This window comes from Pelobates fuscus, chromosome 6, assembly GCF_036172605.1.
Source record: "Pelobates fuscus isolate aPelFus1 chromosome 6, aPelFus1.pri, whole genome shotgun sequence".
In the NCBI taxonomy this organism is placed as follows: Eukaryota; Metazoa; Chordata; class Amphibia; order Anura; family Pelobatidae; genus Pelobates; species Pelobates fuscus.
In genome coordinates, this window is record NC_086322.1 from 128,620,717 (window position 1) to 128,692,805 (window position 72,089).

The 72,089-nt window shown below is 41.1% G+C and overlaps 1 protein-coding gene across 1 annotated transcript; it reads left to right on the forward strand.

The window, feature by feature from the left end:
• The first annotated feature begins 21,363 nt into the window (after positions 1–21,363).
• Positions 21,364–51,314, forward strand: ANXA5 (annexin A5). Its single transcript, XM_063460037.1, has 13 exons — positions 21,364–21,494; positions 25,860–25,891; positions 35,356–35,442; positions 37,705–37,799; positions 38,806–38,919; positions 40,979–41,069; positions 41,815–41,894; positions 42,633–42,689; positions 42,858–42,951; positions 43,913–44,008; positions 45,863–45,921; positions 49,508–49,630; positions 50,690–51,314. The coding sequence occupies exons 2-13, from the start codon at positions 25,882–25,884 to the stop codon at positions 50,750–50,752; spliced, it is 969 nt and encodes a 322-aa protein (XP_063316107.1). The 5' UTR covers positions 21,364–21,494; positions 25,860–25,881; the 3' UTR covers positions 50,753–51,314.
• Positions 51,315–72,089: the final 20,775 nt, after the last annotated feature.

Here is a 72,089-nt window from a genome sequence, read left to right on the forward strand (position 1 = left end):
AAACCCTGCAAAAAGACCACCAGGCATTAGCGACACAGCTGGCCACCCAGGAAGACCGCCTGCGCCGCAATCATATAAAGCTCAGGGGAGTGCCAATAGGAATCACCCCAGACGAGCTGCCCCACTTTATCAGAAGGCTCTTATCCACTATCTTACCACCATCAACGGCCCGGAAGCTGACACTGGAGGGCATATACCTACCGGCAAGGGACCAACACATCTGCCGCAGAGGCACTAGACGTTATCCTGCGATGTGCTACATCCCAGGACAAAGCAGCAATAATGGCGGCAATTAGAGGCAAAATTCCTCTTCTATTCAAAAACTCCCACCTACTTTTCTTCCAGGACTTAACTAGAGCAACATTACATTGGCGAAAATCGATAAAACACCTGACAAGCCACCTGAGGACTGCAGGCATATAGTACAGATGGGGTATGCCGAGGGTCCTGCTAATCACACACAACGGGACTACCCCCAGAGCTACATCAGAGGCGGACATACTCACAGTCTTCACTCTCCTGGGACTCCCGGATACATGCCAGGCAACTGATCAGGCAGGACTATCCCAGATGGGAGATCCGGCCACCACAAGACCATTTACCCCTCGCTCCCCACGAACGGAATCGGGGACCTGACTACGACCGCATACGAACATAACCAACCCGGCTAAGCCGGAAACTATTATGCCTGCATACTGTTCTGTTAATATTGTTCTGTTAATTTTTTCGTTCTAACCTTTGTTTTCAATGCCATGGTCTGTACGAATACACACTCTGCATGGTCAGGAATACCGCCACAACCAGACCTAGGGATAACCAAGCAGAACCACATTATCATAGAGAGGCTCCACACACGCTCCCCATCTAATCCACCCCTCCCCCCGCTGCCCCCTAGGTTAAGGGCTCTCACACTCCCGGCAACAACTGAGGCCTAACATTAACACTCTACCCCCTCCTTCAGAGGAAAACAATGGCCGATTAGAACAAAATGGGAGACAAAACTACACACAAACTGCCGGTTCCATTACCCCCGACCACTAATGATAACCACAACATAGTGCACTTACACATAGCAGCACATGTTCACCAAACATGAGACCCCAACTTAATTGTGTACCAATATAGGCTGGAGCTACTCCAGATGGGCCATAAGCCCAGGAGCAAATGTAAGCACTACTCTTTACAACTGTTACGTGACATGGATAAAAAGTTAAAATTGTGTGCTGTTCAACTTGACAAATACTGTGATATAGATGCTATTGTAAACTGATACGATTACCTCCTCTACATGTCAATACTATGCATGAAGCCTCCTAACGCACCAATAAAATAAAGAATTAAAAAAAAAAAAAAAAAAAAGATTAGAATGGCCAAACATCCATTACATTCCAATGATAAAGCTGGCCTCTCCAGATGCTATAGAATCTTAGGATTTTTTTTTATGGGAATAGCATTTTGTGTTACTAGTTATTTCAGGTCTGCAAATATCTCCATTATGTATTTTTTATGTATTTTTTTTTTTTTTTTGTCAATCTTTGTTTTTATTGAGGCATATAGTAAAACAATACAGAAAGTAAAGCAAGGAGTTAGTGCACATAAATCACATGGTGTGTAAAACATAAAGATAGCAAGGTCACTGCTGGAACTCCTGCGAATAACAGCCTCTATTTTACAAGTTTCAACTGAGTGTTAATATACATTTTTAAACAGGTAGATACAGCTTGGTTACAGTTAGTAAGGGCAATTGAGCCTGGGGTCGCATATGTGGTGGGTGTTCTGCCCCTGAGATTAAGAGAACATTTCACTGAGTACGGCATGTCTTAAGTTTTGCTAGTTCTACAGAGTCTGACATTATGTTAGAGATAACAAGTTAGGCCCCTGTCAGAGTACTGTACAGGTTAGTGTAGCTGGCTATGCTGGTGTGCCCAGCCCTTAGGTATCGGAGGGTTAACTGTCCAGGGGACCAGGTAGATTATAGGGTAGGTAGGTCTAACATGTCAACCAATCACATATGCCATGTGTAAATACGCTATGGCTCAACTGCCCACGTGTTGCTCTTTTGAGAGTGCCACTAGGTGTGTAAGCAAGTTCGCTAGGCCCAGCTGCTCCACAGCCCACGTTCTAAATTGCAATATAACAGTAGTAGTCTGGGTAATCTGAGTTAAGACAATTATTCCTCTTTCAAGACTAAGGTGTGTATAAGTATCAATTTATAGCGATGCCCTAAAACCCTCTAGGAGTGTCAGTGTGACATTTCAATTACTTGCCATAAACCAGGGTAATGAGCATTGCAATAGTCCACAAGAATGTTCAGCCTACACCACAGGGTGTGATGGTGCTATAATATATGGGAGCTAGTCCATCGGGTTGTGGGGGGAAACCTCCTCGATCCCACATATGATTTGGGGTCTGTCCTGCTTCTCTTGCATGTCTGCTCTGACCATCTGGTCGACTGACCCTCCGTGCTGCGATTCTTCCCTTGCACCTCTTGGGTTCCCGTCGCTTGAGTGCCGTGTATCTTCGGCCCTGACCACATGTCCATTGACCCCAGCATCAGGGTCGTGGGCCCAAGGTTTCACCGGGTCTCGGCAGCCTCCCTGGGTGTATGGTGGTGTTGGAGAGTTACCTCCATGTGAGCCCCCAGCTCGGAAGAAGATTGTGCGGTCACAGGAACGACGTCGTCCCCTTGAGTAGTGGGAGATGTTGGACGGCTGGTATGTATGGGGTCTTCCGTCGTGGGCTTTATGTCATGGGTTGCAGGTGGCTGTGCTTGCAATGCTCGGGATTCAATCCGCTGCCAGAATTCCATGCAAATTCTATCAAAGTCAGCAAGAAACTTGGCTTCCCAGTTCGTCTCAGGCTTTTTCTGTAACGGCTTACCTTGGTTGGGAGTCTGTAGCGCAGATATATGCTCACCCTTGCAATTAAACACAGGCCAAGGTGGTCAGGTAAGAACTCACCTGGCCTGTGAGTCTGTGCACGGGGGCTGTGCAGGTTAATGCTTCAAGTCGCAGTACAGAAACAGATAAACCAGGAGAATAGTCGTGGGTAAGCCAGAGGTCAGTGGGTGCCAGAAATCAGGATAAGCGAGTAGAGAGCCGAGGTCAGAGGATGCCAGAAGTCAGGGTACAACAAAATAACAATCCAAGGTCAGAAGAACACTGGAACGCGAAACAGCAATACTTGAACCAGAGTCAATGAACTGACACTGCCCTCAAGGAGAGGCAGTGTCTTATACCTGGCTAATTGGTGATCAGTCACAGGTGTGCTGAGAATGTTGGAGCAGCCACAGAATAACGTCCAGCCCCCAGTGCTGGATACAAGGCAAGATTATACTTCAGGCAATTTCTGGAGCTGTATAGTGGCTCAGAGGCAAGAGAGCAGGTCCAGTTTTGCAGAGTACCCAGGTTCAAGTCCCTCATCGGGCACGTCTGGGGCGATGTCGCGGTGAGAACCGTGACAGTACCCCTCCTTCAAGAACGCCCTCTGGGTGTGATTTGGTTGCTCATTGTTACCTTCCTCCTCAACCATACCATGGCTCTGGCAGTGTCATCTAAGAGCGTTTCCCTGATCGAGTTCCGTACGGTCTGCGTTGATAACAAATTGGCAGGCGTGGGGTCTGATTTATGCTTCTGCTCCGCTGATCTCAATGCTTCTAGTAAAGAGGACAATAGTTGAGATTTGCGTAGCTTCTCTGATCAGTATACCCCTTATGACAGTTTTATGAGCTGCCCACATTGTAGCTTTCGTAACTCCTGATTCTGCTTCCCTAGCAAAATATTCTCTGAGCTCCGTGCGGACAGTCGCCACGATAGCTGGGTCTTGAAGTAGGGATGTATTCAGCCTCCATGACCAAGGAGATGCCGCGCTCAATTTGTCCAGGGTAAGGGATACATCCGCATGATCAGACCAGGTTATGGACCCAATCCTGGATTCCGAAACCCTGGGAACCGCCAGGGAGTTCACGAGGAAAAAGTCTATCCTTGAATACGTATCGTGCGGTGGGGAATAGAACGTAAAGTCAGTATCGTCCGGATGGTGAGCCCTCCATATATCTATCAGACCAGAATGTTGTATGAATGTGTGTAATAATTTATCTTGCCCATCCCGCTTGTGCGATCTTGGGGCTCCCCTACATGGGCCCCTGTCCAGAGCCGGGGACGGTGTTGCATTAAAATCCCCTCCGACAATAATTATACCATGTGGTAGTGTATATTTCTGCCTTTTCCTGGTCTTAATTTTAGTTTTTTTTAGAATTGGTGTACTTGAAAAAAGATTTGGGGCTGGTTTTGTATTCTTTGGCTATCAATTTCTCATTTTCTAGTTTCATCCCTTTTTCCCTTTAGGTCAGTGGGGCTATACCTCACAGGCACATTGTCTTAAATCATTTCTTTAACCCCTTGCACAAAATCTATCACCAAATTTTGTTGCTTTCACCTTAAAAACATTTCTCACGTTTACCACCTTCTCATGCAGGAAACGACTAAAAATGCTTTGTTATGCGCTTGTTGTTTTCTTTCTTGATTATTGTAACCCTTTGCTTATTGGCCTGAAGAGTGCCCAGATTATATCTCGTCCCTTGTTAGTAGATATGCTCCAACACAGGCCTCTTCACTCCGCTGACGACCTGTTACTATTCCATTCATACATAGAAACGTAGAATGTGATGGCAGATAAAAATCAATTTCCTAAATATTTTCATTAGTCCCTCCTGGCTTTATCTTATATCTAGGATAGCTTAATGCCTATCCCACGCATTTTTAAACTCCCTTACTGTTTTAACCTCTACCACATCAGCTGGAAGGCTATTCCATGCATTTACTACCCTCTCAGTAAAATAATGCTTCCTGGTATTATTTTTAAATATTTGTCCCTCTAATTTTAGTCTATGTCCTCTTGTTGTGGTAGTTTTTCTTCTTTTAACCCCTTAAGACCGCAGGGCGTTCTATGCCGTCCTTATTTAAATGGCTCTAAACGCCGCAGGCCAGCATAGCACGCCCTGCGATCTTTTGTACTTACCCGGTCGCGGCGATCGCGGTATGGGGACTTACCTGGGAGCCCAGGGAGTCCCCCTCCGTCCTCTTCGGCCCCCCTGGGCCATGTGATCGCGAGGTCCTTGCGAGGACCCCGCGATCACATGGACGGCATAGCCGTCCAAGGCATTGCTAGCAGGGGGAGTGCCTGTAATGACAGGTACTCCCCCTGCTGACTGAAAATAAAATTAAAAGATGTTAAAACAGTGTAAAATTAAATTATATATACTTTGATCATATATATATATATACATTTATTAAATATGATCTAAGTATATATATACATATACACACATACACATAAATACACATACACTGTCTACGTGTATTTTAATATTAATATATACATAATTATATATATATATTAATATCAAAATACACGTACAATGATATTTATTAAATATATATATAATCTTAATTTTTTATATATATTTATATATAATAAAAATAAATATATAAATACATAAAAAAAATAAAATTCAAAAATAATAAAAAATAAATAGATAAAAAATATATATACATGCGTAATTTCGTTCTAACTGTATTTTAAAATTAATATATATATATTGATATCAAAATACATGTAGAACGAAATTATATATATATATCTATATACATAAGTATATACATCACTATATATATACCTATATATAAATAAAAATAATTTAAAAAAATTATATATATACACACATATATATATAATAATTCTGTGTATATATTTATGTAATCATTTTACATAATTAGGTAATTTTATTAATTACAATTTGCAGGACCTGCCTGACAACCCAGGTTCAAAAGGTCAGGGAATTTAATTTTCTACCACTATATTTAACCCTATAACTCTCCAAGACACCATAAATCCTGTACATGGGGGGTACTGTTTTACTCGGAAGACTTTGCTGAACACATATATTAGTGTTTCAAAACAGTAAAATGTATTACAACGATGATATCGTTCACACACAAATGGCACTTACACTGACAATATAATTGTTGTGATACGTTTTACTGTTTCGAAACACTAATATTTGTGTTCAACAAGGTCTCCCGACTATGGTGTTTTCAAAAGTTACAGAGTCAAATATAAGGCTTGCGTTTCAGTTTTTTCACATTAAAATTCACCAGGTTACCTTTGAGACCGTACGGTAGCCCAGGAATGAAAATTGCCCCCATGATGGCATACCATTTGCAATAGTAGACAACCCAGGGTATTGCAAATAGGGTATGTTCAGTTTTTTTTTGTAGCCATTTAGTCACAAACACTGGCCAAAATTTGCGTTCAAATTAGTTTTTTGCATTTTCAAATATTAACACTAACTGTGGCCAGTGTTTGTGACCAAGTGGCTACTAAAAAAGATTGGACATACTCCATTTGCAATACCTTGGGTTGTCTACTTTTGCAAATGGTCTGCCTTCATGGGGGTAATTCTTATTCCTGGGCTACCATATGGTCTCAAAGGCAACGTAACCAATCTGGCTAATTTCAATGTAAAAAAACTGAAATATGTAACACGCTATATTTGACCCTGTAACTTCCCAAAACACCATAAAACCTGTACATATGGTGTACTGTTTTACACGTGAGACATCGCTGAATACAAATATGTGTATGTTACTGCAGTAAAAGGGGGTACTGTTTTACTCGGGGGGTACTGTTTTACTCGGAAGACTTCGCTGAACACAAATATTAGTGTTTCAAAACAGTAAAATGTATTACAACGATGATATCGTCAGTGACAGTGAAATATTTAGCATTTTTCACACACAAATGGCACTTACACTGACAATATAATTGTTGTGATACGTTTTACTGTTTTGAAACACTAATATTTGTGGTCAGCGAAGTCTCCTGAGTATAACAGTACCCCTCATGTACAGGTTTATGGTGTTTTCAAAAGTTACAGAGTCAAATATATGGCTTGCGTTTCAGTTTTTTCACATTAAAATTCACCAGTTTGCCTTTGAGACCGTACGGTAGCCCAGGAATGAAAATCGCCCCCATGAGGGCATACCATTTGCAATAGTAGACAACCCAGGGTATTGCAAATAGGGTATGTTCAGTTTTTTTTAGTAGCCACTTAGTCACAAACACTGGCCAAAATTTGCGTTCAAATTAGTTTTTTGCATTTTCAAATATTAACACTAACTCTGGCCAGTGTTTGTGACCAAGTGGCTACTAAAAAAGACTGGACATACTCCATTTGCAATACCTTGGGTTGTCTACTTTTGCAAATGGTCTGCCTTCATGGGGGTAATTCTTATTTCTTGGCTACCATATGGTCTCAAAGGCAACGTAACCAATCTGGCTAATTTCAATGTAAAAAAACTGAAATATGTAACAAACACCATAAAACCTGTACATATGGGGTACTGTTTTACACGTGAGACATCGCTGAATACAAATATGTGTATTTTATTGCAGTAAATGCAAAGAGTATTTTGACAGTCACAGTTAAAATGTCACATAGAACTAAAAAAAATTAAAAAAATCTTATTTTCTCCCATTTTTTTAAATATTTTTTTCATATTAAATAGGTTCCATACCTAAATATTTGATGTTAAACGAAAGCCCTGTCTCCCTGAATAAAATGATATATAATAAGGGGGGTGCATTTAATATGAAAGAGGTGAATTACGGTTGGACAGACATATAGCGCAAATGCCACGTTTTGTTTACGTTTTGTTTTGATCACAACTTGTACATTTGGCTGCGGTCTTAAAGGGTTAAATATACTCTTCTCATTTTGTTATGTTGGTTCCCTTTATGTATTTAAATGTTTCTATATTATCCCCCATGACGTCTTTCCTCCACGCTATACATGTTAAGATCATTTAACCTTTCCTGGAAAGTGTTACCCAGCAATCCATGAACCAGTTTAGACAGGGCCGGACTGGCCCACCGGGATACCGGGAAATTTCCCGGTGGGCCGTCGGCACCTGGGGCCGGGCAGGCAGCTGGCTGACCTGCGGCTGCTGGCTGGGGGAGCTGTTCTGGCGGCCGCTGGCTGGGGGAGCTCTTTTGGCGGCCGCAGGGGGAGCAGGCTGTTCTGTCTCTGCTCCCCCGCCCCAGCGTGCCGCTTAATGAGACCGCGGCCGGAATATGACGTCATATTCCGGCCGCGGTCTCATTAAGCTGCGCGCGAGGGCGGGGGAGCAGAGACAGAACAGCCTGCTCCCCCTGCGGCCGCCAAAAGAGCTCCCCCAGCCTTCGGCCGCCAGAACGGCTCCCTCTGCGGCCACCAGAAGAGCCAGCTGAGCTCCCCATGCAGCCACCATCAAACTGAGCTCCCCATGCGGCCGCCAGCACAAAGGTAAAAATTATGTGTGTCAGTGTGAGTGTATGTGTGTGTGTCATGGTGTGTGTGTGTCTGCCTGTGTCATTGTGTGTGTGTCTCTGTCTGTCATGGTGTGTGTGTGTGTCTGTCTGTGTCACTGTGTGTGTCTGTCTGTGTCATTGTGTGTGTGTGTCTGTCTGTGTCATTGTGTGTGTCTGTCTGTGTCATTGTGTGTGTCTGTCTCTGTCTGTCATGGTGTGTCTGTCTGTGTCATGGGGTGTGTGTGTGTCTGTGTCATGCAATGTGTGTCTGTGTCATTGTGTGTGTGTGTCTGTCATGTAATGTGTGTATGTGTGTGTTATGGTGTGTGTGTGTCTTTTTTAAGGTGTGTGTCTGTCACGGTATGTGTGTGTCTGTGTCATGGTGTGTCTGTCTGTCATGGTGTGTGTGTGTGTGTGTGTTTCTGTCTGTCACGGTGTGTGTGTGTTTGTCATGGAATGTGTGTGTGTCTGTCTGTGTCATGGAATGTGTGTGTGTCTGTCTGTGTCACGGTGTGTGTGTGTGTGTCTGTCTGTGTCACGGTCTCTCTGTGTCGTGGTGTGTGTGTGTCTGCATGTGTCATGTAATGTGTGTCTGTGTCATAGTGTGTGTGTGTTTGTGTCATGGTCTGTCTGTGTCATAGTGTGTGTGTGTGTGTGTCAAGGTGTGTGTGTGTGTGTGTCTTTTTTAAGGTGTGTGTCTGTCATGGTATGTGTGTATCTCTGTCATGGTGTGTGTGCCTGTGTCATGGTGTGTCTGTCTGTCATGGTGTTTGTGTTTCTGTCTGTGTCACGGTGTGTGTGTGTCTGTGTCACGGTCTGTCTGTGTCATGGTGTGTGTCTGTCATGCTATGTGTGTGTGTATGTGTGTTTTTACTCACCTTTTTTTTTTTCCCCACATCGTGCTGGTCTCCCCTCAACTGGCCCTGCCCTGGAAAAAAATCTATGCCAGCCCCATAAGTCATTGCGCCATATATTGTCGCATGTAATATGTAAGGCTATGTCTTGCCACCCTAGATGATTGATTATATATATAATATATATATATATATATATATATATATATATATATTGCTTATTCCAATATAAAATATTGGTCCTTCCTGTGTCAGTGCGGATTGGCTGAGATCATCAAGCTTGATGATCTCAGCCAATCCGCACTGACACAGGAAGGACCAATATTTTATATTGGAATAAGCAATATATATATATATATATATATATATATATATATATAATATATATAATCAATCATCTAAGGTGGCAAGACATAGCCTTACATATTACATGCGACAATATATGTCGCAATGACTTATGGGGCTGGCATAGATTTTTTTTCCAGGGCTGCTTTGGAATCCCCAGTCCGGCCCTGAGTTTAGAAGCCCTTCTCTGAACTCTCTCTAAAGTATCCATTTACGGTCTTTTGGATATACGGTCTCCAGTACTGCGTACGAAAATCCAAGTGAGGTCTCACCAATGCACTGTACAATGGCATGAGCACTTCCCTCTTTCTACTGCTAACACCTCTCCGTATACAACCAAGCATTCTGCTAGCATTTCCTCCTGCTTTATTACATTGTCTGCCTACCTTTAAGTTATCTGAAATAATTACTCCTAAATCCCTTTCCTCAGATGTTAAAGTTAGGACTGTATAAAATATTCTATACTTTGCCCTCTGATTTTTATGCCCATCCCAGACTTCTGCCTGCAGGACTTCTCCAGGTCTGCCCCCTCCTTATGGAATGCCTTCTGCACCACATTAGACTCTCTTCGTAACCATCTCTGCATTCCTTTAAATAAATCCTTAAAAATGCACTTCTTCAAAGAAGCTTTTTTCATAACTCTTCGTGCCTTACAACCGTGCTCTGCTGTTTCCCATCTACTACACCCCCTCCTCCCAATCACCTATCCTCAGATAAATTCAAAACATCCTTCTGTTTATCTATTTAACAGCACTCTAGAATATGCCAGCACTGAACAAATAATTGAAATTATAATTTGTTTGCTGAGGTTCTGCGAATTTTGTCTTCAAATGAAAGTGCTTCTTGAAAAACTTTCACATCAAATGGTAAGATTCTCAAAGCACCCGATTTCATAAAATTTGAGAACAAATGCATCCGGCACGATGCACATTTGTACGTTTTTATTCACTTGCTTTCATGCATGTGAATGAGAATTTAAAGAAACATTTACCAGATGGGGCCTTTTCTAGGTGTAAACATTTAGTAGATATGCCTCACTCCCTCCCCGCCCCCGCTGCATGGTCTTATTGATCCCCATATGATTTTTTTTAATGAGTAACCCTGGCTGTATGTGCTGTTAGCTGATAAAAAGTTCTTTAAATTATCATTCACATGCATGAAAGCAAGTGAATCAAAACTTACAAATGTGCATCGTGCCTGATGCATTCGTTCCCAAATTTTATTAAAGCTGGAGCTTTGAGAATCTTCCGAATTGATGCGAAAGAACCGATTTGAATCCGGACACCAGATGCATTTTTTTTAATTGCTGCAGATTCACTCCGAGAGACCAAATTTCCACCATTGTCGTCTTTAGCAAATATGTAAATTGCCAATTCAGTCGTAATCTGGTAATTTTCACCAGATTTTGCCCATTTGGTGTTTAGTAAATACCCATCTTATTGTAAAAACATGTTTACATTTCCATGGTATTAGCACAATGCACCATTTGCAGCCCAGGCAATTTCTGACATTGTAGGAATCCAATGCATCACACTCATAGGCACGGAATAAAACATTTGCCATATATAATTTACACTCAGACCCATAAGTGGCAGATCCACTTTCAGATGATTACACCAAACGTTTTTCTATAATTTGTAAATTGACCCTTTTTTAGCCATTTTGTGTCACCTGTAGACAGTTTTAAAATTTAAAAAAAAATTGTAATGAAAACATTACTTCTCCCAGATTCCCCAAAGTCTGTTTCACGACTGGAAATGGTATTTCTGATTTGCACTTGACCTTGGTAAATTTGTGAACGGGACTCCTGACTGAACTGCAGCACGACTGCAGCATAAGCTACAAAGGCCTCAGGAAAACCTCAGTGGATGGCAGCTGCTCTTTAATTCTAACCAAATGAATTTCAAGTATTTATTATATACATACATGAATACAATGAACATATAAAAGTTCTGAATCACAATATTAAATTCAACCGTCTATGTATTGGAAGGTTGTGCAAGGCGTTGAATCTAATTATATAAAGTAACATGCTTCATGGAAAATGTAAAGGATTACACCAGACATCATAACCTCTACAGCCCACTGTAGAGGTTATGATGTTAGGAGTACCTTTGTGCTGTTCCCCAGTAAAGGGGCAAACCATTTTGCAATGGCAAAATGCTGGGTGCCAGTTCTGCCACTCATTTTTTGACTGAGAGAGCTCTCCACCAATGAACGCCCCTCCATACCCTGGGTATCCTGCCCTCTCATTTTAAACTTTTATATATTGCTCCACACAATCATTGCTTTTTATGCATCTCCTGATCCTTCTTGTATTTTTCTTTTAATACCCCACTGTTATCCTTGTGTGTTTCTTACCCGCTTTAACAATCTTATGTCTTGTAACCAGCATTTCAATGATTCTGAGTCTAACTATTCTTTCTGATGATCGTATTAGAGGTAGTGTGCGGTGCTCTGTGTACCCCAGGTAAGAAGTCAAACTTCTTGAAAATGACAGTGGTTATGGTCCTTGTAATGTTCCTTTAATCAGAAGCCCTCTTACTTTAGGCAGTTGCATTCAAAGATTCCCTTGGCTGCCAACATTCTGTGTGGTTTTTTTTTTTTTTTAACCTTTTTAAAATCCAAACTTTATTTCAAGATCTACAGCATGGCAAGTAAAATAAAAGATAAAAACACAGACTATAAAAATCCTATTTACACATTTAAAGAAAATACAGCTTGTAGAGATGGGATATAGCAGGGGTGTCCAAAGAGTAGATTCTCAGATTGCAGTCATTAGAATGGCAAAGCATTGTGCACATATTAGTCCTGAAACATCTAGGGGTCTACCATCTTTCCACCCCTGGTATAGAACATTACCTTTCTAAGGTACTTAATAGTTGGCAAGTTAGCACTTCAATAACATTTTGTAAGTTTATGCATTGAAAACAGAAAAAAATCCCAACATCATAACTTAGATTTCAAAAACTCTTCATATGGTCCATGCCCTGTCACTAATTAATGACTAATGAGAGGGAAAAAGTCCCAAATATTGACAAAATGCTGGAAAAAACAATTATCAGTGATATACGGGAAAAACAACTAAATAGAGGGAGCAGAGATAAACAAAAAGCTTCCTCCTGTATGATGGGTAACAGGCAGACATACCGAATATTTATCTCAGATTATAATATGGCATAAATGGTTTATGGGCCATAGTGACCTCTCAGTATGGTTATAGAAAACATTGCATAATCCTCTATAGCAAAATCGCAAACATACATGGTAAATGTCCCAAAATTGTTGTGTGGAGTAATTGTTGAATAAAGAATTGTCTATTGCAGGAAAAGGCAACCTTCCGCACTCCAAATGTTGTGGAATACATCTCCCATGCTCTCATGGCCGTAAAGGTGGCAAAGCATTATGGAAGATGTAGTCCACAACATCTGGAATGCCAAAGGTTGTCTAACTCTGGTCTACTACATGTGTTCCAAGTCCAAGATGACCTGCCTTTAGCAAACTCATTGCAACTTTGCCATTCCAATTGTGGTGGAATCTCGGTAAAAATAAATTTAGTAGGCCGAGATTACCACGTGGCATGTGTACGTGCATATGCTGACGTATCGATCAGTTGGTTGCACGAGGCAAGATACGATCAGTAGTGTACGGAGCATGTGCAAGAATACAGGATGTAGTATTCCCCCTCCTCCATTGTGCTGGACAAGCCATGCGGTCAAACAGGAAGTTAATTCTTATTTGTATTGATTGGTCAAGAGAATGTGCGGGTGGAGCTTAATATGGGAGGAGTTATGTGCCTATATAAGGAGCCTGCACTATTGTCCGGGGCTCAGAACTTGCTGTATTTTGGTGACATTAGTCCCTCTGAGTCCCGATCGGTGATCCAATAAAGAATCTCTTCCTTCCTGAAGAAACCTGTGTCCATCTCTCTGTGCTTGGCTTCCGTCAGTTTCTCCGGTATCACAATCTAGTTCAACAGCATAGACGACATCCATGAAGTCAATTCAGATCTGTGGAACCTCTGTATTTAGGACTCAGGACTTCAGATGATATGAAGCCTTGTGGCAACCAGTCTGCTGAAGACATGTCTTCTTCCACAGAACAGGGGCTCTGAATACAGCAGTCACTTATATCCAGGGCCCTCTTAAAGCTTGTAAGAGGAGTCGGTTTGGACCAAACATACCAAAGGTTTAGAAGAGCACAAATTCAAGGTATCACACCCAGGACACAGCCATAGTCTGACATACATTTTCGCAAGTGCTCTCATAGATTCACAAGAACAAAGGGCAATTATGCCTAGTTGAGGTTGCATCCATTAGAAAAGTTGGGAACCATAATTGAGAAATTAAAAGCTTTAACACTGTGAATTCTAATATCGGGAAGCAGGGAGGGCATACAATATACGAATATGGAGACTGTAATAACAGCCACTGGTATAAGGGGGAGTTTGGATGGCCTCCATACCCCATACAACACACAAATAAATCAACAAATGTAGGTGAATGATCCATTCTTTTGTCACTTGACTAGTAAGGTTGCAGAGAGCCATCTTGGGAAGTACAACCAATACAGCAAAATACTTAGTAGGCCTCAGGTCAGGCAGTGAGCACAAAATGTCTAAGGTAACAGGTGGTAGCATCATCTAAGAGCATTAATAATAAATGCAGCCAATAATATTCCTTTATTTCATGGTGCCCTGCCAACCGATGCAAAAGTTGACAACCAGGCAATTGCCCCCATAGCTGACTTTTAACTTGTTATTAAGGGTGTCTGTGTGTAAGCCTGAAAATAAAAATGGTACCAGTCACTTGTGTGAGGCTTGGGTAGTTGTGAAAGAGAATAGAATAGGGTACTATAACACTATAACACTAACACTATAGGGTAGGAAATATATGTTTGTGTTCCTGACCCTATAGTGCTCCTTTAATGTTGATTTAATCATTACCCTGCTATGGTTTACTAGATAGTGGATTAAAGTTAATTAATTACTAATGATTATTTATTGGATTCATGTAACTCTCCTAAGGCTGGTCTGGTGCCAGAAAGGCGAACTTGTTATATTTATAGAGCAATGAAGGGAAAGATGCCTTTGATCTGGTCATCTGGGGCCTCTGTTAATAGCCCATTACTTTGTTTCTTAATGGCCCTCTGATGGATTGTTGTCAAGGTAATGAAAAAGCATTTCCTTTTCTAGACTGTAAAAAATATGTACACTTTAAACATAAGGAGGAACTATTTTATGTTGCTTATTTCATAATCAGTCAAACCATTTAAAAGATTGTGCCATTTTGTCAAATATGTGCAGTTGTCAAATTAGATCTTAAATTTTTTTTTTTTTTTTACTGTATGTTTGACTCATATTTTTCCTTTGACGCTGTGTCTCTGTGGAACTCTACACACTTAGTGAATGCTAAATTTATCTGGGCACTCTTGGGTGCTTATATGGAAACCTTAGCTTATACATCCATCTCCATGGGTACAACTAACTTAATAATCTTAGGATTTAACATCTACTTATACATCAAAATAATACTCAATTTTAGATTTTTTGTTTTCTGTTATGTAGTTCACAGATAAAACATTTGTAATATGTTTTAAAGAAATTGTTACATCATTTCTACTTGCATTATGATTGTCTACAGTTATAGTCATTATGATGGTACACAATGCAGTATCCACTGTACTGGTTTAACAGAGGTCTGCCCGTGGCAAGTGGCAAGTGGCAAGAGAGAAACCATTGGTGTGGGCTTGTAAATTCTTACTCTGTGTATGTCTTTTGCTGTATGGTACAGATGGCTGCCATCAGGGCATTAAAAGCCCTGTTGGTGGCCACGGCACAATTGGGACCCTTCAACACTATGTGGTCCAGTTTGGGAGATAGAAATATAGCTGTAAATCAGATCACATTAAACAGCACAGCTCATACAAACTGGAACAATTTGGAATTAGATGCCCCTTGCATGTCAAAATATTTGGGCCCGAGCGCTAAACTGAGACATTGTTTTCACAAGCTAGTTCATAACCTAGAAAATAATAGCTTTTTAGCTGTACTAGTGGATGTGTAGATATCAGCACAAAATCACAAATAACCAGAATGCAGACTACTTATAATCTTTTACCTCAAACCTATTCTGAAAATTCTCACAAAATAGCAGTACCGCACTCAAAAGAACTTAATGCAAGCAATATATATTTGAAGGACGAGTATCATTGTAGTGTAGATTTATTACAATAATAAAAAGCAACAGTGATAAGAATTGTAGCCAGGACATCTGTGTGTTAGAGATAGGGGAGAGCAAGGAGGAAAAAAAAAAAACAAATTACCCAACACCACTGTTTAAAAAGGCTCGGAGGGAGAAAAATTAACCTTCCCAGCCAAATCAGATTGGGATTGCTGTGTAGTGAAAGAAGTTTGCCTCATTAGCGCCAAATACATAAACCTCACAAATCTATTTAGGAAGTTTTGTAATTTGGTTGTGATAGCAGGGCAAATATATAGTGTTATTTTTACCCTGTATAAGGGGAAGATTAACCCACATGTTTTAGGAGAGGCTAAATAGATTAATCCTTTCACTAAATTGGATTGGACCTATTTAGGAAGTGTTATAATTAGGTTGTGATAGCAGGGTAAATATATATCGTTGTCCTTGCACCAAATAAGGGAAAGATTACCCCCTATGTTTTAGGAGAGGTCAAATAGATTAATCCTTTCACTAAATCGAAATTCATTTAAAGGTCCCACTCATGCTGCCAAAACAGCTCTGATTGTCGAGGCATGAACTCTACAAGATCTTTGAACATGTATTGTGGTATTTGTCACCAATACATTAGCAGCAGATCTTTAAGTCCTGTAAGTTGTAAGGTGGGGCCTCCATGAATCACTTCTTTTTTTACCTAGTACATCCCACAGATGCTCAATCGGATTAAGATCTGGGGAATTCGGAGTGTACGTGGTCTGCAATAATCTCAAGGTAGGTGGTACATGTCAAATTAATATTCACATGAATGCAAGGTTTCCCAGCAGAATATTGCCCCTACTGGCCTTCCTTCTTCCCATAGTGCATCCTGCTGCCATCTCTTGCCCAGGAACAAGGAGAAGAAGGTTTCCTGGTCTGATAACTCATGTTTTATTTGAGATCAGGTGGATGGTGCCTGTGCGCCGATGGCGTTCCTCCATGGTCGTCTGCTGTGCCATTATGGCTCTTTGTTGTGCCCGAAGGTGATGCATCGAATCTTGGAGCTCAGCTAGGTGGGTTTGTATGTCCGTGATGTGTTTTTCATTTGCGTGCACCCTGTTTGTGGTGGCTGTGATGTCTTTTTTGATGGGGGCCAGTTCTGCCGCGAGGATTTTGTGGAAGTCCGATAATAGGATTTTCAGATCATGCCTGGATGTTGGGGTCATGTCTGCTGGAGGGTCGAGTTGGGGTCGTGGCCCTATTTGGGTTTCTAGGGTTGTTTCTGCCTCCGGTTGGTCCGTGTGATGGTAGTGAGTCGCCGGACGTGGTGTGTCCGCGGGAGTAGTTTTAGTCGGAGCAGGCCTTTGAAGCATGGCCCCTATGTCCCGGTTTTGTTCTGCGGTTTGTGGCCGCTGTGAACGGCGGCCCATGGCTGGCGTATGTGCAGATTGGTCTGGCCTCTGGGAGGAGGCTTCGTCCGCGCTTGTCGCGCTCCGTAGCCGCTGAGTATTTTCTCCAGGTCTGGGAGTGTTAGCGTGGGGTAGGCCACAACTTTCCGTCTCCGCTTCGGCTGGGTGGAAGCCGCGAAGAAGGGCATCTATCGGCTTGGGAGGAGGTAGGGAGTCCAGCTGGAGGCTGGTGGAAGCTGGATTGGCTGAGGGTAGTGTGATTTTCAGCAGATTGTGCCAGTTGACAGTGGAGCTTGTCGGAATGGCGTCCGTTTAGCTCGCTGGTCAAGCTCCGCCCCCTAGTTTTGCTGTTTTGATGGTGTGATTTTGCAGGCTGTAACTGATCTCTAGCCACCATTCAGTCTGGGCGTAATATAGCCCAAGAGCATATCACAATAATTTCAAAACACTGTTCTGACTTCAATTAAACCAGATGCAAATATAATTGTTATGTCTGCTGACTTTGGATGAGTGCATAATTTTAGTCTCTTTTCTTGCAGTTTTAATTTCTAGAAAACAATAAATCTCTCCAGCAGTGCAGAGATTGTTCAATGAAATCACAATCAAGAGAAAACGTGCTGGCATTTTCAGCTCTATCACTATAATATTATATTATGGATTATTCATGGATTATTACTTTTTCCATGGAAGGTCCATTAACGGAGTAGGTCATATTTTTGTTTTTGTTCATGGGCTGAAATAGTATTTCAGATTGTTACTGATTGAGGGGCAGTCTCGGTTTGTTTGTATTGTTCTATTATTTACACATATTCTATTTTTATTCAGTGAAGATTTGTACGTGTAAGCATGTCCCTACGGCTTCAGGTATCCAAGCACAAAGGACATCATGGAGTGATGACGTTACTCTGGACAAAGAAGTAATGCGGAGGTTAGTGTGTTTTATACTTATCTTCACTGCACTTCTCATCCCACTGAGTGCTTGAATAGTGCTTATTGAGAAACAGAGAAGGGACAATTCTGTTGAAATGCACACATTCCTTAACTCCTTATGTACCAAGGCTTTTTTGTGATGCAACGCATTTGTGACCAAGGCCCTATTGGAACTTTTGCCATGTGTTCATTGTACTACAATTTCCCCCTTTCTACTTAAGTGCACCCATAAATATTATTTATCCTTTTGGTCAAGGAGAAATTGTGCCTTCTTTTGATACAATATATGTATACATATCCCTATATAAAATATGAATAACATTTTCAAAATGGGAACAATTTTAAAAAATAAACATTTTTTTCTCAGTTTTACATTTTATAATTACTACACACCAAGTGCAAATTACGAAATCTAACTCAAAACAGATTCACCAATTAGTCCTAATTTTTAAAATGCCCAATATGTCTATGATTTCAATTAATTTTTACAAGTTATAAAACAAATACTGCAAGGAGTTAATTACAGTTTTACAGCTACAGCTTTGCAAAATATTAACTAAACCTAGATCAGTGAGACATGTGTGGTCTGAGAATGTTGTATTTTGCGAACATTCACAGACCACATGTGTCTCACTACTGCAAACACCCCATATATGTATTCTGCTACTGTTCTCAAGTACAGTGATACCCTACATGTATACCTTTTACCCTAATCTTGCCCCTAATCCTACCCCTAATCCTACCCCGAATATTGTCCCTAATTCAACTCTTAAGCAAATCCCTAATCCAATCTATGATCCTACCCATAATCTAAACTATAATCTTACCAATAACACCCTTTTCCTACTCCTAATCCAATCTATAATTTAACCCATAATCCAACATCTAATCCTACCCAAAATCCAATACATAATCTAACCCATAATCCTAGTCTGTGAGCCCTCTGTCTGGTGTGATTGCAGCATGAGAGGGTGAGCTCTGGATCAGCGCATGTGTAGTAGCGCCATTAAAATATCGTGCCCATTACTGCGCAATGGTACCACACAGCTGGTGCTTGCGCCTGTGCATTTGCACCGTGAAAAAAACCATACCTCACTATTGCGCATGTGCACCACTGACATAATAGAGGCACGCCCCCCCGCAGGCCGCATGCACTTTCAACGCAGTCAAGCACCACTACAGTGTACTGGGAGAACCCACTACCCCATTCATGATGGGGCGCCCCACACAGCAAACCCGACCTACAGCTGAATCGGATTACTTCCGGTGCAGCAGCGTCATCGGAATTGACAGACGTAGGGAATTTTCTCAAGGTGGGGTTTTTGATAGAACACCGGCACACTGAGGGCCTGAGGCTATGCATGGCGCACTGTTTCAGTGTCTCTGCAGAGTGCTAGTGCCATTTGTGTAGCATGAGCATGTCTAATGATGCACTTGTGCTACACTTTTTGGAGACCGTTCCCTGGTGCCCCCAAAAGAGGGACAACAGGGAAAAAAGCTGGGATGGATGGACAGGACCTGAAAATCGTGACTGTCCCTCAGAAATCTGGACTTGTGGGGCATGTTGATACAGTGCTGAAGCCCAGGGGCGTACCTAGAGCATTTGGCACCCGGGGCGGATCCATTGCTTGGCACCACCCCCCCCCCCCCCCTCAAAAGAACCTGTAAAAAAATGTAAATGTTTTCTTTTTTTTTTACAATTTGTAAACTTTGCAAAAACGCTGTCAGCCCTTCCTACAAAACCCTTGTCCTGCCCCGTCCCCTCCTACAAAACCCTTGTTCTGCCTCTTCTACAAATCCTGTACTGCCCCCCCATCTACAAAACCCCTGCAACTCCCTTCCACAAATCCCCTGCTTTTCCCCCCTTATGAACACTCCTGTCCAAATACAAAACCCCTGCCCCTTCTACAAAATCCCTGCAGCCCCACACACACATTTACAGGCAAGCAGTCACTCACACAGTTACAGGCAGACAGTCACACACAGTTACAGGCAGACAGTCACACGCACACAGGCAGACAGTCACATATACTTGACACACACACACACACACGGTCACAGGCAGACAGTCTCACACACACACACACACACACACACACACACACAGTTAAAGGCAGCAGCAGACAGTCACATGCACACAGTCACAGACAGATAGTCATAGGCGTGCGCAGCCCATTGCATAACACATGCTGCTTAATATATATATGTATATATATATATATATAAATATATATATATATATATATATATATACACACATATACATACACACATACATATACATACACACACACTACTGTGTGTGTGTGTAGGTGCTGTGTGTGGGCGCTGTGTGTATGAAGGCGCTGGGTGTGTAGGCACGTTGTGTGTGTGTAGGCACTGTGTGTGCAGGCAGTGTGTGTGTAAGGGTGCTGTGTGTGTTTGTTTGTGAGGGTGGTGTGTGTGTGTAAGGGTGCTGTGTGTGTGAGGGCACTGTGTGTGTGTGAGGGTGCTGTTAGTGTGTGTGTATGTGTAAGGGTGCTGTTAGTGTGAGGGTGCTGTGTGTGTATGTGTGAGGGTGCTGTGTGTGTGTGTATGTGTGTGGGTGCTGTTTGTGTGTATTGTGTGGAGGTGTGGGGGCCGTTTAGTTAATATCCCCCCTCCCTTCTTACCTTATGTAGGGAGGGGGGGCCGTACTGCTGCCATCCCTGGTGGTCCACTCCATGTATGTCCTATAAAGGGTTAATACGTGTGTTAGGGGTTCATAAGTAAACCCCTTTCTGTCTCAGAGATTTTGCCTTTAGCTGAAAGCATCAAGGTGAGTTGCGAATGTTGACAGGGTAGGTGATCATACACTTGAATTGCTATTGCAGAGGTACTAGAGGTACTATGTACAGATAACTTGTTTTGGTTCAGCTCAGCTCTGTCTACTGGTAGGCAATATGTTTTTTTTTTTGCATCAAATGCCCAAAATAAAATAGCTAAATAAACATAAATATACACAGTAGAAACTCCCATACCAGGTTCCATGATTCTCAGAGAGCAGCTAGTAGGCCTGAAAGTAAAGGGCCAATATATGTGCATTATCAGAAATATTTACCTGATAAAAAGTGATGAAGCCATTACATTTTAATAGGAATAATGTAATATTTTAAACTTTTTTTGGAAACTTTTTTTTTTTTTAATGCACTTTTATGAAGCTGCCACTAGCACAGAAACTGTTAATTTTTGGCAGCCAGTTTTGTATGAGTAAAGAGGAGGAAACATCCTGCTCAGTGACATATGAGGTGGATGAAGGCAGTGCTTTTCCAGGGTGTGTCAGGCCATAGAGGGAGGCTCTCTGTTTCCTCTACTGCTGCTTCTAATCCTCCATAGCTTTTTTGTCAGCCCGAGGTGATCAGCAGCCTCTCGTTTTGCCTGTTAAAGAGTTCATTGTCTAATTATAAAGCTATGTAAGTATATGCACATAAAATCTGCTTTCAGCTGGCTTTCTATACAGAAAAAAAAGTTTGTCTAAACTCTACTTTTATTTAAGCAAATGTGTGATCACTATTTTTTTGCTTTTTAATGTTTGCATAGGTGCAGCATATTGATGCACCAATATACAGGTGATTTTACCTGAAAAACCTGTTTTGCTAAAAAAATATATTTGTATTGTGTGCATTGTTGTGGAATCTGTTGGTCTTGGGTTATAATTGTGCAATGTGTTAAACATATAGCTTTAGTATACTATTTCATAAATAGGTGGATGGCATTCATTTGAAGAACAGAAAAAAGTTTAATTTGTTTTAGCTGGAATCAAGAAATGGGTTCTATGTTCAGATCAGTGTTTGAGCTGGGTTAATTTAGTCATTACCTGTGTCCATAGATTTAAGTGGGAAGGTTGCCAAGTTGCCAGAGTTAAAATGATTTTGTTGGCCATATAATCCGGCCCCAGGTGTTTGGATCACCTGTAACTAATATATAAATGACTACATGATGCTCAGAGATGAATGGTATTCATTCATTCATTCAGACTTACAACTACAGGAAATATAGTTATCTGCAATGATTGTGTTTTCATTTATTTACAATCATGAAATAGTTGCAGTGTATCAATTGTAGAATTCACATGCAGTGAGTGCTTTTATGTATGTATGTGTGTGTGTGTGTAATATACATACAGTAGATTTATATTGTGGGGGTTTAATAACGGAGCTTACCTTTTTTGTTATATAATATGTCAGATGGCCTATATTTTGCAATTGGTTTGTCGTCGCTTCATCAGAGATTCTAGATAAACTAAAGAACCAGAATGTATTAAGCCACCACTTCTCTATGTGTTGTGTATTTATGATAAGAGGTTACACATTTCTGTAATTTTATGTGTGCTCCACTCTGCAGCTAAAATCTGTATCAGGACCATATGTCTAAGGGGTCAAACTCCCATAAAACAAAATCTGATACAGTAATCTGCCTCTGTTAATCAATTGTAATGGTGAGTTAGTGTTCTCTATTGTATGTGCCAAGTACTCAGTATGGAGGTCTCCCCATCATCTACATGCATTCGACCTTTAAAGTGGAACTGTCACCATCTGGGGACTTTGCATAATTTTATAAGACCTCAGACGGTGCCACCACCACTGGGGGCCCAGGGCCAGAGAGGGCAGGCAAAGGGGAGTTTTAATATCCTGAACCTGGAAATCATTAAAATTACACGGACATCATTATCATCTTCCTGAAAGTCGTCTTACAGAATTAGGATTATTTATTTTGTCCAAATTAGGATGACATTCATTGGTTGAGTATGTCAGCAATATGCCAAGCAAACTGCTGAGGTGCAAGTGCCTGGGAGTCTCAGTTTCTGTAAAAAAGTTCCTCACCTGGGGCATGCTGACGACGTCATAACCACTGACGTCGACACCAACTCATATTGGGCTTTATTGTATAGCAACCACATATACACACACCCACAGTTTTGGTGGAACCAGGAGTGCGTAAAGGACTTGACACGAGTAGCCAACCCCCCAATAATTTTGGGCTCAGATGTCCACTTTACACCAAGTCCCAACCTGCACTTGCATACCAATCTGAAATGGATTTATATATTTCAAAGAGTAAGATTTCAATTTATTTTAGTGAATGAGTAGATCAAAATGTTTGTTTAAAATGAATTGTGTATTATAAATGTACAGGTGCTTGTGACGGTTGCCCCAGGCTAGCTGAGGGTTGGACCATCGAAGGATGCTCTTAGCGCTTACCAAGGACCATCCGCACCGCACCGGACACCATAAGCACTGTAGACCCCACGAACTGCCGCAGTTTGGTTGGGGTCTCGCCGTCTATTAACCCACCCTAGACCTACGACAAGGCTCCAGTGTGTGAACCTCTCTTCCTTTAGAGAGCGAAGCAGGAACAGCTCTTACAAGAGCTCAGCGAAGCTAAGGGTGTATACAGAGTATAGCAATCCCTGTAGTGATTATAGCTGTCCCCTCCAAACAAGAGACGAGGCTGCGAGTTGAGGGTGAAGTAGAACTGAAGGTTTAATGGAACAGCTGCTTCTTTTATACAGTATTTCCCCACAAGGTTACCGCCCATGTGGACCTTGAAACTCACAATCCAATAAAAACAGAGTTTTTTACGCTTGAACACTCCCAGTTACTGTACACAAACCCTCCCCTCTGCCTGTGATACAATTAACAAAGTCAATGGACTAACTTAATAACACACATTTTTACCCAAAGTACAGAAACACCCCAAAACTCCAACATATCCCCTGGATAGCCCTGATCTGGGTGAACAACATATAAAAAATCACCCAGATCAGAGCAGGGGTTCAAAAGTTTTAGGGAAGTTTCTTTTGACCGACCGCAAGCGTGGTTTTTATGCCCAAAATAGTTCCACAGATTTAGGCTGTGCGGCCGGTCTATTTCCAATACTAAGTTCCGTTGGAATGCACGAACGGCCCCGTTCGTGAAAATAACCAATGTTAAAGTGGCGTTTGAATTGTTGAACGCTGTTCGACTCCAATCGAAGGTCCAGAGAAGGTAAAGTTCAGCTGTGTTCGTGCCGTCGCTTGTCCGATTTTGAGTTCCATGAACTTGACGACAAAACACAGCTGAAAGCGTTCGACTAAACAAGATGGCCGCCGCCACGTGTTCGACTATACAAATGGCAAATACCCAGCCGTTGTCAATTAGCTGCGATTAACCACAGCTTCTGGGGGGTAAACAAGCAGCACACTCCACTTGCGGGTGGTCCGGCTGTTTGACAGTTTGTTCATTAAACACCATTTACCAAACCACATAGGAAAAAGGCACGAACAAGCATTTTCACAGTCTTGGGGCAAAGTTTTAGATTTAGCCCATAGTCCTGGGGCAAGAGGCTGGCAATCAGGCCCCTCCAAAAGCCAGTGGCGAAGTGTAGTTCGTCACAGTGCTAATTATACATTTCTAGAAACATAGCATGTGACGGCAGATAAGAGCCATTTGTCTCATCTAGTCTGCCCAATTTTCTTGATACTTGCTTTAGTCTCATATCTAGTATAAGCTTATGCCTATCTCATAAATGTATTAAATCCCTCACTGGGTTACTTCTACCACTTCAGTTGGAAGGCTATTCGATTCTATAAACCTTTGCCCCTCTAATTTCAAACTATGTCCTCTTTTAGTGTTTTTTCTTATTTTAAATATACTCTCTTTACTGTGTTTATTCCCTTTTTATATATGTATAAAGTTTCTATCATATCCCCCCGTCTTGTCTTTCCTCCAAGCTATACATGTTAAGATCCTTTAACCTTTCCTGGCAAGTTTTACTCTGCAATCCATGACCAGGTTTGTATCCCTTCTACATATATGTATCTCCTCACGCTATGCATGGATTAACCTTTATATATATATATATATATATATATATATATTAACCTCTTAAGGACACATGACATGTCATGATTCCCTTTTATTCCAGAAGTTTGGTCCTTAAGTGGTTAAACTAAGTCTACACATTACTTCTGCCTATATTTATGTTAAAATGCCAAACTGCCTACATTGAACTGTAATTTTAAATAGCTTGTGTGACCATATACTGTATTTCATTGGGTTGAGTGTGAAGAGCGCTTCATAGAGTTGACATGTTTGTGACTCTGGTTCATGTTAGGTTACACCTATAGCTTCATGTTGCACTTCAGGACAAAACTAATTTATTCTATCAGGAACTGCACCTGTTAAGGTTTGAGTTTCCTAGGAGATATAACAGGTATCAGCCTCAGTATTTTCAACAGCGTTTTCCTGTTTATAACTGGCAAAGTACTAAAACATATATTTAGAAATATTTTAACCGGATAAATGATGATAATGTCAGTGACGGTCATTGTTTCTATAAACAGAGTACTTGGCAGCTTTTAACATTGTGTTTATTCACTGAACTGAGGAACAATTTCCCAATGACCTGCTATTCCGCCTTGGCTATTTTTGCCTAAAATGAGCTATTCTCTTTTAAAATTTTCCACAAGTGCTGTTTTTAGTGAAGTGTACCATCAGTGTCATTTGCAGTCACAAAACTAATACACTGATCTGTTGCAAAACTATGTAGAAGCTCATTGGCTTGGAATATTCAGCTGATGCTCTCAGCCAATGAGCCATTTTGCACGACTGGGCTTAGCTCAGGGGAACTAACAGAATGTAGAGGCTTCTGGCTCTATGTGGCACAGGTGAGCATGCAAGGTATGTGGTCAAACAACATAAATCTGACATCAGTAAGACCTCCAAAATGGAGGTTATGACCTACACTGTGGTACCAGCTTAGCCCTAATAACCTTGCCTGTATATTTTATCTTGCAGCTCTTTTTGTAACTACGCTACAATGGCATACAAACCAAAGGTGAGTTCAGTTTATTTCAAAATATTATATTGTTAAATACAATGTCTTATTTATGTCTCTGTCACTTACTGAATCAAGGATTGTGTAGAATTGATTATCCATTTAGTCCGAGAATAAGATAAAATCAGTTTGGATCCAATTTGAAAATGTAAATTCCTGGTTTGAGTAAACCCTCTTGGTGTTTGTTCTTGTATTTTTTTTTGTTTGTTTTTGCGTGTGTGTGTGTGCATGTGTTGCCACAGCATCACAAAATCCTTATAATCAAAACAAGAAGAAAACACTATCGACGTGTACACTTCAAATTCCCACCCCCCCTCTTCTTTCCAAACATTTTCCTTCTGTAATGAAATCGCCCAAAATGAGAGAGAGCATGATCCAACTATAGCACTGTCTGACTCGCTAGTCATATGAGGAGGGGAACGGCCTTCTCTCTTTCTCAGCTTCCTCTTTCTTTCAGTAACTCCTTCAGTCTCTGTAAAAAGAGAGGGCTTGAATAATCAAGAAACTATATATGGATTTTATTGGGATATTATGCAATACTTTAGCTGCCGTCTCTTCTAATACTGTAATTTTGCATGCGCAAACTGGCTTATCTTCATAGTTTTGATTTGTTATTCAAATAGGTGCTTTTAGAAAAAGTGCAATTTAACATGTATATTTATTGGGGGGGGGGGGGGGACACTTCATTTATAATGTATATCGATTTTATTTAATAATTCTCTCCCATACCTTTTCTTTTCCTCTTTGTTAAAGTGCCATGTTGAGAGACCCTGAATTGGTTTGTCATATTCTGACCCATGGTCACTTTACCTTACTCCAGCGCATTCTTAGAGCAATGATGTCACTCAACATCTCCCTGCATACACTTAACAGCAAGGCAGTATAATCCGTGCTCTTTAATGTATCTATTTTCAATTGCCAGCAAAATGCAAGTCTGTTGCCTTTTTGACATTTGTAGGAACTGTATTCTCACTTTCACTCAATTGTATGTTTGGCAGTTTTATATGTTATTTTGAAAGCTGCGAGCCTGTCATCTTTGGGTACAATTTGAGTGCTCCTTTACAATATTCCGAAAATGTCAAATAAGCAACAGATTAAAGTTGCATTGAGAAGACTGCCTTGCCATGAAGTGCATGCAGGATCATTTGTGTTGACTTTGTCACTCTGTGAAAGCACTATATCGGGGCAAGATTGAATGACATTAAAGTAATTGCCATAATTAAAACAAATTTAAAGAAATGGTTATTTGTTTTTTTTTTTCTTTTAAACTCCCTTTCCTCATAAAATATTTATTCTGCATTATTACTTTCATTATGTATTTCTCAGTGATTTCCAAATTTAATATTTAACCAGGCAGAGATGTTTCTTAATCTGTTCTGTGCAAACATTACACATTCTCGAATTGTCTTTGACAAGGCCTTAATGCAAGTGTCTGATCGCCAGTACTGCTACTGTGTGCTATAGTGGTAATGGTGCATGCACTGGCACTCCCCCTGTGTAAGTAGTCAAACTATTTGCTAACAATTTGATTTGTTACCTGAGGTATACCAGGTGTGTTTCCCTGCCTCTTGTCTTCCTGTATGGAGAGATGGAAGTTTCTATTAGGAGTCCTGTTAACTCTCCTGGCCTAAGGGGAAAAAAACAACATTTTTGGTGGGGTATGCAAATGAATCCAAATGTGAACGAGATTGGGCTGATTAATTTTAATATGCTTTGAAAACACTGTAACAAGCATCCCACAAAGTAATAAATATTGAGTTGATGGATATACCAATTACTTTAAACTCCTAATATTCAGTCATGTTTTTCATGCCTCATTAATTGAAACTCACCTAATAGAAAAGGCTCAGTATAAGGCTCAACATACATTTTTAAAAGATTTATTTATTTATTTATTTTTTATTCTTTATTTTTCACTGTGCATAACATGGTAGCCTACTGTGCCACAATAGCAGTTGCAGGCATGAACAGGTAAGTATATACATTGTTATGACTTTTGAGATCACAGCACATTTTATGAGTCTAAGTAGTAGGTAAGTCTAGCATGAGTATGGTAGTTGTAACAAAAGGTGTCGGGCTGAAACTTCTGGAGTTCTGTAAACATGGGTGCTAAGTGGCTTGGTGAGCCTGATGGTTTTGGCAGAACAGGGTGGCTTATGTTGAGTGAGCCCTTCTAGTAGCATGGGTTAGTAAGGTAGGCTGCTGCGCTAGTCAGCTGTATTGAATGGGGTTTTAGGTACAGCCTCTGAGTCCCTGTCTATGTTGTGTGGAGTGGGGTCGGGCCGGACTGTTGAGCGAGTGGGAGTGTGTAGGATGTGTTGCAGGCTGAAGGTCTAGAGTGAGCCGGAATGTATGTGTCTTCGCGGGCCTGCCTCGGAGAAGATGCGTGAATAAGAAAGAGGTTGCTAGGATTCTCCGAAGTGGATATTTGGAAATATGGGTGGCCCGGGTAGTAAGGGTTTGTACAGCAGGTGTCCCTGTTCGCCGTGTGTGTATGGAGTCATATGAACCCCTAACCAAGAGGGTTGTTGGGGGGGAAGAGGGGAGCGATGAATCCATTGGTGTGGGCTTGAGTGGATTGCTATTACCGGTCTAATGTGTGGGTTCACCTTGGGCTGTTACACCCAAGTGTAAGGGTGGCAATCTGTGTTCCACCTGTCCGTGGGCCATCTGGAGTATGTTGGGGATCGACCGTGAGCGAACTAAATCAACTAATGAACTTTAGGAACAGTGTGGCAAAACATTTACGTAGGGGCCTTTAGTGATTCAAGTCACTGAGTTCCATTCCCCAGCATGATATTCGAAACGTCCCAGGAGTGACCGGGTCGGGGCCTCAGGTTCTTTGATGGCATATCTGCCAGGCCGTGGGAAGCCAGGAACATTGTTGCCTCTTCCGGTGCCACAGCTCTGTAGGTTTTATCCTCCACGATTGCCGTTAGAGCCCTTGGGGTAGACCAGCAATACGCGATGCCTGCTTCTTGCAGACTCCATGTGATAGGCCGCATGGCTTGCCTCCATTGCAGGGTGGAGCGGGTGAGATCTTTATAGGTCAGGTGGTGTGTTTCGAAGTGGAACGGTGTTTTATTCCGTAGTGCCTGTTGGAACCTTTGTTTATCAGCTCGAGGCGATTTTGCTATGCGGTAGACGCCGTCCAGCACAACTGATTTTGCAGTTTTTACGAGCAGTACTGAAGCCAGCAGGCGTCTAATGAGGTGGGGTAGCTCCTCCGATGCCACTGTGTCCAGCACGCCCCGTATTTTCAAGTTTTTCTCCCGGCCTTTGTTTTCGAGGGAGTCTAACCTTAGGTTTGTGTTGCTGTGCGCGGCTTGTAACTTGTGCACAGTCTCCTCCAGGGCGAGAGGCCTCATTTGAGGTCTGTTACGTCTTCTTCCGTGACCCTTACCTGCTCAGTGATGGCCTGTACCTCTTCTTTCACCAGAGCTATGTCTGCTGTTGTTGAGTGGATTATGATACTTGGCTTTTTGATACGTTCATAGAGGTCAGATATATCCTGCTTGGTCGAGGGATCGGAGGGTTGTGTGTCTGCCGGTTCTCTGAGGCGGCGGGAGAGCGCGGCTAGGCCCGGCAGGAGGCTGACTAACCTCGTTGTCCGGTGGGTCAGTGAGGTGCTCCTTGTCTACCCGTTCCACGGGCGTTGATTTCACCAGACCGGAGAGCATTTCGCCAATGTCCCTCACCCTTTGATGACCTGACGGTGTTTTAAGTTTCGTGCGGCCCATCGATGTTGGAGGTGAGTACCAGGCCCACTCGGCAAAGGCCTCGGCATATTCTACAGCCTTCCTCAGGGCTTGAGGCCTGGGAGTCTTCCTGGTCTTGTGGGACAATTTGGCCTTCGAGTCATAAGGGAAGGGCATGGGTGTGCTCCTCATGTGCTCTTGCACTTTGATTCAGCTCTGCCATAGTTTGATGGGGTGAAAGTTGAGTGATATTTGGCAGATTAATATATTTTGAGCCCGGAGCTCTGAAAGATGGCGACTGCTCCGTCCTGATGCTTGGCCCGCCCCCTCCAAGGCTCAACGTAAATTTATTGCAGAAGAATGTGCAACATTTCAGCTCACACAGGAACATTTTTGAGCTTGCAAATTGTGTTAGCTGAAATTGTTGCACATACTTCTTCAATAAACATGCCTTGAACCATGTACCCATTTTTGTGCCTAGCCCTTTGTTATTGGATTCACAACAATAGTATACTTTGAACTGGAGGCACTTGGTGGTCCTATATAGGAGTGCTTTCTCATCATTTATGTCTATGCACTGAAACCTATGTGCAGAGGTGTTTTATTTTACAAGTGGAGGTGGGGAGCAGCTATGCAGTGGGGCATTTTTTTTTTTTAATGATATATATTTATTTTTATGTTAAAGAATCACCAAAGCCCCACAGTCAAATCATCTCAATGAAATGGCCTTGTTGCAGTGATCCTGTCTTACTGACAGCCGCTAGAGATTTCCACTGCACTGACCGAGTAAAATTTGGTCATGAGACGGTTGACATCAGACGTTATTGATTGCAGCTCATAGGGAAGCACTGAATTCAGTGGAAACTTGGACAGGCATGCAGCACTTGCTGAGCATGCGCATCAGAACCTCAGTGCTCTTCTGTGAGGAGCGTTGGATTAGACAATCAGTGGAGGAAGCCATGGTTTCTTGATGATGTCCACGGGCAGAGGGAGGTGAGCAATGATGGTGACAGGGATACGATGGCACTTGTAATGCAGGTTTGTATTCCTAATGCAGCAGTGCTCTGTAAAATGCATCATCATAACTACTAGTCAAGCTAAAGGCTAGGGGGATGCAAAAAACATTTACTAGAATGTAAAACTGTATGTGTTTATTGTTATTTTTATTTTTTCTCCTTCTCTTGTTTATCAAGAATGTTTCCGAATGTCTTCAGGGATTGCTGTTGTTAAGTGGATTATGATACTTAGTTTTTTTTTTTTTTTTTTTATAGTGCTGTGACCTTTTCTAGATATTAATTATGCGAAGTAATCCTTAAGTTGCCGGTAAACAGGAAATGCTAATTGCAGATATCCAATTGTTCTACTGAGCTTTTAGTTGGCTTTAAAAAACACTGACATGGCATTTTGTTTTTTATGAATAAAATCCAACTCCCAATTCTAGTCATGAACTTGATCATCATATTAGCCTGACACTTTTTTTGGTGCTTGAAACTATCTGGTGGGTATTTTATTTTGTTTAAAGTTGAATGGAAATATATTGCCGGGGGACTCAAGATACTATAACCACTTCAAAGATATGAAGCAGATACAGTTCCTACATTTTCCCTTTTAACATAAATATCCTAATATAAACTAGTTGTGCTTAACTTCTGCACTTTGGGAACTAACTCTCAAAAGGCCTACCAATTACCACTCCTAAATTTCTGAAATAACTAGATGCTGCGACTCCCTGCCTGAAGCAAGTAAAATGTGAAAATAACTATTGCTCATAGTGAATAAAGAAAATTGGACTATCACCAGCCCAATGTGTGTTTGTACAAATCATCTCTATGTACAAGTTGTTGTTGTTGTTGTGTTTTTTTTTTGTTTTGTTTTTTACAAATAATTTAAAAACTGGATCTTTTACAAATGAAAGAAGGGGGGGGGGGGGGGAGGGGAATGAAAACAAAATGCTCTCACATCTATGATGTTGAGTCAGTGATTTCAACTATTAAAAGGAGAAACTGCATCATGATTTCAGCAAACTCCATTTTGTGTAATTACTTTCTATTCTTTTCCTATCCTATATTGAACAAATGGCATATTGCAATATTCATTAAAGTCCTCTTTAAATTAATTGCATCTGAAGCAAAATTATTTTGAGGGTGTGATCTATTTATTGTGTATTATTATTAGTCATTAGCCACATATAGACTTTTAAAAGCACACACATTGTATATCTGCTATCTTTCTAATAAAATCTTTTCATATTTAGCGGTCCTATGATCCTATCTTAAATCATAATGGCCTAACAGATGACATTTTTATGAAAACACAATGGGAAGATTGCAAGATGTCCATCATACTAATCAACATATGGCGTCATTCTAAGCTGACCTGTCTGTGTTCCTGCCATGAAAATAATCTTGCTTGAGCGCATTGCATAATTTATGGCTCTGTGTGCATAATTTGCTGTAAGCTCTGAGCTTTGACTTGGATTTAACACATTAAGTATAGCTGGTGGTAGTAGTAATGCAAGAAGCATTTAAAAATACACAAAAAAATCTGTGGGTTGAACAGAGAATGATCAGAATATATGTGTATATATATTTTTTTTAAATTATTTTTAACATTTGTGTAAGGGATTTTTTTTTTCTGTTCTAAGCATTTATTATACTGGCACTTACCTTATTAGCGCGCCTGTGTGTTTGTGTACAGAAGTAAACAAAAATGATTGATAAACAGTAAGTCACTATAATCTACAACCCTAACCAATCAAAAAGAATAAATAAAAAAAAAAAAAAGCTATTGGGTAACTTAACGTAATAACTTGATTGGGATATAAAGGAAACCAATATAAACACACAAAGGTAGGCTATGGGAAAATCTGCATGAAAAAGTAAACTATGTAGACTATGGGTATGTGTGGTAACTGGAGGTGACAATGGGTTTAAGGAAAATTCTTAGGAGTCTGAGAAATTAAATAGTTGTACAACAAGACTAAAAAGAGCCCAGATGAGGTCCGCTCTCCTAATTACATTCCACACTAAAAGGGAGAGACAAAGGGAGGCAGAGAAAAATAAAGATATAAACAGCTAAAGCAAAAAGAAGCTATATGAAGTAGGAAGAAAAATCTCAATTGTCTTAAAAATGAACTAAACTAGCTATAGTCCCTGTGGCTACCTCTTTGCACCTACATCCCATATAGAGAACTCCCTAAGGGCATTGGAGGACAAGATACCAAAAGGTGGCAAGAAAGTCTAATTTGTCTTAAAGGTAAACTGAACTAGCAAGTTTGTTATAATTGTCCCTGTGACTACCTCGGATCACAATAAAACAGAGGGTGTTCCAACTTTTTGTGTTATTTTTTTCTTCAAATCGGTCTCTAGGGATTTCTATATATGGTATGTAGGTGCATCCTCTATTTTATGGTGTACCAAGGTAGCCACAGGAACCATTATAAGAATGTTGCTAGTTCCATTTACCTTTAACCCCTTAAGGACCAAACTTCTGGAATAAAAGGGAATCATGACGTGTCACACACGTCATGTGTCCTTAAGGGGTTAAGACAAGTGCGATACATTTTTTAAACCCATCCATCGGTTAAAGCATCTAGGATTACATGTGAAATTACAATCTGATTTGCAGGTATTGGTGACGCGCAGGTCACAATGTTTCGTGGTGAACTTCAGCATGTTGGACTCGCAGGTCCTATGATATATATGCAATTGTAACTTCACTTTGATTGTAAGTATAGGACAAATAAAACAAGCAGACATGGCAGTCATATGACTTAGCAGTGGGACTCGCAGGTCTCTAATTGTTCTATATCCACAACACATGATTCCGATTCGCAGATCCGCGTCAGGTAGGCTTATCTCAATGTGTAGATCAAGTGCGGTCTTATCACTTTATACGGTTCGGAGAGCCTGAGTTTGCCTGTATGTAGTCAGTATGGCGTCAGTAATCAACGTTAACACTTGTGAGCGATGGGGCGTAGAGGTCCCTTCGGCAATCAGTTAGTGTAATCGTAGTAGGTCCGTATTAATATTATTATGAGCATTCAGTCGTTGCTGGTGTTTTCTTTTTTTTTTATTATCTGTGCATATCAGTTTTGCCATTTATTTTCGTCATAGTCTAAATTGTCAACTATCGGCTATTATTCGTGTGGAGTGTTCTGCCGTGTGGTGTCTCTCTTCCTTAACTTAGTTGTTTGTGTGGTCATGGATAGCGTTGGTTAGTGAGTTATTCCTCCTGTGTGTGTCAGGGAGGGGGGGTGGGGGTGGTAACCCCCGGTGTTCGTTCCTGCTGTCCTTAGGTTAGGTTTCCTCATTAGTCACCTGGAGTGGTCCATTCTGGGGGGTTATCGGGCGGCTCGTCTGCTGTCTGGTGGGAACCTAGGTGTTGTAATGGTGTGACCGTCCCCGTGGTTCGAGGCGTCGCTGTATCCATGTGTTGTGTTGTTTGTCCATGTGTGTCGTAGAGGTTGCGGGGGGGTGTTGCGCACGTTGTGAGCGCGTGTGGGTCTATGGTGGTGTATGTTGTCGTTCCTTAATTTGTTCTCCCTGTGCGTTTAGGCTTTATTGTGTTTTTTATGTTCAGGATTCACCAGGGTGTCTATCCACCCTCCCAGTATTAGCCTATCCTTCCACTACTGTCCCCCGGTCCTAGTTCTTTCTGATTACCCATTGTCAGGGTACCACACATTTTCTAATGTACACATTATTTACCTTTTCATGCAGATATTCCCAATTGTCTACTTTTTTGTGCTTATAATTGTTTCCTTTTATATCCCAATATTTATTTATTTTTATCAATCTTTAATTTTGCAGCCCAAAAAGTAATTTAGGGTTACACACCCAATAGCTTCATTTGCTTTTCTTGAAGTTTCTTGAATTCTAAATAGAAGCATGACAAGAAGAATATACAAGAATATCTTACTATTGCAAATGGTTCTCAGTTTTTTAATTATTTTTACCAATACTTGTTATTGCTGGGATACTGCCTGAACTGCCACTATGTATGGGCCACCAGTGGTGAACAGTATGTCACATCATTAATTTTATTAACTGAAAAATGTGCAAATCTATTTTTTTATTTTTTTGGGCTGTATTTGTAATAAGTAGAAATTATTCAATTTAAAACTGAGAATTAAAAAAAAAAATATTGAGATAAATGTTTATGTTGTGTTGTGTAGATATCAAAAGAAACCCCTATTTCTCATTTAAAAATTATATTTAGAAATGGTGAAATTGTGGAAGAATTAATGTGTAGCAAAAAGGCCTTGTTTTCAATCATGTCACTTCTCTAAAAAACCTTGGTCCTTACGGGTTAATCTTTCTCTTTCCAATTTTAGACCATGCCTTGTAGAACTAGCATTTTTAATATTTGTTCCTGACCTTTTAGAAGTGTACATTGCAAGACCTTTTTATGTTTTCTTCCATTTCATGTAACTATTCAATCTGCTTCTGCTCCTAGTTTTGTTTGTGCCCTCCAGACCTTTTGAATGCATATAGCTCTACATGTTTTGTGTTTTTATAATTGTGATTTAAATGATATGAAGGGTAGAATTGCCCATTTAATATTTCTGTCTCGTCAAATAATGAATTTTATAAGTTAAAATCATATCGTTATGCAATATGCTTCACTTGATTAAAATGTTGATTTAATTCACCAAGGTAATTCTCATTCTCTGCATCATCAAACACAAAAATGACCCCATTCAGTCTAGTTGGCAATTTCTTAATTATATATATATTATAATTATTTTTTTTTCTGTAGTCCACAAGAGGAACCGTGAAGGATTTTTCTGGATTTAAGGCGAATGAAGATGCAGAAGCTCTTCGCAAGGCAATGAAGGGTTTGGGTATGTATAGTAGTGCATCATCTTGCTAGACTATTTATTTATTTTTATTTTTTTACATGGCTTTAAGAGCAAATTTTGGCTTTTTAGCTGATTCATTAATCTTTCCCAGAGTCCTCTTTATACAAGGGGGATGAAAAACTTGATTTGGGTTTTGATGTATTCCTTTTTTTTTTTTTTTTCAGTTCTCTTCTTGGCACAAGTACAAATTTAAATAGTTTTTATTGTTGCTTTTAATCATGGTCACTCAAAACAACTTTTTTAAATGTAATTTTGTTCTAGTTTGATTTGTGTGAAATTGTTACCACCCCCGTTGGATCTCTCACGCAAGAGGTGGTATTCTCTACTCAACTTTATGGGCGTGACTAACGGTTAGCTCCCCCTTAACTGAAATTTTCAGTTTTTTTTTTTTAAATTTTATTGATTTTGGTAGATATTCCATTGTGACACAATAATCCTGTCCATGCCAAACTGGGGTTTATTATCTAACTTGTGAGTGCCAGTGAATGTATGCATACCAATGAGATTATGTGTCAGTATGTGTACATCAGTAAACATGTCTGTAGGTCAAAGTGAGATTGTGTGTGAGGGTATAAGTGAAATTGTGTGTAGTCAGCTTGTGTGTCAGAGCATGTAAGTATGAGCTTGCTTGTTTTTGTGCCAGTGAGATTGTAGTGCCCTTGCTTCCTTCTCCAGCCCATACTGTCTATAAGTGAGAGAAAAGTGTGTGTTTGACTGTCTGCCTGTGACTGTGTGTGTGATTACCTGTAACTGTGTGAGTGACTATATACCTGGGACTGTGTGCATGTGGCTGTATTTGACAGTATATGTGTATTACTGTGCATATGGCTGTGGGACTGTGTGCATGTGACACAGAAAAATACACATCTGCATTCCTACATGTTTAATTTTTTAATCTGAATCTAACGGATATCTACCAAAATCAATCAAAAAAAAATCCAAATTAAAACCGTAGTCACGCCCACAAAGTTAAGTAGTGATTACCGCCTCGTGCATGATCGATCTAACTATAAAAACTGTTGATCTCACCTGATCTAATGAAAATCTACCAAAATCAATAAAAAAAATAAAAAAATCCAAATATCTTAGGGGGGGGGGGTTGTAACCATTGGTCACGCCCACAAAGTTGAGTAGTGATTACCGCCTCTTGCGTGATAGATCTAACTATAAAAACAGTTGATCTCACCTGATCTAACGAATATCTACCAAAATCAATAAAAAAAATCCAAATATCTGAGGGGGGGGTTGTAAATTTCAGTTGAGGGGGCTAACCTGTAGTCCCACCGTCAAAGTTAATGAGTGAATACCGCCACTTGTGTGATAGATCTAACAAAAAAAAATGGATCTTACCTGATCTAACGAATATCTACCAAAATCCGTAACATTTTGTCCAAATTTCAGTTGAGGGGGGCCAGCTTCCCCTAATCATATATATGCCAAAAAATACAATATATGTGGGATTCAGCTGATATACCAAAAAAAAACAACCAAAAAAAAAAACCTAGCATAATATTCCCTGCTAAAGGTTGCACTCACAAGAATTAGAAGTAATATGCGCTCTAATGGTGCCTCCCCCGAGGTCTTGGGGGGGCTAATATCTCCCAATTAGGATCAGGTATCGCCCAGTATCAGGAACCATGCAGGACTCCGACAGGTAGATAAGTTGAAAAGAGGTTTATTGGTAATGTATAAAAAGGAAATCTGGTCTTACGCGTTTCGTCCCACTTATGGGACTTCCTCAGACCAATATTCTGTAAAACAATTATGACATATGACAATGCTCCCAAAAAAGCAGCCTGGCTGCTGCTTTTTTGGGAGCATTATTGTCATAATTGTGGTGGGAAGCTTTCAGTTTACTGATAAGTATATGCTTTTATATATATTTTTTTTTTGTTATATTTTACTTGGTTATATATGTACTATCTCAGTGATTATACTAGATGTAACAAAAATGTTGACTGATCATATCTGATCTAATGCAGAGCTATCATAATCAACATTTTGTACAAATTTTTGTTGAGGGGGGCTGGCTACGGGTTAGCCCTCCTGAAAATGATTAATATTGCATATTTTAGAGTAGATCTAATGAAAAAAAATTGAGCTATTATGGAATAATCTTTTGTTAAAATTCTCAATATGGGGGGGCTAACCAGGGGGTGGTGAAATTGTAATATAAATTATACTGGGTCAGATAAGGTATATCCTGGCATTCTAAAAGTGCTTGTCATCTTTTGCTTCTGTCAGGTACTGATGAGGAAACCATCTTTAAGCTCCTCACATCTAGAAGCAATGCCCAGAGGCAGGAAACTGCTGCTGCATTCAAAACCTTGTTTGGCAGGGTAAGACTATAATTGTTCTGGAAAGACATTAACACATTTTATTGGTTCATGTAGTGAATAAAATATGTGAATCTTCAGCTTCTTGTTTATTAAAGTGTGTCATATGAACATAATCGTGACGTCTATATAAAATACACAAGCTATGATAAAAAAATTATGCTTTTGGCTGGAGTTCCACATTTCGATAAGGTGGGGCCTATTTTGGGGGGAAAACGGTATTGAGTCCATCCTTTATTCTATGCTGGGTACTGCTGCTTGTGCATGGTACAAATCTGACCCTTAGGTCTGAGGAAGTTTTGCGAACACTAAAGATGAAATGGCTAAATGCTATACATTTAAAGATACACACCAGACCCCCCTAAAGCACTTTAGCTTGTTGAAGTGCTTTATGTGTAAAATGTGTGTGGCTGTTTTTTGTTTGTAATTTTACAAAAAGTGCAGATTTCAGTAGAATTTGGCACTCTTATAAAGTTACCTTGTTGCACCCCCTGGTTGTCAAACAGCTGGCTCTGTTACGTCCTTGGTTGTTTACCATAGTGGAGTAAAATCCAAGAGGCAGGGAGTTGCCCAGAGTTCCTGCCTTGCAAAGACTCCTCATTTAGCTACACTGGGAAGTCTGATCAGACAACCACAGAAAGTCTGGGTGGGATTAGAAGGGGATGGCTTGCAAAACATAGATCTGCAGTTTTTGCAAGCTGTTTTAGATATACACTCAGTTACAAAAATTGCAAAGTTAAATGCATGCATATTTTCAATGGGGGTATGTATATCTGCTAATCTGTAATTTTTCTTGATTTTTGTTTTTGGACAGAGGAGTGTCCCTTTTAGGTTTTATTTTGTAGTGAAGGAATCACAATGAGACATTACGAAATGCACAGTGCAATAACACCTTTTATGTGGAATGTGTATTGATATAATGGGCTACAGCAAGGGTGGTCCCAAGTAGATTTAAAATTCTTATTTTCTAGTGCAAAGAAAAGTTGTAACTTTATATATTTTTTGCCAGGATCTTGTTGATGACTTGAAGTCAGAGCTTACAGGCAAATTTGAGAAACTGATCGTGGGACTGATGACACCGGCTTCCATGTCTGATGCACATGAACTAAGACATGCCATAAAGGTATGGGTCATTGGACCAAGATCATATCTGTTGTTTCACAAATGTTATGTGACTATTGGTGAGAGAAACAGTCTGGCATGCATCTTCTGTGAACATAAATTATGAAGTACAAGCCATATTCTACTCCTTTTCAATTATTCTTTAAAGGAACACTATAGGGTCAGGAACACAAACATGTATTCCTGACCCTATAGTGCAAAATCCACCATTTAGGTGGCTTGCCCCCCTTAAAAGTTAACTCGCCTTATTTCCAGCGCCGCTCGGGTCCACTGGCGCTGGCTCACCCCCTTGGTGACATCAGAATTGCCGATTTTTAGCCAATCCAATGCTTTCCTATGGGCTTATTTTTCAATTGGTGAATTTTTAACCTGTTGCACTCTATCCCATGTGAACACAAACATTGCAATGCTGAGATATTGATACTCCTCTCCTCTAATAGTACATATCAGAAACATTTAGGATGGCTGCTAGAGGGAATTTCACTCCCATTACTTTAAGTAAAATTGATGTGTTGCATACATAGCATGAATATTTGGCAGACTATGGTCTGAATGTGATGGAAGTGAAATCTCCCTCTTTCCCCCTCCCCACATGCCTCTCAAGCATAAAACATGTCCGTTATACATGTTTAAATTGGCTTGTATTTATTTGCATGTCCCTTTGTTGCTTAAAGGAGTAGATTCTCCCTGTGAGACTGTCTGCTGCAGTTTAACTGTGCAAATTCATAGGCAAATAAATTGTGTCCATGTTCGGGCAGTGACTGACACAATATTGACCCTTTAGAAGTAGGCCTTTTTCAGTGTGTGCCAGAGAGTGATGAGGACATGGTGGAAACTGTGGTTAAAACAGCATTCAGAAGAGACAGCCAAGCCTCCACCTTCCTTTCCCAGGCATGCAAACAAGCTACAATAAACAATCAGAAGAAAGAGACCCCTGTAGTAATAATGCACATGGAGGCTAATGGCATCTCTTTATGGCACTAAGGAATATACCTGATTAGGATGTAGTTTGCCCTAAATGAGTGATGTAAAAGTTGTTGTTGGAGTTAATTGGGCACGTACAGATGAATTGTTAGGCAAACTCATTGCATGCCCAGCTTTTGTTAGTGAGGGGAAATTGACGAACTCTTATTTTAAAGAGACACAGCACAATTTTTTTCAAGACATACAGAGTTAATAGAAAATAAAATGCTTTTTATAAATGTTTTTTGATTTCAAAAAATAAAATAGTCACTATGGTTGTTTGGATGAGCCTCCACTGATTAATCCATATATATGTTGTATACGAAGACAAAAAGATAAGTCCTGCGCTCACTCCCATCACTCCTGGGCGGCAGCAACGACCACCATAGTACACATCAGCCCAAATATATACAGTAAAAACCAAAGAAAAAGTTACCTCCACTGTCTCCTAAATCCATATGTATATTTAAACAAATGGAGGTCATTCAGTTACTCCAATGGCCATTGGAGGGAATGCCTGCCTGCCAACGTCAAGGCAGACCCCCCCCCCCCCAGGCGGGTCCTACACTGACCTTTCACCTTGCTTCCTTGAGCTTCTGGAAAAGGTATCTCTAATGAAGATGATAGGTTGTATATGGACAAACGCTGCTTACCTGCCAGAGGCTATTTGATTTGGTTGTTTTGTAAGTAAAATTAGGCAGCTATGCAAAAAAATGAAAATGCATGACTAATAGTCACAGCTCATTCATAGTTTAGTGAAAATGGTGTTGGCTAGTTAGAAAGAGAAAACTCTGTATTAAGATTTATGCTAAGCAGAGTTTGCGTTCTAAATAAGGCCTATTGATGTCAGTAACTGAATCAAAATAATATTTTATATTTTATTTTCTAATTTTGGGCAGGATTGTGCAATCACTATCAAAGTGATCACAATGTATATTTTCTGAAGCTTTTTTTCTCTCATTTTAGAAAGTGCAGATTTCAAGAATCTGTGCATGGTTTAATTTATTTTAAATTTGGAACGTGATGGAGGTTTTTGTTACCACCTGTTCTTTAGATATACTTGACGTCTAATAACCTGTGATCATCTTGTTTTCTAGGGTGCAGGTACTTCTGAGAATGTGTTGATTGAAATTCTAGCCTCTAGAAGTACAGATGAGGTGAATCACATCAAACAAGTCTACAAAAAAGGCAAAGATAATTCATAAATTTAGCAAAAATCTCTACACTGCATGCACAATTTTCCTCTCCTTGTTGAGATTTGCCGAATTTTCTATTAATCAATTCTCAAATGTTTGTCAGGGCTTATTCACTAAAGTGAGAATTCAAAGTTAAAAATCAAAATAGACAAACTGGAAAATTCTGTCCGCTGTGTTTTCAATGAATCTACTTCACTTTAGTAAAACACCCTGTGTATGTCTCCAGTTTACCACTAAAATGGTACATCCTCTCTTTGTTCCTTTTTATAATCCGTACTCTCTAAGCACTGTCCAACATCTTTCAGTATTACGTTTGTTACTCCAGTATTACTCTATTATTTGTTTGCTGTGCAATAAAATTACAATAGGTGTATATCTTGTCACCGAAGCATATATGGAAAGGGGAAGATAAAAGTATGAATTCTATAGTTGCTGGCTGAATGAAAAGAAGACATTCAGAAAAAAGTGAATTAAGAATAAAATTGTCTTGTTCTCCACTTTTTCACAATGTGTAATCTCGTGGTCTTAGAAATGTTTTTGGAAGCTGCTTTTTGAATTTGGATTGGGGGCGGTGCTTTTTTTTTTTTTTTTTTTTTTTTATATATCTACCTGGCTATCTGATAATCTAGTGTATATTCCCTCTAATTGTGGATCACTACATTAACTTTAGTGTGTCTGAATAAATATGTGTATATGTCTTTATCTCTTTATAAAGATGTATGTATTTTCCCTTTCAGAATATGAAAGTGAATTGGAAGACAGCATAACTGGGGATACATCTGGATATTTTCAGAGGATGCTAGTTGTTCTTGTCCAGGTAATATATATTTGTTTATGTATATATTATTCCAACTATTTACCCTACCTGCTTAAAGTGTAACTTGCAGTAATGTAACTTGCACCATTGACTCAAACATTGAAAAGATGATCAAAGTGCAAGGCAAAACCACTGCAGACATTGCAAATGGGGAGGAGAAATAGAAGTATTTTTTAATTTCTCCTGATTATCAGCAGAGATGGATTATACTGCTGTGTCCAAGCACTGAAATAAGAAATAAATGCTTATTGTGATTTTTAAGTGTGTTTTTGTTAGCATTTTTTTCTAGTGAAAGGTATTACGTTTTTTTTTCTTCAGTCTGTGAAATTATTTTTTTTTTATGTTTATTAACAAAAATATTAAACCATTTAGATTGTGTGATTGCATTCTTTTATTCCACGTGAGGTCTATTAAATGTATTTTTAAATTTTTTTTCGTATAGATCGACTACCTTAATTTGCAATCTATTTGAATTTGTTTGCCTGTGTGTCTACAGATTTGATTATTGGTAAGGGGAGGGGTTATTTTCAAGGGTGTTAATCGCTTAAGTTAAAAACAGTTTAAAGCAGACATTAAAAGGAAATGAAAACAAAATCAAACACAATGTTAAAAAAATAAATAAAATAAAATAAGTCCAATCTGATTTTATTCAAATAGAAAGTGTTACTAATTCTGCTCTTTAGTGTTAAGGATAATTTTTGTTTACTTGCTCCAAACATGTATTGTGTATTGTTTTAGGCCAACAGAGACCCAGACTCTAAAGTGAATGACTCCATTGTTGAGAAAGATGCACAGGTCAGTGATTCTTCCCTTCACAACTTCCTTTTGTTATACTGATAAAGGAAGAATTTTAATTTGGGCCTTGCAGTTGGTGATGGTGGTTGATGGACCTTTTTTGGCATAGCAATAAGAGCAATCTGTGATATTAATTTTAAAATTGTTCCTGCTTTTGCGTTGTTACAGGATTTGTTTAAAGCAGGAGAGATGAAGTGGGGCACTGATGAAGAAAAATTTATCACCATTTTGGGTACTCGCAGCATTGCTCATTTAAGGAAAGGTAAGACATTCAAACTATTAATTTATTTTTATAATTGCATGTTATGGTATTGGGGGATTTGTTTATCCTCTGATCTTATTAATGTATATGCTAATTTTTCATTTTGGTAATGCTACTGGATTTAAAATGACCCAAAGTGTGTTTTTGTATGTGGTGGCAACTTTCTAAAAGTAGATATAAAAAAAGCACCCTTGCTTTCAGTTCTGAGGTTTGACTTTATTTTCCTCAGCATATTAATTTTTGGGGAAAACTTTTATTTTTTTCATGTCTAATTTTTCTTAAATTTTAATTAAACGTTTTAATGCGTTTCCACATAAATTTGCTGCCCTTGCCGTTTGACTGCAGGTAATGTTAGTTTGAAATGACTAATTTTAAGTAGAACTTTCGGCAAACTTTGGAAAGCCTTACACTGTTCACAGATGGAAAGGATTAAAATTATTTAGGCATGAGATTTCCCCCCCCCTCCCCCCTCCCCTTTTTATAATCCAGTGGAAAAATGTAGTGTTTCAGTTTGTGGTTTCTTTTCTTTTTTTTCTTTTTTTTTTCTCTCTCTGCCTTTCTGCACAGTTCTTGTGAGAATTATAGATTTTTGAAGATTTAATGCAGTGCATGTTTCACTATATATTCATTTGTACAGTTCTGCAAACAGTTCTGCAAACAGACTGCGAGCTTGTATGAGCAAGGCCCTCACCAGTTTGTTATTGTGTGTCTAACTTGTTCTGTTGTAATTGTACAGCACTGTGGAATTTGTTGGTTTTATAAATAATAAACTTATTTAAGCTTTAGAAAATGCCAGGGCATGACCCAGTGCTAGTGCTAGATTCGACATCCTATGAAAGATGGAATGAATCATTTTGCTTCATATATGTATGACACATGGTAAAGTAGTAATTAAAAACCTTGTAATATAAAACAAATATTATGCCTATGTTTGAGATCTGCAGCCTTTACTTCATTTCAGTATTTGACAAGTATATGACCATCTCTGGATACCAAATTGAAGAATCCATTGACCGTGAGACATCTGGCCAACTAGAAAAGCTACTCCTTGCAATTGGTAAAAAAAAATGTTTATTTATTTTAAAATTTACATCTGATCCCTATTGAATCGTCAACTGTATGAACTATATTTTTGCAGCTGTTCCGTAATATATAAACCCCATATAGATGTTTAAAGCATTGCAGCACAACTGAAATGGACAGGCCAGACATGATACCATGAGAGCCCTGGGTGTAATGTTTACGATGATAGACGAGTACCCCCAGTCCTTCCTGTTATGGACAGATGCCGAGCAAGCATTTGACAGTGGAGTCAGATCGTTGGGAGATATTCTCCCTTTACAAAGCAAAGGCAATGGAGTAATATGGTTCGCTCCCCAATTACAAAGCTAATCTCTCCTCTCCAAATCCCATATCTTGCCTCTAAAGCTAACCCAGAGGATCAAATCAGAAATCCGAAAAGGATGAGCATTCCAGTGGTTAAGTACATGCATTCGATACTTGGGTATCGAACTGTCCATGCAGGAGTCTCCTCTGTAGGAGGAAAATTTTGCTTCCCTGTTGGAATCTAGAAAGGGTTTTGAGATGAATGTCCTTCCTCACCTTTTAGACTTAATCTAGACCATTCCAATATCCATGCTAACACTTTTTTTTCCAAGTCCTTGAGACAGACATGTTTGTGGGTTTTGTGTGGGCTCACAAGAGACCCAGACTTAAATGACATATGAAGAAGGTAGATGGTACCAAATAGAGAACAGATTGGCGGGTTAACTAAACAAGTGCTCCCATATCCAGTCTCTATACCTAAAATAAAAACTGCTCAACCAGTATGCAGCGAAACGTTGCTAGTTATAGAGTTCCAAAAATGCGGTATTACTAGCAAAGTTTCGCTGCATACTGGTTACAGTTTTTATTTTGGGTATAGAGACTGGATATGGGAGCACTTGTTTAATTAACCCGTTCCAATCTCTTCTCTATTTGTTACTTTTCTGGGTTATGCCCTAAATACCCTACAACCATTACATCCTCAGTGGGGGGATTCTGTTCACTCACTACGGCTGTACAGTTCAGTTCTAAGGTAGATGGTAGTATGGTGCATATTCGTATGGAGTCCTGTTACAATGTGTTTATTTAACCAGAATAGTGTAGAAACCGCCTAATGGAGGCCTGCAGCAATATTTTTTTTTTTACATGGTTACAACTAGGCTAAATATTTACTCACATCCTTCTCCTCTGCTCCTGCTGTCACATAACCTGGCATTTCTTCCAGGTATCCCAAACTTTGTATGTAACTTTTTAGACATTCCTCCCTTGCGGTGGTTTCAGCTTCACATTTGGTAGTGCAGTGACAGAGAAACATCCAAACTCAATGGTGGGGGAATGGCTGAGTAGATTGGAGGATACCAGACTGGCAGAACTAATGCTGGCTTTCTCCCATGATGGATCGGATAGATGGGTTCTGATATGGGACTACTATATTGAATCAGAGGGGGGAGGGGAGGAATGCCCCCACGTGCATTCAATACGAAATATCTATTTCTTGAAGTTCTTGAAAATAATCATAAATGTTCTTTTCTGAAAAATGAAAACTTTAATATGACCGATGGTTACTTTGTTGTATGAGGTTTGTGGTGAAGATGTGCTGTTTTTGTATTTGGAATATTCTTTTCAATGTGATTGGGCTTTCAAGCTTAGAAGTTTTACAACCAGTCCATCTTTCTGTAACCGTTATGTGAATTGTTCCAAAAAAGATATTAAAAGAAATAAAAGGTTAACATTCTTTCACGGAGAGCTCAAGCCTAAAATGGATAGTGTGTGTGTTTGTTTATTTACATTTTTTTTTTTTTATAACTTGCACTTACATGTGATTTATTATAAATATTTTTATATATATATATATTTTTTTTATTAGTGAAATGTGTCCGGAGTGTTCCTGGATACTTTGCAGAAACTCTCTATAATGCAATAAAGGTTAGTGCAAGCTTGTCTTCCATTATTATCCTTTGTATTTGTAACCAATTTTACCATATGTGACTGCAAGAAAAATTGACCTGTTGAGAGATTTTATAGGTGCTTAAACGATCTTAAATTAACACACCAGGCTGGAGTTAACACATTCATTTCTTTATGCATTATGAAGTTTTATGCAACTAGTGAAGTAAATTTTGCCAAATTATGATGCACACGTGTATAGCATTGCTTGGGTAGGCAAGCTTCAGCACTCCAGATGTTGTTGACTACATCTCCCTTGATGCTTTGCCAGCATTATGCCTACTAGAACATAATGTGAGATGTGGTCTACAAGATATGCACTTACAAAGGTTGCCTTCACCTGGGCCTAGCCTTATCCCCTTATGAACACAGCAACAATTTCCTGCAGTTCTAGTTAAATTTCTGCTATAAATATTCAGTCAAGACACCTCCACTTGGTATGGAGATGGGATTATTGATCAGTTTCTTTTATTTAAAAGCAAACCTGACGATTACTAATTAAAACACCAATTATAATGAATTGTAACCTAGGTTATGCATTGCACCTAAAGTATGGATGCCTTTTAACCCCTTAAGGACACAGCTTCAAAAGCTTGTCTTGCACATAATGACACAAGCAATCTTTGAATTTTTTTGTTTGCGTTCAACTGCAATTAGCATTTTACTAATTTATTGCACCAACACATTATATACCGTTTATTTTTTTTTAAAAGGACAAAAAGGGCTTTCATTTGACGTAACATATTCATATATAAATGCATATTTATTATAAAAATACAAAAAAAAAGGAAAAATATGGGGGTTTTATTTTACAGTTTTTGCAATAATATGTGCATAATTGGTGCAGGTTAAAGGGACACTATAGTCACCTCAACAACTTCAACTTAATGAGGTTGTTCAGGTGAGAACTATAGCTCCTTGCAGCCTTTCTCATGTAAACACTGTATTTTCTGAAAAAATACAGTGTTTACATTGAAAGCTAGGAACACCTCTAGTTGCAGTCACTCATACTGCTACCAGAGGGACTTCCGAGTTGCTGGATGTGTAATTTGCATCCATCCACTCAGATGCCCTGTCAGCAGACCGGGCACTGTGCACAAGCATCCTGTCTCCCTGAGGCTGTCAGCAGGCGTAGGATTGTGGGAGATAAGATCTACTGTATGTATTTACAGTAGAATTTTGAGAGACGGATTTGATGGGCATATGCTTCAATTTGGGGTAGTATAGCAGTTTGACTGTTAAAACAAAACAAAAAAAACACAAAACAAAAAATCCCACAAAGGCCTACCATTTGTAAAAGTAGGCACCTCAGGGTATTTCAAAAGGCATATTTTAAACCTTAGCGTAGGATAATTCTTTTGCTAGTTTGTACCAAGTCTAGTAGCAATTAGCATTTGAAGAGGCACATTTGAGACACACCAATTTAATATTTTTCAAAAGTGGATGCTGGGCCTAAAAGTATCATTTTAGCAGCTCATGATTGCAAATTACTTCTCAAAGACCACATCTATTTTTAAATATAAGCAGCTCATTAATTCAAATTTCATACTATTTGCTCTGAAAGGGGGAATATTTGACATAAGCTTATCAGGGGGTAGTACCCAGTCATCTGCATCCCGGGCAACGCTGTCATGAATTTTGGAACCAAAACACAGACCACATAGAGAGAGAACACAGAGAGAGAAACTTGTAATACTGGCCTCTGAGTCGGCTGCTAACAGGGCATAAGCCTCCTCTGCGCTATACTTCCTAAGCATTATGTATTAAGGTAATAAACTTTAAATAATAATTAAACTTTCATTTTTTTAACTTTTTTTTTTCTTTTCTTTTCACCCCTAACTAGCTTATCACTAAATTCCCCAATTCCCACTAAATTCTACCCACCCCAACGAACTAAATCACAAATTAATAAAATTAAATAATAAAATTTAACAGTTTAGGGTTACTAAAAAATAAAATTTAACTTTAAAAAAAAAAAAAAAAATAGATCACAGTAAAGTACTGTGATCTGTATTTTGATCACTGCTGGCTGTGATCAATCAGCAGGGCAAGGGTTATTTTTTTTTTAAAAGAACAGGGTAAAGGGGATTTGGAACCTCTTTAGACAATTTATTCACTTCAGGCACACAATGTAACAACGATCCCTCTCTCTCCACTTCAAAAACCCACAAGAGGCGGATCTGATATCCCAGCAGCATTGTGACCGCTGTGACTGGCTGTCACAGCGTTCACGTGGGCTGGGACATCGCAATTTGCTGTTGCCGGTCTGCCCCTGACTCGGATGCACCCAGCAACAGTATTAATCTCGCGATCGCCAGCACTGTGGCGATCTGTGGTTAATTTTAGTGCATGATAGACCGGGTTCGTCATCTGGCGTTAAGTGCTTCCCCAGCATAACGTACCCGGTCCGTCATCCGTCATTAAGGGGTGAAGGGACATGCCAAGCACTAAAATTATTACATATTCTCTCACAAATGTAAATATTGCTGATTCTGAGCAACAGCAGTGTTTACATTTGTAAGAAAACACCTCTCTAGTGGCTGTCGGGGGAAAATGTTTAATAATCACTATTCATTTGCATCATATAATGCATATCCTATATATAAGGACAACATAACTCTCTGTATGGTTGACTTTTTTAAGGTTACCTAAATACATATATACATATAAGTATAACATAATTGATTTATACTTTTCAGAGTTGTTTTGTTCAGAATATAACATGTTATGTTATATTTTTGTTGTGCAATTTCACATTCCATATATTTTACATAAAGACATAATGTCATTTTTGCAGTTCATAGTGCCGCAACTATAAATAAAAACAAATTCTTGGCATATTAGTTAATGTAGGTTCCCTGAATGCCAAAATTACTGTATGTAATGTGGGTATACAGTAAATACAAAGCTTTCCACCACTCTGTCTGCGGTTGTAATTGCTTGCTTTCTAAAAAAAAAAGTGTAGCTTAAAAATGCAGAATGTCACTTTTCAAAAGCCTAAACAGTTTTTATAATAATGTGTGTGTATTATATTTACATTGTGTGACTTGTATATTTCAGCTTAATAGTTAATACACAATGTTAACATTATTTAATAATACTTTTTACTACCTTTTAATCTGGCTCGTTTTCAAAGATGAGATTAATTTAAATATCAGTGTCTACTTGTTTTTATTTGGAATTTAAATCAATACAAATTCCTTTCTCGAGGCAAGAGTACTTGCCTACATGGGTTCTTCTCTGTAAAAGGTTGAGAAACACTGGTGTAGTTGATGCCTCTAGGCACAGTGAGTAAGTGTCTGGATGTGTCCACCTCTCTATTACCCTTTTCACTTAGGGAGACCCTAGTCTTATGCAAATTAGTATGTGACCTAAGCAGGAACTAACAGAAGGGCAAGCTGTTACATTTTTGCCCATTTATTCATATCTTTTTGTGCATCATTTAAATAAACTGTTGTGCTTCTTTTTCCATGTATAGATCCAAATAATTTGTACCAAAGACAGGAAAAAGTTTTTTTTTTTATTTATTTTTTATTATATATAATTACATTTTCCCACTATACAGGGTGCTGGCACTGATGACTGCACTTTGATAAGAGTTATGGTTTCCAGGAGTGAGATTGACTTACTTGATATAAGACATGAATTCCGTAAACATTTTGGCAAATCCCTGCACCAAGCCATTAAGGTAAACCTATATAAGAATCTGTGTACTCCAGAAAGGCACGAACCGGTCATTTTAAGACTTTTTCAATTGTCTACTCCATCACCCTAATAAACCCTTCCGCTGACTACTCTAAATCTTTGCTACAGTAGAAATATAATAGTGTTTTATAACAAGATCTAAGTAAACATTCTGTAGGTATATGTCACTTTAATGCTTGTATAGTATTATCTTACTGAAATAATACTGGCCTATATTTTTGTATACATGGCATTTTAAACTAACTTACCTCATTATTGAACAAGCTTTAAGTTAGTGCTGACCATTACATCATGAACCCCAGACAATCTACAACACTGGAAAAAACATATGTTTTTAGAATAAATCCATGTATACAACCTATTTGCTTTTATGGAAAATAAAGAAAATCTCCCATTGAGCAAAGCGGTGATATTGGTGATTTGGGCTACTTACATGATTCGTAGATTAAATGGGCCGTATTTTCAAGTACAATACACTTGTACACATTGTATTGGTTTAAACCTAGGTTTATTTATATATGTATTTAGTACATACCAACAGAGTTGTCGTAGAGAAAAAAGTATGGATGAAAACCCCTTCCATCTGAATTAAGTGGATAGTTAATACATTGCTAAACACATGCACATACCAGTCAAGCCATAATAATTTGCATACGCCTACCCAGAATGCCTTGCAGTAGTGAGAGCATTGTTAAAGTGAGATTTCTGTGGGAAAAGCAAGGCTTATGGCTTGACTGGTGTGTGTATTTGTGTTTAGCAATGTATTAACTGTATTTAAAAAAAATGGCTTTTTAATTGAACTACATATGTAATGCAGCACACTAATTCAGTTTTTCCAGTTAAAAAAAAAAAAATGTGTGTGTGTGTGTGTGTGTATATATATATATATATATATATATATATATATATATATATATTTTTTTTTTTTTTTTTTTACATAGCCGTAATTTTATCATCCCAGTAACTAATTCTTCTTGTTTCAATTTAAACCTCTGACTCAATGTGGTTTTTCTGTGAGTCTTATGATTACAATTTCTTCCAGGGAGATACATCTGGCGACTACAGGAATACCCTCCTCCTCCTGTGCGCTGGAGATGATGAGTAACATTTCCATTGTCAAGAAGGAATCCCGCTTTTGGCAAACCATGTGTGCTGTTCCAGAGCCTCTCCCAGAGCCATGTAGTAATGCTTTGTCACCATGCTTATTTTACAGCATATCGTATTCATAGCTTAGTTAAAAGGAATACTTTAACCAAAGTTAATATGAACTCTTTTCAGGTTTATTCTAGATTGGAACCGCATTGCAGGTGCTATTTGTTTTTATGCATTTTGGCTGCGTAAAAGTTATTTGTTTAGATAGACCTATTTCCTTAAAATGTTAGAGCCTTAGAGGGATTTGTGCCCCATATTTGCAATATATCCTCACACATGGTTTACTTTTATACATTATTCATCCAAGACCATTTTGTGCAAGATGTAGTTTATTCTGCTCAAAACCTACATTTCAGTCTGCAATTAGACCATTTATTGCTTTTTTTTTTTTTTTAAGCTTTCACTTGACAGCTTGAACAGCAAATAACAACTGCAGTAACTCTGAACTATTTTAAGAAAATGTTGTTTTGTGGTCTATCCTTCACTCAAAATAAATAAACCATTTTTCCTAGCAACTATTTGTGGTTCGTGTGTTAAATATGTACAACATCTTTACGGTAAGAGGAATGCATTCATGAATATATATTTTTAGGGTTTGTTTTTTGTTTTTGTATCAAATTATTTTAAATTTCTTTACAAATAAAACTTTTTTTTACTAAAACAATTACTTCTAAAACCTAGAACTAAGCAGGATGTTTCACATCTTGATAAAAAGGCAATGAATGGTGGTCACAAAACAATCTTATTGCTAAATGTTTGGAGTAGTTGCACGCTTTTAGGAACTTCTAATCGTTTTGGGAAGTAATTGCAGGTTCTGTTCTGGGTTTTATTCATGTTCTATTCTCTGAACCAACAAAATACGTGGCAAATTCAAAATCTGGAGGAAAAAAACACAAAAAAAAAACAAATCAATCCGCTCAGGCGTTAATGTAGCATGCAGTTTATTTCAATCATATTATGAATATAGCAAGATGACAATAAGGGAGAGGGGAGAAGCACTGGGTAGATACTGGCACTTTTCATGCCAGATTGGCACTTCCTCAGAGTCAAGCAGCTGTATGTCTTTCAAACCACCCACCACAGCAACCAGTTCTAAAAGATATTGCCTTTTTGTACTTTTCTTTTTACATTTTTTTTATATAGAATGGGAAACTTGCAACCGTTTCTGTTCATTTCAATCGCTATAATTAGTGTGTTTTCTGAGTATTGTAGTTCAGCTGCCGGCTTTTTATAGCCGAACTGAATTGTAACTGGATCATACCTCTGCAGTCTTGCTGCTTAAAGGACCACTCTAGGCACCCAGACCACTTCAGCTTAATGAGCTGGTCTGGGTGCCAGGTCCTTCTAGGGTTTACCCATTTTTTCATAAACATAGCAGTTTCAGAGAAACTGCTATGTTTATGAATGGGTTAAGCCTTCCCCCTATGTCCTCTAGTGGCTGTCTCATTGACAGCCGCTAGAGGCGCTTGCGTGCTTCTCACTGTGATTTTCACAGTGAGAGCACGCCAGCGTCCATAGGAAAACATTGTGAATGCTTTCCTATGTGACCGGCTGAATGCGCGCGCAGCTATTGCCGCGCGTGCGCATTCAGCCGACGGGGAGGAGAAGAGGAGGATCGGAGGAGGAGAGCAGGAGGAGATCTCTCCGCCCAGCGCTGGAAAAAGGTAAGTTTTTACCCCTTTCCCCTTTCCAGAGCCGGGCGGGAGGGGGTCCCTGAGGGTGGGGGCACCCTCAGGGCACTCTAGTGCCAGGAAAACGAGTATGCTTTCCTGGCACTAGAGTGGTCCTTTAATTCTCTGCCATTTAGGAGTTAAATCACTTTGTTTATACATCCCTAGTCACACCTCCCTGCTTGTGACTTGCACAGCCTTCCTAAACACTTCCTGTAAAGGAACCTAGATATTCTAGGTTTCTTTATTGCACAGTCTGCCTAATCTAGGATCACCTGCTCTGTTAATAGCCACCAAGACCTTGCAGGTCCTGTGTTTGATTTAAAGTTCAATTTACAGAGCAGCAGATAAAATTTCTAAAGTAAGTTACCAGCTGATTTAAACATTAAACAATTTTTTTTAATGCAGGCTGTGTGAGTCACAGCCAGGAGCTGTATATCTACGATTGCATAAGCAGAAACAAGTCATTTATCTCCTACATGGCAGAGAATTGAGTAGTGAGTCTGCAAGGGCGTGATCAAACTGCTCCATTGAGCATAATTGGGGGGTGAGGACCTTAAATAACTTTAATTAATATTAACAGGGCTATAAATATAAATAGGGGGTCTGTGTCCCCCCCGGCCCTCCCCATGACCCATGGGTGGGGATCATAATGAAAGGGGTCCCCACCCATGAGCAGCGGGTGGGGCCCTAGGTAAAAAGCAGGGGGAGGGAGGACATATTGTCTCCCCTCTCCCGGCCCCCACCCATGAGTGGCGGGTGGTGGCCCTAAGTAACACAAGGGTGGGGACCCTTTTAATTAATTATGGCCCCCACCCGTGGGTCACCGGGAGGGCCTGATAGAGCACTCTTATTGGTTGGCTTAAACCAACCAATAATTACAGATTTCAACTGGATGTGTCAGTGTGTATTAGTTCTTCCACTGTGTCTCATTGTCTCCTTTGTCCTTCTGTAAGCAGAGGGAGTGTCTCAAACTGCAGCTGTTGGTAAACATGCAACTTTGTTGGAACAAGGGGCAGAGCCGATTCTGGGTGGGAGCCCAGGGTGCACAGTGCTCAGGAGCAAGGCAGGTGAGACAGAAGGGGGCTTCTGACAGAGGCAGCTCTCTAATTAGGCAAGTTAGGCAGCCGCCTAAGGCCTCACGCTGACTGGGGACGTGCAACTGCCTATTTTGCCTTAGGGAAGATTGGTCCTTTGGATTTTCAGTCTGGGGGTCTGGAGGTTTGCCCAGTATGCTGTTGGCTGCAGGGCCCCTCCACTCAGTTTGCCTGGGAAAATGAGATCTCATTGTATCTGGTCTGCAGCTACGTGCAGTATACAACTGCAGACCATGTGGTAGTGGTCTTGTGAGCTCGGCCAGTCAGAGCATTGCTGTGGTTTTTTCTTTGTGAGATTTTACTTGTTGCAGTAATGATACCCAGTAGGGTAATAATTAGATGTAAATATTTACTTTACTGTGAATTTTTTTGTACCCTACTGTGAATGTAAATTTTTACCCCAAATTGAAGTGATTCATCGGAATAGGGCTACATCAGTGTAATACTTTTATAAAAAACTTAATTTGGAACTCAACTGCAGGTGAAATAATACATTTGATACTGTCACTTTAAGAAAGTTTGATTTATTGAAATAAGGTATTTTCACTTTAACAATCTTCTGCAGCAATATAAACTGAAAATAATATCCCATCTAGCAATGGTAATCTTGTTTAGGATTTCTAAACAGAAAATAGCATTCAGTAGCAACAATTAAAGGGACACTATAGTCACCAGAACAACTACAGCTTATTGAATTTGTTCTGGCGAATAGAATCATTACCTTTAGGCTTTTTGCTGAAAACAATGTCTTTTCAGAGAAATTGCAGTGTTTACATTACAGCCTAGTGATAACTTCACTGGCCACTCCTTAGATGGCTGTTAGAGATCCTTCCTGGGTCATGGCTGCCTAAAATGCATCCAAAAATTCAGTGTCTCCACCCTCTGCATGCAGACACTGAACTTTCCTCATAGAGATTCATTGATTCAGTTCATCTCTATGAGGAGATGTTGATTGGCCAGGGCTGTGTTTGAATCATGCTGGCTCTGCCCCTGATCTGCCTCTTTGTCAGTCTCAGCCAATCCTATGGGGAAGCACTGTGATTGGATCAGGCCATCACTTCTGATGATGTCAGCAGACTGCTTGTTTTTTTTTTTTTAGGCAAACAGCATGCAGATCTACAGCTTCTGGCTTGATAGTAAGATTTTTACTATATTTATGGAGGCATGAGGGGCCCAGTGGGCTAGACTATAGGGCCAGGAATACATGTTTTAACACTATAGGGCCAGGAATACATGTTTGTGTTCCTGACCCTATAGTGATCCTTTAAATAAGGTAACTCCTTGATTTGGAATGTATAATGCAGTCTATTAGGCTTCAAATCATGTATAGGAGAAAGGCAATTCATGTTTTAGGAATGTGATAGTCCTTTAGGTTTCAATTGTAAAATGTAGAAAATAAAGAAGATCCTGATTCGGATAGTAGTTACAGGCCTTTTAAACTCCAACAAATAATAAATGAAACAATTAGGAACAAGCTATCAGCTGTAATAGAACTTTCAATAAAGCAAATATGAGGTTATAGAATCCCAGAGGGCAGACATATGTATTCCCTTTATCCTTTTAATAACTTTAAGGTATGATCCAATTATTAATCCTAGTAACTGGAGAACTTATCTTTGTTCCTGTGGATGCTGAGAATGGAAGTAATTTTCAGTACAAAATGGGGATTGAGGATCCCTGTAGTATATTGAGGATTAGAGGAAATCGTAGTCAATTCTGTTCTGAGTCTGGGAGTGGAGAAGTTGGCATAGTCAGGATCAGGTAAAAGAGGTTCGGTACACGGGTGGTAAAATAGGAGCTCTGCTGGTAATTAGCAACAAGTAGGCAACAAATTGATTGAGCAATTTGAATGTGGCTGCGGCTTCCTTTTGACAGGGAAGCGCATGACGTCAGACGCATGCGCGGAGTTGGATCGTCGAGAACCTGGAAGTCATACAGGTAAATACCGATCAGAGAGAAAATTATGTGGGGGAATCCTGACAATCAGCTTGCTCCTTACTAGCTCCCTCCAAAACTAAACACCGTTTGTGTTTGTGGGGTGTGTTAAAGTGATTTACAATGATTGTTCCTTTTCAATATTGTGATATGTATACATATAGGAATATCAAAAAGCCATAAGTGAGATGAAAATTTGTATTGAAGAAATACTAACTCTTGTTTCTGAAGTTGGACAAATTTGCAGAAGTGGGTAAGACCAATGTTTAGAGACATTCTGGATTATTATTCATAGTTTCACAACCTCTTTTGAGCAAGTATATCGGTCTATTGTACTACCCACCACCTCTTCAGGATTTAACACTTTCCCACTGTGGTCAAGATACAATAGAACACAGAGTAGTTTTACTAGATAAGTACTGACACCACATCCTTTACTTTGAATAACTATTTTTTTTTATATTCCTTCATGAATGGTGTTAAGGCAAACTGTGGGACATCTCTCACAGATATCTGAGAAAGCCTTGCAGTAGGGTTGTGCCTCTCATGCTTTTGAGCAGATATATGTATCCCATTTTAATTTTTTTTTTTATCTTGGACCTTATAGTCATCTATATTTCACACAACTAATTGTTGCACTTCCCACACTGTCCCTGTCACCATGTTGCTCTGACAATTTGGTAAACTCATGAGTTCTAAACATTTTCACAACCTTTATTTCTTTTGACTTTTTGCTTTGTCCCTGAATAGTGTTGTCGCGAACCCGAAATTTTCGGTTCGCGAACGGCGAACTTCCGCAAATGTTCGCGAACCGACATTGACTTCAATGGGCAGGCGAATTTTAAAACCAACAGGGACTCTTTCTGGCCACAAAAGTGATGGAAAAGTTGTTTCAAGGGGACTAACACCTGGACTGTGGCATGCCGGAGGGGGATCCATGGCAAAACTCCCATGGAAAATTGCACAGTTGATGCAGAGTCTGCTTTTAATCCATAAAGGGCAGAAATCACCTAACATTGACACCTGTCCTCAAAGCCCTGCCCTGATACACACTGACACAGAGCAGAATAGAGACTGTTCCCCGTCCTCAGAGACCATGATACACACTGACACAGAGCAGAATAGAGACTGTTACCCCTACATAGGGTCACTTGGCAGATATGGCGGGGTTGTGGGAGGGGGAGGATGACTTTCACCTCTTCCCCTGTTACATTCCCGTTGTGCTGTGACATCACCCTTATACGCTGTGTAAAGCATACTATTTAATTTGATCAGCATGGCCACTTGAGTTTTTATAGTTTTCACGCTGCTTGTAGTTTATATATGGTTCACAAAAATCAAACAAACGATAAAGTAAACATGTAAGGATTCAGAATATTCTTTCAAACCCTTACACATTGTGTGTACGTATTTTTTGTCTTAAGTTTGTGGCTTTAAAGAGGTTTACGTTGTTTCTATGATGTGCATAACATGTTCTTGTAAATGTTTGTTAAATTTTTCCTGGAATTGTAATTTTTGAATCTGAATAAAGATAGTCAAATCCCTGATACACACTGACACAGAGCAGAATAGGGACTGTTCCCCCTACATAGGGTCACTTGGCAGATATGGATTGACACCTATCCTAATGATCCCTGATACACACTGACACAGAGCAGAATAGAGACTGTTCCCCCTACATAGGGTCACTTGGCAGATATGGATTGACACCTGTCCTCAAAACCCCTGATACACACTGACACAGAGCAGAATAGGGACTGTTCCCCCTACATAGGGTCACTTGGCAGATATGGATTGACACCTGTCCTCAAAACCCCTGATACACACTGACACAGAGCAGAATAGGGACTGTTCCTCCTACATAGGGTCACTTGGCAGATATGGATTGACACCTGTCCTCAAAACCCCTGATACACACTGACACAGAGCAGAATAGGGACTGTTCCCCCTACATAGGGTCACTTGGCAGATATGGATTGACACCTGTCCTCAAAACCCCTGATACACACTGACACAGAGCAGAATAGAGACTGTTCCCTGTCCACAGAGACCATGATACACACTGACACAGAGCAGAATAGAGACTGTCCCCCCTACATAGGGTCACTTGGCAGGTATGGATTGACACCTGTCCTCAAAGCCCCTGATACACACTGACACAGAGCAGAATAGAGACTGTTCCCTGTCCACAGAGACCATGATACACACTGACACAGAGCAGAATAGAGACTGTTCACCGTCCACAGAGACCATGATACACACTGACACAGAGCAGAATAGAGACTGTTCCCCGTCCACAGAGACCATGATACACACTGACACAGAGCAGAATAGGGACTGTTCCTCCTACATAGGGTCACTTGGCAGGTATGGATTGACACCTGTCCTCAAAGCCCATGATACACACTGGGGGGGAGCTACTGTCCTCCCCAACCCCTGCGCGGTGGGTGGGGGCCATAAATCAGAATGGGGGGACCTACTGTCCTCCCCCCCTCGGCCCCCACCCCTGCGCGGTGGGTGGGGGCCATAAATCACAATGGGGGGGCCTACTTTCCTCCCCCCCGGCCCCCATCCCTGCGCGGTGGGTGGGGGGCATAAATCACAATGGGACGGACCTACTGATAGGAGTGGAGTATTGTTCATATCAGTTTAATACCTTCCGCGTCTCCTATCAGTGGACGTGTATATGGCAGCCATTTTAGGAACCGCACACCTGGGACCCGAGCAAGGTCACCTCGTTCAAGCTGCTCTGGTTCCTTGATGAGCCAGCTGCCCGTGAGTTAACATGTCCCGTGGAGAACCACTCTGTCCTGTAAAGCCTCACCACAAAAAAATTAAATAAATAACAGCACTCGGAGTGGTGAGTTTAGTAAATGTTCATATCAGTTTAATACCTTCCGCGTCTCCTATCAGTGGACGTGTATATGGCAGCCATTTTAGGAACCGCACACCTGGGACCCGAGCAAGGTCACCTCTTTCAACAGGCGACATGATTTGGCCCTGTAAAACTATCCTGGATATTCTCTACAATTTCTATGGATATGGCATTGATTTATGTAACAGGGAGATGGAAGAAGATGCTTGGTCGGTCCTCTTACTTGAAATTTGGGGCACTGCGCGGGCAAGCTAATGTGCCACCAGATAGGAGTGGTGAGTTTAGTATTGTTCATATCAGTTTAATACCTTCCGCGTCTCCTATCAGTGGACGTGTAAATGGCAGAGATTTTTAATTGTTGAATCAACTCCCCTTTTTAGGCCAAGGTGGGAAGATGCTTAGACCACTGGTATATTGGTGCCATCTTGGAGGATTTTTTTTTGGTTTGGTTTTTGAAGCCACAGTGCTGCACCAGTGGGCCTAAAAATTAGGCATGTACACATGCCTGAAAAATTTGGTATTGTTGCAGCCGCTGCTGTAGCAGCGGCCAGAAAAAATGATGTTTGTTTCACAGGCAGAAAGTGCCCTAAAACATGGCGGCTTGAACCCTAGTTGGTGGCGGATAAGTCACGCAAGTCAAACGTCATTCAGAGCTAAAATACAGCAGCGTGTGGACCATTTTTAGCCCAAGGCAGCTCATCTCATCAGGCCTTTTTTAATCGAATGTATCGCCCAGTGTCAGTCCCTTCGGGATCCATCCCTCATTCATCTTAATAAAGGTGAGGTAATCTAGACTTTTTTGACCTAGGCGACTTCTCTTCTCAGTGACAATACCTCCTGCTGCACTGAAGGTCCTTTCTGACAGGACACTTGAAGCGGGGCAGGCCAGAAGTTCTATCGCAAATTGGGATAGCTCAGGCCACAGGTCAAGCCTGCACACCCAGTAGTCAAGGGGTTCATCGCTCCTCAGAGTGTCGATATCTGCAGTTAAGGCGAGGTAGTCTGCTACCTGTCGGTCGAGTCGCTCTCTGAGGGTGGATCCCGAAGGGCTGTGGCGATGCATAGGACTTAAAAAGGTCCGCATGTCCTCCATCAACAACACGTCTTTAAAGTGTCCTGTCCTTGCCGGCGTGGTCGTGGGAGGAGGAGGAGGAGGATGACTTCCACCTCTCCCCCTGTTAGATTCCCGTTGTGCTGTGACATCACCCTTATACGCTGTGTAAAGCATACTTTTTAATTTATTTTGCAAATGCTGCATCCTTTCCGACTTGTTGTAATTCGGTAACATTTCCGCCACTTTCTGCTTATACCGGGGGTCTAGTAGTGTGGACACCCAGTACAGGTCGTTCTCCTTCAGCCTTTTTATACGAGGGTCCCTCAACAGGCAGGACAGCATGAAAGACCCCATTTGCACAAGGTTGGATGCCGAGCTACTCATTTCCCGTTCCTCCTCCTCACTGATGTCATTGAAGGTATGTTCTTTCCCCCAGCCACGTACAACACCACGGGTACCAGATAGGTGACAACGAGCACCCTGGGATGCCTGTTGTGTTTGGTCTTGCTCCTCCTCCTCCTCCTCCTCAAAGCTACAATCCTCCTCTGACTCCTCTTCCTCACAATCCTCTTCCAGCGTTGCCGCAGGTCCAGCAAGCGATGCTGATAAGGCTGTTTCTGGTGGTGATGGTGACCACAACTCTTCCTCTTCCTCTTCACGCTCATCTACAGCCTGATCCAGCACTCTTCGCAGGGCACCCTCCAGGAAGAAAACAAATGGTATGATGTCGCTGATGGTGCCTTCGTTGCGACTGACTAGGTTTGTCACCTCCTCAAAAGGACGCATGAGCCTACAGGCATTGCGCATGAGCGTCCAGTAACATGGCAAAAAAATTCCCAGCTCCCCAGAGGCTGTCCTAGCACCCCGGTCATACAAATATTCATTAACAGCTTTTTCTTGTTGGAGCAGGCGGTCGAACATTAGGAGTGTTGAATTCCAACGTGTAGGGCTGTCGCAAATCAAGCGCCTCACTGGCATGTTGTTTCGCCGCTGGATATCGGCAAAGTGAGCCATGGCCGTGTAGGAACGCCTGAAATGGCCACACACCTTCCTGGCCTGCTTCAGGACGTCCTGTAAGCCTGTGTACTTATGCACAAAGCGTTGTACGATCAGATTACACACATGTGCCATGCACGGCACATGTGTCAACTTGCCCAACTTCAATGCCGCTATCAAATTTTTTCCGTTGTCACACACCACTTTGCCGATATCCAGTTGCTGCGGAGTCAGCCACTTTTCCACCTGTGCGTTCAGGGCGGACAGGAGTGCTTGTCCGGTGTGACTCTCTGATTTTCGCCTGCAATTCGTGGCGGTGTCACCAACTCCTCTGCAATGCCACACATTCCTTGCTTGTCAGCCGTCAGCAGGTTTACCCAATGCGCAGTGTAGGTGATATACCTGCCCTGACCATGCTTTGCAGACCAGGTATCAGTGGTCAGATGGACCCTTGCCCCAACACTGTGTGCCAGACATGCCATGACTTCCTTTTGCACAATCGAGTACAAGTTGGGGATTGCCTTTTGTGAAAAGAAATTCCGGCCGGGTACCTTCCACTGCGGTGTCCCAATAGCTACAAATTTTTTGAACGCCTCAGACTCAACCAGATTGTATGATAAAAGCTGGCGGGCTAATAGTTCGGACAAGCCAGCTGTCAGATGCTGGGCAAGGGGGTGACTTGGTGACATTGGCTTCTTACGCTCAAACATGTCCTTGACAGACACATGACTGTGGGCAGATGAGCGGGAACTGCTCAAGGCGGGAGACGGAGTGGCGGATGGTTGAGAGGGGGAAAGAAGGACAGCAGTGGTTGACGTGGCTGAAGATGCTAGACCAGGAGGAGGATGGCGACTTAGAGTAGGCGTGCTGCTTGTACTCATGTGTTGATCCCATAGGCGTTTGTGATGTGAGATCATGTGCCTACGCAAAGCAGTTGTACCTAGGTGGGTGTTGGACCTCCCACGACTCAGTTTCCTTTGGCACAGGTTGCAAATGGCATTGCTGTTGTCCGAGGCAGACACACAAAAAAAATGCCACACTGCTGAGCTCTGCAATGACGGCATTCTGGTGGTGGACACAGCATGCGTTGATTGGCGTGCTGTCGGGCTGACCCCGGGTGCCAATGCATGCTGTCTGACTGTGCCACTAGCTCCTTGCGACGATCCCCCCCTGCTTCCAACTCGTCTCCTCCTCCTCTCTGTCTCCCCATCTGAACTTTCGCCCTGTTCTTCTTCTTGCCGAGCGGGCACCCACGTGACATCCATGGACGCATCGTCATCATCAACCGCTTCGCTTGTATCTGACAACTCAGAAAAGGAAGCAGCAGCGGGTACAACATCATCATCATCACACCGTTCCTCCATGTGTTTAATGCTGCCTGCCTGAGACATATCCCTGTTATCTACATCCTCTAGCAATAATGGTTGCGCATCACTCATTTCTTCAAACGGGTGTGTGAATAACTCCTCTGACATACCAAGTAAAGCGGCTGTGGTGCTAGTTTTGGTGGTGGCGGCAGGCGGGTGAGTGGTATCTTGAGAGGTGCCTGAAGCTAAGCTGGAGGAGGATGGTGCGTCAAGGTTCCGAGCGGAGGCTGTACAAGATTGGGTGTCCTGTGTTAGCCAGTCAACTATGTCCTCAGAACTTTTCAAGTTCAGGGTACGTGGCTTCTGAAAACTGGGCATTATTCTAGGGCAAAAGGGAATCACAGCACCACGACCACGACGGCCCCTGCGGGGTGGCCTGCCTCTGCCTGTCATTTTTTGGGGGATTAGTGGTACTATGCGTGCAAGCTACTGTGAGACCAGATATGATTGGCAATGTGAACTGTAACAGTTCTGCAGAGCACACGCTGTAGGCCTGACACACCCGCTTGAAGACAAGTAACTGCTATTCAATCTATAACAGTGAAAAACAAATTTTCTTTGTAAAAGCACGCTATAGAGACACCAGATATGATTGGCAATGTGCACTTGAACAGTTCTGCAGAGCACACACTGTAGGCCTGACACACCCGCTTGAAGACAAGTAACTGCTATTCAATCTATAACAGTGAAAAACAAATTTTCTTTGTAAAAGCACGCTATAGAGACACCAGATATGATTGGCAATGTGCACTTGAACAGTTCTGCAGAGCACACGCTGAAGGAAGGACTGACAGAGCCGCTTGAAGGACACTGACTGGCTGCTATTAGCTTACACTAGAAAACTTTTTTCTTTGTAAAAGCACGCTATAGAGACACCAGATATGATTGGCAATGTGCACTTGAACAGTTCTGCAGAGCACACACTGTAGGCCTGACACACCCGCTTGAAGACAAGTAACTGCTATTCAATCTATAACAGTGAAAAAAAAAATTTGGTTTTAAAAGCACGCTATAGAGACACCAGATATGATTGGCAATGTGCACTGGAACAGTTCTGGAGAGCACACACTGAAGGAAGGACTGACAGAGCCGCTTGAAGGACACTGACTGGCTGCTATTAGCTTACACTAGAAACCTTTTTTCTTTGTAAAAGCACGCTATAGAGACACCAGATATGATTGGCAACTGTCAAAGCACGCTGGCACAGGTCTGCAGAGCACACGCTGAAGTAGGCCTGACACCCAGACGCTTGCAGACAACTAACTGCTCTTCTATTACAGTGAAAAAAAATTATTTCTTTTAAATGTAAAGCTTAACCTATTGTTAAAACAGATATGAGTGGTGGCACTGACTGTGCAAATGGGCAAGGCATCCAACCTGACACAGAAGCTGGCAGGCAGGCAACTGCTCTTCTATTACAGTGAAAAAAAATTATTTCTTTTAAATGTAAAGCTTAACCTATTGTTAAAACAGATATGAGTGGTGGCACTTGTGGAGTATGGATCATTATTTAATGTGCAGTTTGCAATATATATGTGTATTATATGGTGTGGCGCATACATATATATATATAAATATATATATATATATGTATATATATATATATTTAATACTAATGTACATTTGGTTGTATCAAATACTGACTGAATGACTATTGACTGAAATAGGCTTCTTAACTTAGCTTAGATTTGAAAAACGTTACACTTTCAATGACATTTCCACAAGGTTAAAATTAAATTAGAACAAACACATGTGCTGTCAGTCAAATGTATACAAAACTCGTCGTAAGCTAATTACAGGCAAGAGCCTTCTAGAGAATATTCCACAAACACATGTGCTGTCAGTTAAATGTATACAAAAACACTTCGTAAGCTAACTACAAGCTCGAGCCATTTAGGGAATATCCCAAACTTAGATATGCAATACATTACATCATGTAACAAGTTAGAAAACCTTTTTGGGAAAATCACACAGGTGGGGGCTGCTTTATAGAGGACAAAATGCCTATTTAACTGAAGGAGAAAGGATAGGACGTTGTCATTCTTTAACATTCATTCAACCATTATTCCATTCTCACTTGCACGCAGAGCATCATACACAAGGACATATGCTGTAATACTTTGGTAAGATTAATTATTTACTGACAATTTTTGCATTCTGTTACATTCATCCAATACACTTTTATCTTATATTTATTTGAGTCATTGTTTCATTTATTACAATATTTTTACAGTGCCGTTTGGGTTTTCCGACACTGAATTATTCTAGTGGTAATTATCATCTAGAATGGTTAAAGAAAACAGTATTTATAAGTAATTTGGAAACGGAAGGGTCTACTCCGTATATAGCTATAGATTGCATAAAGGCACGCTAAGCTTAGAATGACCCGGAGTGACCTTTTGTCGGTAAAGGTCCACATCATACCTGAAGCGAGCCATAACTATCAAAATTGAAGTATCACCGAAACCGACAGCACTGACTGTGCAAATGGGCAAGGCATCCAACCTGACACAGAAGCTGGCAGGCAGGCAACTGCTCTTCTATTACAGTGAAATTTTTTTATTTATTTTAAATGTAAAGCTTAACCTATTGTTAAAACAGATATGAGTGGTGGCATTGACTGTGCAAATGGGCAAGGCATCCAACCTGACACAGAAGCTGGCAGGCAGGCAACTGCTCTTCTATTACAGTGAAAAAAAAATATTTCTTTTAAATGTAAAGCTTAACCTATTGTTAAAACAGATATGAGTGGTGGCACTGACTGTGCAAATGGGCAAGGCATCCGACCTGACACAGAAGCTGGCAGGCAGGCAACTGCTCTTCTATTACAGTGAAAAAAATGTATTTCTTTTAAATGTAAAGCTTAACCTATTGTTAAAACAGATATGAGTGGTGGCACTGACTGTGCAAATGGGCAAGGCATCCAACCTGACACAGAAGCTGGCAGGCAGGCAACTGCTCTTCTATTACAGTGAAAAAAAATTATTTCTTTTAAATGTAAAGCTTAACCTATTGTAAAAACAGATATGAGTGGTGGCACTGGGCAAGTAGGCACAGTATCCAATGTGAACCTCACACAGAAGCTGGCAGGCAGGCACCTGCAATTAGATTACACAGGAAAAAAAAAAAAAGCAGCCTGATGTTCTAGCCCTAAAAAGGGCTTTTTGGGGTGCTGTCCTTACAGCAGAGATGAGATTAGTCCTTCAGTATTGTAGTGGACACTGAATACCCTAGCCTAGCTATCAATTTCCCTATCTAATCAGCAGCAGCTAAACTTTCCCTCCTCTCACTAAGCATGCAGCTTCAGAATGAATCGAAAATGGATGCTGGGAGGGAGGTTGGAGGGTGTGGAAGGGAGGGAGTGCTGCTGATTGGCTGGAATGTGTCTGCTGACCGAGAGGTACAGGGTCAAAGTTTGCCCAATGATGACGAATAGGGGGCGGATCGAACTGCGCATGTGTCCGCCCGCCGCGGCGAACACGCTAAGTTCGCCGGGAACTGTTCGCCGGCGGACAGTTCGGTACATCACTATCCCTGAATGGCTACCTGATTTGTCTGTGTCCCTCTCCCCCCCTCCCCCCCTGGCATGAAAGGCATAAGTCAGAAAACATTATTGATTGGTTACTGATGTTGCATTGTAATTTACATTATAGTAGGTTTTGTTTTGATCACTTAAATCTTTTGTATTTTAGTGTGTGTACACTATGGTGACCATATTTCATAGGAAGTAGTTTATATTTTATTGTACTGCATTAGAACTACCTTGTGTTCAGTAACTGAGGCATAGATGGCATCATTGCTATAACTGTGGACATCAACCAGGCTATAAAACAAATCACACTGAAAGTTAAAAGGCTTTTCTAGGCTGACAAGCTTCATGCGTAGATAAATTGTTCTGAAATATTTTCCTCCTTACTGTCAGTTTCATTTTGTAGATATTCTTCTGTGAAGGAAAATGAAGATGTCTGGATGAGGAATGGCTTTTCAATGTTCTCAATAAGGGCGAAAAAAAACCCCAAAACCGTTTTATGCTCTGTGAATAAACCAAGTCATGCGTTACTTTGCTGTATTGTCATTTAGCATTTAAAGAATATATTGTCAAGAGAGCAGTTCAATGGTAAAATGAGAAGCTTTTCAGAATGATTTTCATTTTAACGTTTAATTGAAACTATTTGTACCTTTTTAATTTGATGATCTAAATTCCATTTCCTAAGGCTTATGTTTTTTGTTCTCTTTATTTTACCTTAGTTTTATATGTTTTTCTTAAAGATGTTCTCCATTTACCATAAGCATGTTTTTTTAAACAATAATTGTAAAGCCTATTCTAAATAAAGCAATTTCTAGGTGGGGGAAGTCTTTCTTTTTATAGAGTAGGTGAAAGTAGGTGTTTTTACTTCTGAAGTTGATGATCTCAGCCAAGGAGGCCAGCACACATGCAAGGTGCTGGAATAAAGGCAAGTCAACTATTTATGGGGGCCAGGAGGCAAAATAGTGTTTTTAACACTATTCTTGGCACTACGCATAGGCCGCCTGGCCCCGATTCTGGTCTACCCGGATCAAACAGGCTTTAATACCGGGCAGGGAAGCAAAGGATAATACCATCAGGGTGCTCAACATCATGCACTTGAAACAGAACATGGCAAGGAGAGGCCTCTTCCTTTCCACCGATGCTGAAAAGGCGTTCGACTGGGTGGATTGGCAGTTTCTGCAGGCAACTCTGCGAGCGATTAGATTCGGGCCTAGAATCCTTCAGTGGATCTCAGCCCAATACACGGCGCTGAGGGCGTGGCTCCAGATAAACAGAGTCATCTTCCCAGTGTTTGAGATTCAGAATGGGACAAGACAGGAGTGCCCACTGTCCCCCCTCCTGTTTGGCCTCTCTCTTGAGCTGCTTCTCGGGGCGGTCAGATGGGATTGGGGTATCACATGGATCGCCCATGGTGGAGTGGTCCATAAGGTGGCAGCGTACGCTGATGACCTCCTCTTCTTCATGGAAAATCCAGCAGTCATGCTGCCCAACCTGCTAGCAGCATTCGAAAAGTACGGGAGGATCTCCAACCTGAAGCTCAACGCCGACAAATCTGAGGCACTCCTCCTCCCCCTTCCCGTCGGGATGGTAGAGCAACTGAAAAGGAACTTCCCCTGCACGCAACAAGTCAAATATCTCAGAATCTGGGTGACAATAGATTGTACCCGGCTGTACCAGGAGTACTTTCTCCCTATATTCCAAACGCTTTGCTCTCATATGCTGAGATGGGGGCTATGCTGAGATGGGGGCGCCTATGTGTGTCGTGGTTTGGCAGGATTAATGCTGTGTAAATGAATCTGTTACCTTGCCTCTTGTACCTGTTTCAAACCATCCTGATCAGGATCCCTCAGGCATTCTTCAGATCACTGGGCTCTGCGATCTTGAAGTTCATACGGACGCGGCACTCCGAGGACTAAACAGACACAGCTCATCCTCCTGAAGCACCGTGGCAGGACGGGACTATCACCAATGCAGACATACTCTCACACCACCCATCTGCTGCGGATAATAGGCTGGCACGTGTCCACAACGGAAAAGCAGTGGGTCCAACTGGAGCGTACAAGGGCCCGAGGACGCATCCCACCGGTGGTATGGATGCAGAACCCACTGCAGGACTGAGAGCTGAGGGAACAACCATTTATCGAGCGACATTGCAGGTCTGGTCACTGATAAGATATAAGCTGAGGTTCAAAACCAACCCGCCACTTTTAACCTCGGTAGTGCATAACCCCGAGATAGCGGGAGGCCTAGCATCACAGGACATTGCTGGGCTTGGCGGTGAGGCGCCCTGCACCTCCGAGCGTGGTGCTCAAATAACAACCTAAAACCATACTCGCACAGAACTGCGTAACAGGGTTACTCAAATACCAATATCACCAGGTGCAACGCTACTACACCTTGCTCCTGGGGAGACATCTCGTGCACTGAGACATTACCCAGTACGAGGTGCTATGCGCTGACAGCTTAATGCTGCCAAAAGCTTAATCCCCGCCAGATGGAAATCAAAAGAAGCCCCCACTATCGTACAATGGATGGAAAAAGTCGAGGAGATCTATGCGATGGAGTCTCTCACGGCGGAACTATGAGGTTCAGTGGAGCACTGTACCCATCTATGGGCCCCTTGGATAGAATACATAGCCCACCGGACGGGAGAGCAGACGGCGTGGGGGACGCCAGCCCGGCTGGGAGACGCGGTGCACCCGGGACCCGTGTCATAGGGATGCATAAAGCATCCGGCAACGCTGACATAGACCTTCCACCCCTCTCTTTTCCCCCCTTTTTTTCCTTCTCTTCCTCTCTTCTCTCCCCCCCTCTACCTCTCCTTCCCCTTTTTCGCTGCGCTTTGTCTGGTACAATCAGACTGGCCAGTGAGACTGAAGATGCACAGCTGACACTGCGTTACTCATTTACCTTACACAGACTCTGTGTCCCTCAGTTACTGGAACTGCGACCACCTCCATACCGCAGACGTAACCGACAGGGTCTGCCGAAAACTTCACATGGAACACTACACCCGAGTGATACATGAGGTCTCCACTTGAGACCACAAAGTAAGCCGAGAGGAGGGTGGGCACGAGCCATGGGGAACACACACTGCTACACGTAGGCGTCACAACCCCCACTGTACGCAGAAGCACATATATGGTTGTACTCAGGGACGTTTTAACCGCGAGGCAAACAAGGCATTTGCCTTGGGCTGCATTTTCCAGGGGGCGGCAAAAAAAGCCGCCCCCAAATGCCCAAGGTAAATGTCTTGTTAGCCTTGCGGCTAACAGATATGCCGGCGGGCTGCTGGGCGGTCGGGCGGTGCTGGCGGGCGAGGGAGCACTTCCTCTGAGCTGTCTGCTCAGCTCCCTCGCGCGCCGCAGTGTGAGGCTGGGAGCCGGAATATGACGTCATATTCCGGCTCCGCCTCCCAGCCTCACTCTGCGGCGCGCGAGGGAGCTGAGCAGACAGCTCAGAGGAAGTGCTCCCTCACCAGGCGCCCGCCAGCGCCGCCTGATTGCCCAGCAGCCACTGGACCACCAGGGAGAAAGATGACTCCCCCCCCCAGCATTCCCAAAGGTAAGGAGGCTGGGGGGGTTAAAGTAAAAGAAAAAGTGTTAATGTGAGTGTGTGTTGTGTGTGTCAGTGAGTGTGAGTGTGTGTGTCAGTGAGTGTGAGTGTGTGTGTGTTGTGTGTGTCAGTGAGTGTGAGTGTGTGTGTGTGTCTGTTAGTGAGTGTGTCTGTCAGTGAGTGTGTGTGTGTGTGTCTGTGTCTGTTAGTGAGTGTGAGTGTGTCTGTCAGTGAGTGTGTGTGTGTCTGTGTCTGTGTCTGTTAGTGAGTGTGAGTGTGTCTGTTAGTGAGTGTGAGTGTGTGTCTGTTAGTGAGTGTGAGTGTGTGTCTGTTAGTGAGTGTGAGTGTGTGTCTGTTAGTGAGTGTGTGTGTGTGTCTGTTTGTGTGTGTCTGTTTGTGTGTGTCTGTTAGTGTGTGTGTGTGTGTGTCTGTCAGTGAATGTGTGTGTGTGTGTATTTAGAAGGCGGGGCGGGGGGAAGTGGTGGCGTGGGGGGGGGAGGGGGTGCCTGAGTTTTGTCCTCCCTAGGGCAGCACAAAACCAGGATACACCACTGGTTGTACTCCAACAACTGTGACATGCCACCTGCAAGCAAGACTACTCTCGGTGCAATAAGAGCAGCCGAGATACACACTAGGGAATGCTCGTGCCCAGACGGGGGGACCTCTACCCCCTATGCACGCCAACACCTTAATTATGCATAAAACCTACAAATGTCTTCTGTGATCTACATGTATGATTCCACTGTACGCAGAACATGTTGTTCAACAGCACTCTCATGTTACTACTCTGCTTTTTCTTGTAATACCTTTCTGAAACTCAAAATAAAGATTGTCTAAAAAAAATTAAGGTTAAAAAGGAGAGTTATGAAAATAAACAAATCCCTTTTATTTTTTAACTATAGTTCAAATGTAGAATGTTCGAAAAAAAAATTATTAATCGTAATTGGCACATTTTTTCTTTGTAAAAGCACGCTACAGAGACACCAGATATGAGTGGCAACTGTCAAAGTACGCTGGCAGGGTTGTGCAGGGCACACGCTGAAGGAAGGCCTGACACAACCGCTTGAAGGACACTGACTGGCTGCTATTAGCTTACACTGGAAACCTTTTTTCTTTGTAAAAGCACGCTACAGAGACACCAGATATGAGTGTCAATGTGCACTGGCACAGGTCTGCAGAGCACAGGCTGTAGGCCTGACACAGCCGCTTGAAGGACACTGACTGGCTGCTATTAGCTTACACTGGAAACCTTTTTTTCTTTGTAAAAGCACGCTACAGAGACACCAGATATGAGTGGCAACTGTCAGAGTACGCTGGCACAGGTCTGCAGAGCACACGCTGAAGGAGGCCTGACACCCAGATGCTTGCAGACAATTAACTGCTCTTCTATTACAGTGAAATTTATTTTTTTTTAAATGTAAAGCTTAAGCTATTGTGACAACAGATATATGGGCACAGCATCCAGCCTGACACAGAAGCTGGCAGGCAGGCAACCTGCATTACATTACACAAAAAAAAAAAAGCAGACTGATGTTCTAGCCCTAAAAAGGGCTTTTTGGGGTGCTGTTCTTACAGCAGAGATCAGATGAGTCCTTCAGGATTGTAGTGGACACTGAATACCCTAGCCTAGCTATCAATTTCCCTATCTAATCAGCAGCAGCTACACTTTCCCTCCTCTCACTAAGCATGCAGCTTCAGAATGAATCGAAAATGGATGCTGGGAGGGAGGTGGGAGGGTCTGCTTGGGAGGGTGTGCCGCTGATTGGCTGGAATGTGTCTGCTGACCGAGAGGCACAGGGTCAAAGTTTGCTCAATGATGACGAATAGGGGGCGGATTGAACCGCGCATGTGTCCGCCCGCCGTGGCGAATGCGAACACGCTATGTTCGCCGGGAACTATTCGGCGGCGAACAGTTCGGTACATCACTAGTAAAGTACTTACTCTTCTGTAGAGTAGTTTGGCTCCTATGATTAATTGTCAAAATGCAGTAGCTGCTATGCTGTGTGCAACACTCATTGATGTTCCTGCTCCTCATACAAGTAATTTCCTGTGTGAGAGGCTGTTAGTGGGCTGATAGGTTGTAATCTCTTTCACTTTTTGTCCAGCTGCATTTTACACACTCTACAACAGTCCATGCAGCTCTTTACCATCAGGTGTAGGATGGAATTTACCAAGGCTCCTGGTATTTACACCTCCACACTTGTTTACTTATGCTCCAAAAAGGTACATTATAAATGCTGAAAACAGGCACTCACTACAGGACAGGTACCTCTAGGCAGGGGCTCAATCTGCCTAATAGAAAATTTGGACATGATGATGAGCTAGTATATGTCTTGGGAACAAACTTTCCCTTTTATATGTACATCATATGATGAATTTTTACACATGTGAAGGCTATGTTTATTACAATGATCAATTGTCTACCTGCACTTATTACTTTTTGGTGCATGTGGGTGTTTTTTTACATATACTATTTGTGTGCACTGCAATATATATGTTGCAATATTTAGATTTATAATTTTTAGATACATGATCATATTCTTCAGAAATTTCGATACATTAAAAAAATGTAATTGTCCCCTATTTGAGGACACAAGGAAAAGAACATGGAAAGCCTTCCCCAGCCTCATTCTGCCCTATGGTACATATTTTTATTCTTTGTTTCATTGAGATGTGAGCATGAAACATACAAAGAATAATGTAAAAACAGAATTTGACAGCTTGATATACAATTTGAGTCATATACATTTTTAAATGTAATAAAAGGAATAGAAAAACAGCTATCAGTACGAATGGTAGCATGGACATAAATATATTAGAATAGGTGGATAAGGAAGGCATATATGCATGCAGCCTTCATTGATAGGAATACACAATATAATCATACACCCTTTGTTTTTTTGTAAATTTGATTTTTATTAATGTGTTTGCATTGTCATTCCAACAGGAGATAGGCACAGTATAATAGGACTCGCAGGTCCCTAGCAATTAAGACAAGTGTCAGATGTAGCCGGGCTCGCAGGCCCCAAGAAAATCAAGTGGACTCGCAGGTCCCGCTTTTCCTCATTGACAATTTGGTTCTCATTTATTCATAGTTAGTGTTAGTCATTCAATTGAGACTCGCAGGTCTCCTCGCTTCTTAAGGGTTTGTGGATGCGCAGATCCAATTGTTGTCTGTTTCGACTCCACATATGTACCATGGTCTTGAGCCA

Excerpts from the sequence above, each read along its gene's own strand:
- ANXA5 (XM_063460037.1), top strand. Across the intron at positions 37,800-38,805 it reads TCAAAACCTTGTTTGGCAGG|GATCTTGTTGATGACTTGAA; the intron begins GTAAGACTATAA and ends ATTTTTTGCCAG. Across the intron at positions 49,631-50,689 it reads CCCTGCACCAAGCCATTAAG|GGAGATACATCTGGCGACTA; the intron begins GTAAACCTATAT and ends AATTTCTTCCAG.